At 39.8% G+C, this 53,830-nt stretch overlaps 5 protein-coding genes and 1 pseudogene across 9 annotated transcripts in view; 2 read left to right on the forward strand and 4 right to left on the reverse strand.

The window, feature by feature from the left end:
- LOC104441683 (ubiquitin-conjugating enzyme E2 10) overlaps positions 1–263 on the reverse strand; it is a 4,743-nt gene extending 4,480 nt beyond the window's left edge. The window contains exons 1-2 of one of the 3 annotated variants that reach the window (XM_018872240.2): positions 113–159; positions 1–11 (exon numbers count right to left, since the gene is read on the reverse strand). The exon at positions 1–11 is cut by the window's left edge and continues 144 nt beyond it. The gene's annotated coding sequence lies outside the window, so the exon portion shown is untranslated. Of the gene's footprint in view, positions 12–112 lie in introns of all 3 variants that reach the window. The other 2 variants (XM_010054869.3, XM_010054870.3) reach the window with 2 other exon arrangements.
- Positions 264–3,102: 2,839 nt separating this feature from the next.
- On the reverse strand, positions 3,103–7,997 carry LOC104441685 (probable inactive receptor kinase At4g23740). Of its 2 annotated transcripts, XM_039310987.1 has the most exons (4): positions 7,762–7,997; positions 7,324–7,602; positions 5,872–7,225; positions 3,103–4,019 (listed from the first exon to the last, which is right to left on the reverse strand). In XM_039310987.1, the coding sequence occupies exons 3-4, from the start codon at positions 7,106–7,108 to the stop codon at positions 3,352–3,354; spliced, it is 1,905 nt and encodes a 634-aa protein (XP_039166921.1). In that variant the 5' UTR covers positions 7,109–7,225; positions 7,324–7,602; positions 7,762–7,997; the 3' UTR covers positions 3,103–3,351. The 2 variants fall into 2 exon arrangements, with proteins under 2 accessions (XP_039166921.1, XP_010053174.1); XM_010054872.3 differs by having other exon boundaries at positions 7,324–7,997.
- A 13,785-nt stretch (positions 7,998–21,782) lies between these two features.
- Positions 21,783–29,789, forward strand: LOC104441686 (translation initiation factor IF-2). 2 transcript variants are annotated; one of them, XM_010054873.3, is made up of 8 exons: positions 21,783–21,991; positions 22,559–22,604; positions 23,311–23,422; positions 23,873–23,942; positions 26,359–26,683; positions 27,070–28,113; positions 28,473–28,622; positions 28,912–29,789. In XM_010054873.3, the coding sequence occupies exons 2-8, from the start codon at positions 22,578–22,580 to the stop codon at positions 29,344–29,346; spliced, it is 2,163 nt and encodes a 720-aa protein (XP_010053175.2). In that variant the 5' UTR covers positions 21,783–21,991; positions 22,559–22,577; the 3' UTR covers positions 29,347–29,789. The 2 variants fall into 2 exon arrangements, with proteins under 2 accessions (XP_010053175.2, XP_039167344.1); XM_039311410.1 differs by having other exon boundaries at positions 21,783–21,965.
- A 1,416-nt stretch (positions 29,790–31,205) lies between these two features.
- On the forward strand, positions 31,206–33,052 carry LOC104443108 (6-phosphogluconate dehydrogenase, decarboxylating 1, chloroplastic). Its single transcript, XM_010056463.3, has one exon. The coding sequence runs from the start codon at positions 31,385–31,387 to the stop codon at positions 32,870–32,872; it is 1,488 nt and encodes a 495-aa protein (XP_010054765.2). The 5' UTR covers positions 31,206–31,384; the 3' UTR covers positions 32,873–33,052.
- Positions 33,053–37,760: 4,708 nt separating this feature from the next.
- On the reverse strand, positions 37,761–39,235 carry LOC120292863 (annotated as a pseudogene).
- Positions 39,236–40,152: 917 nt separating this feature from the next.
- On the reverse strand, positions 40,153–44,422 carry LOC104441687 (BTB/POZ domain-containing protein POB1). Its single transcript, XM_039311341.1, has 6 exons — positions 43,984–44,422; positions 42,859–43,008; positions 42,142–42,263; positions 41,994–42,057; positions 41,602–41,881; positions 40,153–41,282 (listed from the first exon to the last, which is right to left on the reverse strand). The coding sequence occupies exons 1-6, from the start codon at positions 44,258–44,260 to the stop codon at positions 40,457–40,459; spliced, it is 1,719 nt and encodes a 572-aa protein (XP_039167275.1). The 5' UTR covers positions 44,261–44,422; the 3' UTR covers positions 40,153–40,456.
- Positions 44,423–53,830: the final 9,408 nt, after the last annotated feature.

Below are 53,830 nucleotides of genomic sequence, written 5' to 3' on the forward strand. Positions count from 1 at the left end.
AAAGGACCCGCCTTCTCAATATCAACGAGCAAATCAACGAAAACCCAGAAACGAAGCGACCTCGCAGATGCCCGGAGGGCGAAAGCTAGAGAGAGAGAGAGAGAGAGAGTACCTTGAGATCCTCCTGGTTTATTATTTGGTCTGCGTTGCGTCTGCAGAGAGAGAGAGAGAGGGCAGGAGAGAGAAAGGAGAGGAGGGATGGAGTGGGTTGAAGAAAAGACTTTTCCTTTCTGGGCGATCCTGTGCGGGCGGTCGCAGGATTGCCGCCGCCGGCTGCTCCACGATTGGTCCGCCCTCACAGCGGGCCCCACCCGCGATCGACGTCTCTGATGCCTCTGCCTCGTTCGGCGGTGGGACCCCCTCCTTCCCCGGTCCTTTTTTCTTTTTGACCGGTTGACCCGAGGCGGAGGCGCCTTTGCCCTTCGGTGATTACGACGTCTCTAAACCTGATCATCCGGTAACCGGAGGGTTGCCCTCTTTGGTAACCTTTTGGTTTTCTTACCTTTTGCTTTCCTAATTAAGAAAATGACATGAATAGTCCTTAAATTTTAACTTAATATGAAATATGATTCTTAAAATTTTAATTTATTTAATATGATCCATGAACTTTAACTCAATATGTAATTTGGTCCATAAAATTTCAATTTATTTAATATAATCCCTGAATTTTTTTATACATATTCAACTTAATTCATAAATCATATGAAAATGCCTAATGTTGCCCCTGAACATGAATTGATAAAAGAATAATATTGGACATTTTTTATAGTTCAACGACTAAATTGAACATATACAAACAATTCAATGACCACATTGAACAGATTGAAAAGTTTATGGATCATATTGCATATTTAGTTAAAACTCATTAACCATATTAAATAAATTAGAAATTCAAGAACCACGGGCTAATTTTCTAAAAAAAAAAAACCCCAAAATTTATGTCTAGTCCCAATTCTACCTAAAACTTTATTTTATTTCATAAAAAAAAAACCCAAAACTTTATGTCCAATTCCAATTCTATCAAAACTTTCTTTTATTTCATAAAAAAACTCCAAACTTTAAGTATAATCCTAAATCTACCCCGATTTTATTTCATCTTAAAAAAACACTAAACTTTAAGTTTAGTCTCAAATTTGCTTTGAACTTTCCTTTTGTCTTAGAAAAATCTCAAAATTTAGGTCCCATTCCAATCTACTCAATTTTTTTTTTTTTTTTGTTGAAAAGAAAATTATCAATTTTTATCCTAGTTCTAAATTTGCCCAGTTAGCCGTCTATCCAAATTCATCCCTAATTTTTATATCCTAGAACGGTTTTATTTTTAAGATAAATTCTCATGTTGCCTTACCGATGTATATTTACTTTTATGTGAAAATGCCACATAAGTTGGGACTAGACTATTGGGTAGATTTAAGGATAAATTAAAAGTTGGATCTCTTTTTTAGACAAAACAAAATTTGAGGCAGATTTGAAATTGAACCTAAAATTTGAGATTTTTTCTAAGACAAAAAAAAAGTTTATGACAAATTTGGGACTAGATCTAAAGTTTGGTATTTTTAGAAATTAGCTTGAGGACCCACGTTGTTTATTAGGCCAAAGTTCATAGACCACTCCTAATTATCATGAAATTTATATGTAATTCTTTTCTCTAAGATTTATGTTTTTAAAGCTACTTCTCTACTTGTACACAACTCATAGAGAAAATTGTACATTTAGAGTTATAACAATGATAATAATCATGAAATTGTAGGAGAAATATCATTTGACAATTATCCATACCATTTGGAAGATAATTGAGTGCTGCAGGTTCATTTGCCTTACTTATAACTTCACGTTGCACTTATCAAACATATATATGTCATCCTTTACAAATATCGAACTTATCGAGAGCTAATTCTTTAAAATTCATTTCGATCGTTTGGTAATTCTTTTGTTGCATCCTTCCAAATAGGAACTGGCCAATCCATGGGTATACCATGAAGTTACAAAGGTTGTACCTGTGAACCAACCACCTAAGGCGAAATAGGCACAAGGTGAGTAAATATAGTCCTTTAAGTAACTTTAATGTTGTCTTTAACTCACAGTTGTATCGAATGGGATCAAAGTAGTTTCTCTCACGGGGCATTATTCTGCAAGAGGGTAAGGTTCAATTTTCACTCTATATTATTATATAGATGCAGAGTCGATTTTTTCTATAAATATACCACATCACATATCATGCGCAATGGAGTCAATTTTACATGAAACTATATAGTTACTTTCGTATTCTTGCTTAGTTAACATTCTATGTTTTTCCTTTTATATTAAATCAGTTGGAATTGGGCTAAGAAATAATTTTTGGCAAATACTCTAGCTGTAACATCGATTTCATGTCTTTTTGGCATTGCAATATTGATGTCTGATATTTAATCGTGTTAAAAATATCTTACCATGGGATATATATATATATGGTCTTCCTCTTTTTATTGATTTAAATTTTTTAATTGGAATTTCTTAAATGATTTTTTACTTGTGTGTCCACCTCAATAATCAAATTTCACGTATCACTCCTAATCTTGAAATCATGAGGGAGGATGTTGAAAATGTCTCGCATTATTTTGGATTCGACCTTCTAATAGATTGCATAAAAAATGCAAACGAGGTGACAATTCCTGTTGTCGGCTTGGTTGCACCAATAACATATGCTATTTCTCATATATCTGATTTCAACCCATTATTTGAAAAATGGATCAAAATCTTCCAGCAAGTCAATTTCAAATCAATTACATTCATACCTTATTTTTATTTTGAATTTCTCAGATCAATCTTTTTGCCGTGCGTTCGTCGTGTGGAAGAATGACTCCCCCTTTAGACTAACCTAGAGTCAAGCGATCCATTTTAGTGGAGCCAGAAGATGAAATGCTTGTGCTGATACTTCCTTTTTTTGTATTCCTTTCGCCAAATGGAAGTAGAGCATCTGACACACAACCTGTGCATGCATTGCTCCTTCATTAGCTACATTATGCACCCTGAAACCTATTCTACAAACGTTAGATGGAAGGATGCCAAGCAGATTGCCAATATGCTCAGCAACAAACAATATAATGCCAAAAATTTGAAATTGAATTCAGAGTAAGAAGCATTGAGAATTTCATGCTGTAGACTCAATCCATGATGCATTTGCATTGCCAAAAGTGCGGGAATTTGATCCGACCGCAGGCATCAAGAACAAAAACTATGAAACAAGTATGAACTCAACTATGGTGGCTGACATAGAAACAATTCCAATGAAGCCAGCAAAACAAGAAACCAAACTATAGCGCCTGAAGGGAAAAAGGGCCAAAAAAGAAAAAGAAAAAGACCAACTCAAAAGTCCTATAATGAGGATGACGACTCGGTGCCAACCGCCGGTTGTGGCGGCGAAGAAGTCCCGGATTTGTTCTCCTGGGTGTGGCTGCTGCTCCTGACATTTTCAATCAATTTCACTAGATCAGGCATTTTAGGCCTCTGATCGGGCAACCTTGCCACACACGACATTGCTATCTGCAGCATCTCCACCATTTCTTCTTCTATGTTTGGGTACCTCATTAGCTCTATGTCAAACACTTCTGCTGTCCACTCCTCTCGCACGACCGAGTGGACCCACCTCACCAAGTGCATGATCTCGTCCCCACCACCACCACCACTACCGCTAGTAGTACCGTGGATTGGGGACTTTCCTGTCAAGAGCTCGAGTAGCACCACACCAAAGCTGTATACATCCGAAGGTTGCGTGGCTTTTCGGGTGTCTGTGACCTCCGGAGCACGGTAACCCGTGGCACGAGAGATAGGTGCAGCCAGCCCACTCATTACAGTAGCTAGTCCAAGGTCAGAGATGCAACCATATCCTTCAGCGTTGAGGAAAATATTCGAGGATTTGATGTTGCCATGAACAAGCTTCCCATTGTTCTGGAGATGGATATAAGAGAGCCCTCTTGCCGCACCAATGGCAATTCTCATGCGGGTGTCCCAATCCAGAGGGTTCCTTCCTTCCCCTCGTTTACCTGTGAGAGAAGCGCAGCTCAAGCCATCAAGCAATTTACAGATATGGAACTCATCTGATAAAACAGAGGCCATCAATTTGAACATAGATCACACAACTGGAAATACCTGAACAGAAGCATGTAAAAAGGCTTAAAATCCACTTTTGCTGCATTGATATAGCTTGATTTATTAGAGTTTTCTGCTTTAATTTATTTGAGTTGACGATGTTCAGTGTATAGACAATATATGAGTGCATTTGATGGTTTTCTAAATGGAGTTTGGTTATATTTGTGGAGCAACAAAAGGTAGTTCCAAATGACCATCCAATCTCTACTACTCACCAATGTCTGTCTTTTTTTATGCTGTTGCAAGACTCTGTAATCCAATTTAGGAAAGACAAGTGTCATGCAAGAGCGACTTTATGTCATCTGATGAGATCACACTATTAGTTATCATGAGTGTCTCAAGGTAATAGAGAGGAAAACAGACCGGATCACATCATTCATATATTCCTGATGAATGCAGAAGCGTAGACATGTCTCAAGAACAACTAGCGATAACAATTTATAGATGAAGAGGCAAAACCAATGTGCAAATATATGTGCAATACAAAGACATAGCATATTTTCTGTTAATGCTACATTTTCTCCAAAACTGATGATGTACTGCTCCCTTCCCAGGTAGCTACTTGGCTGGAAACACTTTAACAATTAGGAACAACAAGATTGATTCACTTGCAGGAAGACACATATGCATCACGTCACCAAAAAGACAGAACTCTGATGTGAAAATGCCTAAAGAATCATTTGGACAACTCCCTAGGTATCGTCAGCATCTCGCATGCCTTTCTTTATGAGGGGATTTTTCGTAAGACTCCAAGATTGCTCAGTTATGCATCAATCATGACATCCAATTTTCCAGATATTTCATCCTTCCTAACACAAAAAAACATGATTTGCAGAACATAACAAAACCACGTAGTGACTAAGATGGTTTGAGATAATTTGAGGCAGGATCCAAGGTAAAGGCTCTAAGCCAAGCAAGAGCAAGCACATGGCATAGATACCAACTTGATGAAAACCCAATTAAAACATTTTCCGTTTTCAATTAACTTCGGAAATGAACAGATGTGTTGTCTGATGCCCAAGAAAACGTATATATGGTAGAGAAAATAGGTTTAAGTCCATCAGTAATACATATAAATCATTACAATCGAGCACCGTAAATAGTTTGTCGTAAAAGTCAGTTAACCCATTGTAGAAATTTTGAAGCACTCACAAGCTAGCCCTTGACCCTCCGTCAGTAAGTATGAATATTAGTAGAAGCATGTAGAAAGCTGAATGGTGCAGAGGTTTTAGAGTTTAGACCAAGATCCAAGTGATCAAATGCCAAAATTTGGATCTGTCCAGCCAAGGCCAATCCCTAGCTTAACTTCAAGAACCTATTCTCTTTGTCCAACGTAAAACGTCTAGGAATTCGGGAACTATTCTCCTCCATCAATTCCTAAGTTTCTCTGACGTTCTAGCCAGCTTTAGTTTATCCATCAATATCAATTGAAGTGACTCCCCAGTACAGCATAGCTCCAGCTTTACCCACCAATGCCGGTCTCAGTGATCTGCCAACGATGCTCATGATACTGATGGCCCATTCAAATGGATTCCATCTGATCTTATGCATGTGGTCACACTTAAAGATTACAACCTATAATAACACTAAACATACGTACGTAAGAGCACTTGTGCTGTTTTAGCATGTATAGAATTGCTTACTAAGTTGGAAGCGTAATCATTAGCACTTCCTTCAGAACTTGAGGGCAAATAAATGCTGAATTTCAATAATGACAAGCACATGACTGAGGCAAATTGATCTTACCGTGCAACCTAGCATAGACACTCCCTTGACTGTAGTAATCGTGCACAATTAGCTTCTCTTCTTTGGAGTAGTAATAAGCTTTCAAATCCACGACATTCTTGTGCCTGATTCCGCCAACAATCTCCATGTGCTGCTCAAAATCCCGCTTACCAACTGCAACCTCCTTCAACCTCTTCACAACCACGGTGTTTGCATCTTCCAAGGTCGCCTTATAAGCCGTGCCGAATGTCCCCTTACCCAACACCTCGGCCGAAGCCCTCAACAAGTCCTCCAAATCAAACGCATAGCTACACCCCTCAAAGAACACCAGTTTGTTATTTGCTTCTTGACTCCTTGAAGCCTCTTTATCCGGTGACATCTCTGCCTTCGGTAACTTCCCCAAGGAACGATCCTCAGTTGCTCTTCTCCTTCCTTTCGAGCAGTAAAATAGCATCAAAACACCAAATGCCAATATAACCAACACACAACCGGCAATAACAATTCCTAACAACGCGCTCTCACTAAGCTTCCCTCCATTTCTGGTTCTTGGCTCAGAAGCAGGTGAGATGGCAGGAGAGAGCTCAAAAGTAGAATTTTGCGATGAAACATTGTTGCCAACAAAAGCTGAACTTGGAAAATGCTCAAGTGACTTAGGAAGACTCCCACTCAAATTATTGTGGGACAAATTTAGCAACTTCAAATTGGGCAACTGAAAATCAGGAATTTCACCAGAGAGCAAATTACTTGCAAGATTCAAAGCCTCCAGCCGAGTCAAACTGGATATTGAACTGGGGATGCTGCCATTGAACCCATTGTGGGACAAATTAACAATCGTCAAGTTCTTCCACGCCGAGAAATCCTCCGGCAACGGCCCGGAGAAATTATTGAACTGAAGATAGAGAAAGGACAAGTTCCTCAAATTCGCGAAATCCGTAGGGAAGCTCCCGCTAATGCCATTAGATCTGAGGCTGAGAATCTGCAACGCCGATAGGCGGCTGAGGGTGTTCGGCGGGATCGGCCCCTGGAAGCCGACGCCGGGCAATCGGACGGCCACGATTCGGGAGCCGTCGCCGCTGCAGGTGACTCCTGCCCAGTGGCCGCATACCGGGGAGTCCTCGCTCCAGTTGAGGTTGCGAGAGTGAGGCAGGTTGTTGACAAAGTCGAGCAGGGCTCGCTTATCATCAACCGGCTCAGCATTTGCCCGCAATGCAACAAGACCCAGATAAAAAATCGAAGCCAAAATGCCCAAAGCTTGCATCTTCCGTCCTTGTGCGAAAGAAGAACCCAGAAAAAACCAGACTTGAAGCCCAAAGACGAACGCTTTCTGCAGCTCCCGCTTCTCCTACACTCGCACCAGCCTCAATAAAGGGAGGAACTGTCGAAGCACGTTTACGGAAAGAAACAAGAACGTGAGACTGAGGCAGGCAGAGGAAGAGAGAGAGAGAGAGAGAAGAGAGGGGAATTACGACTTACGAGGACAGTGTCTTCCGATAAAGCATTGTCGAGTCGGGACTTTGGAAACAGTTCGGGCGCATGAAAAAGGAGGTGAGCAGGTAAGTAGGTAGGGTGCACTTTGAAATAATGCAGTACCGTCAAATGGCCATTTTTGAATCTTCAATTAAAAAGCAGAGCAGGATTGGAGCTTCTTTTTGTTTGTTGGCGCTTTAGCTTTTTTGTAATGGAAAATGCTTAGCTGAGAATCCACCAGCTAGGACGAGCAGAAAGAAGCTCAAGCTAAATCTAAACAGATTCCTAGAGAAGCGAGCCCCCCCGAGAAAGTAAACGTAGAGAAGTCAGCTAAAAACAGTCGAAACCTAGGCCCATGCATTGCGGCGTGAATGGACAGTGCTCGCCGAACTCAAAATGTTCGTGTTCTCCTGCACATTCATGGGATGAGTCGTGGGTGGTTACCTTCAAAAGCTTAAATAGCGTGTTCGAATTTGTTTCGCCAGCCCACGCAGCTTTGAAGGAGTAAGGCAGAGTGCTGGAATCCTTCTTGATGCAAGCGAAAATGGCTGCGGGAGAGAAAGAAGCTTCCTTTCGATTTGGTCAGCGGAGAGACGGGGAGCTTCGGTGCAGTGCAGCGAGGCTAATGGCGAAGAGGAATTGAGCCCCGAAATTCAGAGAGGGAGAGAGACAAGGAGAGGAGAGTGACAACGGCATTATTCATTTATTGCTAATGTAATTATTAATGAATAATTGTGTACATCGTAAGATGGGTTTTCCAAAAACGGGTCTTGTGAACCAAGGTTTGAGGATACTTGTGAAGTACTCAATTTTCGAACATGGATCATGTACGTCGTGACAACGGTCAGCAAGTTTTGCAGTCACAACTTGACCCGTTTCGTTTGTACATGACTACGAACTCAATTCACGGGAAAAGTGATTCGGGTAGCGCCCAAATTACACCGTTCGTCTCTCCCTCAAACGGAAGCTCTTTCATCCATCCGAAATGCGCTGGATCCAATGCAGAACACGTTCCTTGCTGGTCCTGCGTTCCGTTACACGCAGAAAGGAGGAGGAGGAGAGAATGAATTGAGGACTCGGTCGGGGCGCGGGTTCCGGGAACGTTACGTCAACGGGAATAACGTGGCCGAGGCGCGTCCGGAGGGGAACCCGCCGAGGGGCGCGTGGGGATGGGATGGGGGTGAGTTACGACAGCGCCGAAAATGCGGGTCCCAGTGAGTAAATGAGGTGACGGACGAGGGGACACTTAGAATTTGGTCGGCTGGTGAAGTGTAAGTTCAGATCTGTTTTTGGGCCTTGGAAGGTGGATCTCTTTGGTGTCGGGCCTAATTAACATGATCTCCCAAATCTTTTGGATTCGCTCAGATGAGCCCTTATGTGATTGTATGCATATGCGTGTGTACATATATTTGGCATCGGGGGGAGGGGATTGAATTTTCCAACATTTGCCCATGATGATTTATCCAGATGATATCTAAGGCTTTAACTTTTGATTTGCGTATTTTGGCATTTGAAGTACGAAATTCCTTTCACATATAAATTTTACAACGCTTGCAACTTTAGAATTTTAAACCATTTTTTTTTAAATATAAGTTCGTGATTCACAAAAGGAAGTTCTTAGAATGTGTAAAATCGAAATTTTCAATCAAACGATGAACCGTAGTGTATTAGTTTCTCTAATTCTTTAGGAGATATATCTAAAATATTCACGTGGATCCCATTTCGATGGGAACTTGATGAGCCAATTCGTCCAAACAAAGCATAGTGATATTAAAGCGTCATGTCAACAACTGATGTAGTGGGTATTTACCTAGTCAGATCCATCCATGACTTTATATGTGGCAATTGAATTAACATGTTTTGGCATATGCAACCCATGTATGACAGACACAATGTACAACGAATGATTTTATAAGAGAGGCCAAGGTAGACGGTTGGCCCTTATAGTATGCTGCCAAAGCATATAAAAATCACGAGTCGATGTAGGGTATGGCTCATTTTTTTTTTACTTTTTAATGAAATTTGTTTTCAATTTATCTTTCCTTCTTTAAATGATTTGTTTTTTTTTTCTAAATTTATGAGGCTTCAAAGGATAATACCATTGTGCATTATGTTGATGAAAAATTTGAATTTAAAATTGGCATGACGTTTGCTACTAAGGATGAAACTTATAATACATATAGTGCATAAGCAATTTGCAAAAGATTTGTAATGCGAAAAGAACAAAAAGGTAAAGGAATATTGTGAAGATGTACGATTGTTTGTAATTGTGAAGAACACTTTCTATCAATCCCGCCTCATGGACAAAGAGATATTTATAAGACGGTGAAGAGAACTAAATGCCAAGCTTACATTAAATTCAAATTCAAATATGGAGTTTGATTATTTACCAAGTTTGAAGATGTCTATACTCATCCTTTCGATAATGACAAACAAAAACATTTAACACGATGTATCGATACATAACGAATCTTAGTGAAGGTGTTTTGACTTCTATAATTGGGGTCAGTATAAGGGCTACGCAATATATTCCTATTTTAGTATATATTCTTTTTAGTAGTGAAGCGAGGGGAACTAATAATGTTGGTTTTACATCATGTGATTGTCAAATTTTTTACAATCAAAAAGAAAGAATTTGATTATTGTGGGTGATTATTAAAGTCCCATCTACCATTTTTATTGCTTTCGAATTGAAGCAATTTTTCTTATACATCTCAATAGGATGAGTAAAGGAAACTAACCAATTTTTCAATATTTGATGAAGTGTTGACACCTAAAATTTGGCGACCCGATTAGTCATTTATTGCATTAAAAAATTAGGGGTTAATTTTATCCCTGAAAAAATAATTAATTGCATAGCATATAGATTTAGGTGCATTTGCATTTTTTGCATTTGTTTATTGGACTGGTGGCGGATGAGTTTGAATTGGTGATTTTAAGCTTTAAATTGACAGGCTGGACTAAGCTCACGAAGCGAGTAAACTGGCCCAAGCCCGTTTTCTTATTTTTTATAATTGGAAATTATCTTGTGAAAATAAGAATTTAAAATTTTCCGAAATATGATGGAACTTTTTAGATAGAGCAAGTGGAAAAACGAATATCGCGTTCAGCAAAACGAATATTGCATTTGGAAAAAGAATTTTTGTGGATACTGATTTGGAAAGATTAAAAACCCTAATTCGCGACCTATAAATAGGTTGTTTGTTTAAGAAGGGCCACGCACAATAGAATACACGGCCATTGATAGAGTCACACGAGAGAGAATAGGGAGGAATCGTAGAGGGCTTCAATCGAGACAAACCTGCGGCATGGCGAGAGGGATGGTGCTAGGGGGAACATGAAGCACGCCCACACCTCCCAAATCATAGCTGCAGGACCTTGCTTCCACGTTGCTTCAGTCTGTTTGACATTCCATCATCAGTCTCGGTTCTAAAATTGCTGCAGGGCCACCTGCAGCGATTTCTCAGCCCAATAAAGAACCCAGTAACCCGGTGCATTCCAGTCCAGCACCGGTGTCATCTCCAATCTGCTGCAACTGCGGTTTAGCCACCGATTATTGTGCATGATTTCCTTCATCACCTAGAAACCGATTTATCCAAGTTGAGGGTTGAAGGCCGCGAGTCCAAGAGTCAAAGGAAGCCACAGCCGTGAGTCCATTAGAAAATTCCAAGAGATAAAAGACAACCGCAAGGAACGTGGAAAGTGGAGACTTCAGTTGGGGCAAGCAACCCAACATCCACGAATAGAGAAGAAGACCATTCTCGGTGATCCTCGAGACGTCGATCTTTGCCTCAAGTCACGAGCAGCTTCCCCGGTGCCATCGTAGCAGTGATCTTGCAGTCTTGCCACTGCAGCCGCAAGCCTATTTCCAACCATACAGGAAGGAACAAGTTCTTGGGACTCCTACACTTGCTTGTGGCCGTCCAAGTTCTCTCTGATGCCGAGCAAGCACCGGCGTCAATCTAAATATTTGCTCTTGATCTCAACAAGAAGTAACTCTTGCTGTACATTCCAGTGTTTTGTTCTCGGCAGGTCCTCCTTGTGTTGCATGGGTTTTTGCTGAATTTTCAAAGAAGAACACTGATCCAGTGCCACGGTTTGCGAGTTTTTGTTGCGTTGTCTATCAAGTTTCTGTTTTGCTAGTTCTCCCCACCACACACGGCCACCATTGGAGGAGAACCATTATACAGAGGAGACGAGAGTGGAAAAAAGTAGTATGGGTCCACCGGTCAATAAGTCAGCAGAAGGAGAGAGGAGGTTGTCTTCTTCGAGCATCCCTCGACGTCACCGCAGCTCCTTCACCGATGACGTTACTGCAGCCCCACCGCTGACTTCGTAGCTGCTGTCCTCCGCCCATGGCTACCTGTCCCCGCATCTAGCCGAGCACTACTACGCACCGCCGTCACCCGTTGAGCGGATTCCGATCGGTTCAAATTTGGTAGTATTATTTGCGAAATTAGGTAATCATTTTATCTAAATTTGGTTTGAATATTTTATTGCCTAATACATGCTTTTCAATATCTTACGTGCATATTTGAATCATGAACATTGCCCAATTCGCAACCGTACACAGATTTTTATTTATTTCATTTATAAGGCTTTAGATGGAATAATTAATCACGCGGTAATAATATTGATATCTTAATTTTTAAGGCTTAAGATCAATTTATTGATTTTATTAACGAGATAATCAAGCTGATTTGAATATTGTTCCCTGATTCGAAGGATGTATGATATCTTTGATGATTCTGAATTAGTATTTATCTTTAAATTGCATTATTTATCTCGAAAATACAAAAAGATTGCATTTGCATATCATATATATTAGAATTAATTTCCTGGATAGAATTGCATGATAGAATAATTAGATTCTTTTCTGGTTACATTAGAATGCATGTTTAGATGGTATCTAGGCTAGATACTTTCTTTGAATTAAATTGCATGTCGAGATAAATTTCTAAGTTAAGATAGGATTCAGATAAGTCTATTTCCTAACTTAAGATAGATAATATCTCACTTTAGTTAGATTTTTATTTTTAGTTATCTTTAATTACGAATAAGAAAATAAAAAATCATGTGCATGACATATGGAATTAGATTCATGAAATGCATGTCATTTATGGATTGTTATTGATCCATTTAATTAGAAATTGCATGACATTAGAATTAGGTCATTTAGTTAATATTGCATTGCATATTGCATGATTTTCATTAATTAAGTGAAAACAAAAAAAGAAATTGCGTGTTAATTAGAAACCATATATAGGGTTGTTGATGTTGATTTTAATTTAACATTGCAGATGCTTTCGTTACTTTGAGGTAAGTTTTTGCAATTTATTTATTGTTTATCTGGGTGTTAAATTGGTGGATTGCGCACCGCATGGATCACCTCACATGTTAGGGAAATAGATTTAAAATCAATTTAAATTGCCTGCAAAAAAAAACATTTTTTGGAAAATAAAAGAATGGTACCGAAAGGGCATTAGAGGAATCTAGTGTAACCAAGTTCCATAGTCTCTGGTTCGTAGGAGTAAAGTAAATCTCCCGTTACTTTACTTGAGTTTCTAATCGACCCACCAAAAATAGATTAGTGGCGACTCCTAACTGAAATATCATTTGCATGTTAAGAACTTGAACTTAAGTCGTGAATTGGTATGGGCTTGGGAAAGTCCGAGTTAAGTTTAGGCTTAACAATCCATTAGCCAAATCCTAGGTGGATCACTCGAAAATTGGTCACGACATGAAGTATCGAAGTTAGACTAGGAAAATCTTGAAAAGTGGTAATATCGAATATTATTTACCGTACAAATAAGTATAATATGATACGTATATCTTTTGTTGGCTTGAATCATCATTGGAAAAAAATTATTTTTTGTTGTGCATCTGTTGCATGCAACTATTGCTTCTTTTGTTTGGGCATTCAATCATTTTTAGAGGTAATGGGTACTAAAAAACTTAAAACTATTTTCACTAATCAAGAGCTATTTTTTCGAATTCAAACCACCGTTTATGTGTACGGCATATTGGGGAAATTGTTATATATCATATTACAAATCTACTTAGAAATCCAAGTTTTTGTAATAAATATCGGCAAAGATTTCCATACCATTGAAATCTAAACTTCACTTTAAAACTATGTGTCAAAGTGGAGCTTGAGTAATAGCAAATAATTGGATAATATATATTGCTTGAATCGTAGATGGTGTCCACCATTTAGCAGTGACTATTTTTCCATAGGAATTAGATCTAGACGAAGAAATGAAAGCACAAACAATATCTTTCAAGATATGGCATGTAAGACCAATTTGTCAATCATTATGAGAAGCAAGCTGAAAAAATGCACAACATTGAAATTGTTGATGATTGTGAGTGTAGTTGAGAAAAGCCACATATTGTGATTGAAAACAATGGAATTTTAAAACATATTGCAAACGTTTATACTCATGTTGTATAAGAAATTCTAGGCCGTGTTTCTGCTTGTTTTATCTTAATATCTTATTCGATTCCATTGTACACTTATATTGTGGAACCGAAAGTAGTGAACGAAAAACTTATTGTCCATTTTAATTTAAGTGATTCTACTATTATATATAGCTGCAAGTTATTTGAAATGAACACGTCTATATTCATGTCATGTATGAGAATTTCTGAACTGAGTTCTTATATGTTTTATCTAAATATATTCTTAGATCAAAAAATGATGGACCATTGCGCACTTAGATCACAAGAGCCAAAAGTGGCAAAGGAAATTTATTGTCCATTTTAGTTTAAGTGATTCTACCATTTCATGTACTTGCAAGTTATTTGAAATGTAAGGGTGGTTGTGTAAGCATACCTTATGCATATCTTCAAATGTTGTAACTATTACTAGCATTTCATCACAAAACAATCTAAACAAAAGCTACAAAACCAGGACTTAATATCATGAAAAAAAAAAAAAACACACACACACACACAAACTTTATGTAACAAACCCAACTCCATCTCCAGGTCAGGATGTTATATTTTTCGTAAACAAAATAGTGTACACAAGAATCATACTTGAGGTAAGATCACAACCGATCGAAGGATTACACTATTGGAACTTACAGCTTTATAAATGGGCATATTGGATTCATCTGCACCACTCCAAGTTGAATACCATCTTAGTATGTAGAAACCTCTTTATCCATTGCCGATTAATAAGGAAAAGGAAAAAAGAAAAAATTCAGAAACAATTAGAAAAATTATCTATTTGCAATCATAAAATCAAATCAAATCAAATAAATATTAAAAAGTGATGGAGGTTAAAAAGTGATGAAGCGATGAGAAAATGGCACTGAACAACACTTGTGTTGTTTCTTAAGAAAGGCATGGCCGAACAACTAAGGGACGGGGTCGTATTGAAGCTCGAAGCTTTTGCACATCTCAACGGTGCAATCCTTTTGAACTTCGATCGCACACCTATATGCTCTTGGACGATCCACTGGTAGCCTCACAGACATATCCACCCCATTGTTGCTGTAGTTTACGGAGCATAGTACGTAAAATTGAGATATTAATTAAGCACGCAATGAGCAAATTTTAGGCAGCCCATTGCAGACATACCCTGACGGAATTTCATAGAAATGGAGAGTCTAATTGAACTCAATTCAATCAATTTCAGCCTATTGAAGTTCAATTAGACTTAGGTCTTAGTAATTTAAGGTCATTATTCGATTAATGTTGAAATTAAAAGTTTGCGAACAACCTAAGTTTCCTTTATATAATCATATTAAGTTTACATTAATCAAGGGGGCAATTTATAATTCATAGCACAATGAGAAGAGGGACTTTTACATCCCTATATGTAAAGGATAATGCGGATTCTATTGAGAATTGAGATTAGAGCCAATATGAGAAGCTTGAAAAGGTGGATCATCATTTAGAATATAAGGTGTTCATTGAAGAACATGACACAGAATCATTATATATTGTGCCATGCTCGTACATCCTACATCATAAACAAGAATATAATTCATATATTGATAATGGGATAATCAACGGAATTTCAATAAAGAACATAAAAGCACTTACCACTTTTGTAGATGGTAATAGGGACATCATTTCGGGCATAGAATTGATAAGAATGCATATGGAGCTTTTATTGATATATATATATCAACTATAAAATAAAATATACTAGCATGATCAATTTTCACTCGGAAGTTGCTACTGCATGTAGCCATCGTTGTCTGTAATTTAAACACCCAACAACAATAAACACATAAATTTAAATTTTTCCATGGAGAGAATATAACCATTATGCTTTATCAATGCGCTTTGTTTAAATTAGATAGGGATTGCGGCAAATTGAGAAATTGAAAAATACATATGAAAAATCTACTATTTGCAGTAAGTTCGTACTATTATTAGAGAATTTAAGGTTTCAAATTGACCAACCAGTAGACATATTATTTGGCAATGACATTCTAACCTTATTTAACTAAAGAGCTTATGTAAACACAAAGAAGGAACCCTCCACGAGACTTAAATATATGAAATAAAATAGTGTACACAAGAATCGATACATAAGGCAAAAATCACAACCGATAAGAGGATTACACTATCGAAACTTATAGCTTTATAAATGGGCATATTTGATTCATCTGCACCGCTCCAAGTTAAATGCCATCTTAGTACATAAAATTCGAATAGGTCTATTTATCTATCACTGATTAAGAAGAAAAAGGAAAAAAGAAAAATATAAAAAATAATCACAAAAAAATCTATTTGTAATCATAAAATAAAATAAAAGCCAAAAAGAGAGGGAGAGGATGAGAGAAAGGCACTGACAACACCTCTATTGTTTCTAAAGGAAGGCATGGCCGAAGGGTCGTATTGAAGCTCGAAGCTATTGCATATCTCAACGGTGCAATCCCTTTGAATTTCCATCACACTTATATACTCTTGAACCATCCGCCGGTAGACTCGTAGACATATCGATCCCATTATATCTGCTGTTCACGCATGATAGTAGGTAAAACTGAGACATGGCACAGATGGAGCATTTGTAAATATTGAAGATCACCCGGGGATGGAGGTTGAACGTGAGGGCTACTGGATGAATCCATTGAAACTCGACTGTGAATGAACAAACAGATTGTCAATTCTTTTATTTTTAGTATGATAAAAAAAATTCAGCATTTGCGTATCAATATATGTAGGATGCACGCGCATGACACGGATAGTACAAAGCCCTCTACGTGCACGTACCGTGTCATGCCCATTGTTGACACATAAATATAACTACTTATTTAGCAGTAAATAGCAAGGAAATTTAGGACTGGACTTCAGCCCCTAAACAAAAATAACATAATTGAATTGCATAGCATATAATTTTTGGAAGCATTTATTTCATATACATTAGACGGACGGTGGAGAACCAATTTGAATTAGTTGTGTGGACTTGACACACAATGAACGTAAAATTCAGCCAATATAAGGAAAGAAATCTCCAGATTTTCGAGTTTATAAATCAAAGTATCTGAGTTTTAATTAAGTTGAGTTTAACCTGTAATGTTAAAAGGCTTGAGTTTAATTAAAATAATCGCTAAATAGATCAAGCATGTCATTAATTGAACTTACAATGAATAAATTGCAGCCAGCCCATTGCATACATAACCCAACCCAATTCCATAGAAATGGGAGAGTTTAATTGAGCTAAGTTTAATCAAATTTCAGCTCATTTAAGTTCAATTAGACTTAGGCCTTAGTAATTTAAAGTCATTATTCTATTAAACGCGAAATTAAAAGCCCATGAAAGATTTAGGTTTCTGTTATATAATCACATTAGGTCTTCATTAACCAATGGAACAACCCATTAGTTAGAGTATATTGAGAAAATGGACTTTTACGTCCTTACATGTAAAGAATGATGCGAGTTCCATTGAGAATTGAAATAAAGGCTAAAAGTATAAGCCTAAAAAGGTGGACCATTGTTTAGAATATGAGGCGGTCTTTGAAGAACATGACCATACATACAATGCACAAAAGTAATATTTTGCTCCTAGAGGTTAGGCAGAATAGAATTTGGAGGAATGCATTAGGAACAGTCCGAACTAGGAACCGCCTGGATCAGATCGGATTGATCGGTTTTAGGCGGTTTTCATGGGTAGCGGTCTAGTTCCCGATTCCAAAATAGAAACTAGATCCGACCGATTATATATATAAATATATATAACAATTAAAGTTTTTTGATATTCAAAATTAAGTGGTGGAACAATTTTAAATTCACATAAAACATTTTTGAGGAATCAGTTCTATACTAGTTAAATCGGCGAAAACACCAATCACCTAATCACAAAATTACTGAATTTTTTCAAAAAAAATTACTGGCCTAAGCCCATTTTGCTACCATTCAATCATCATAAGAATATCACCTTACATTGGTAAAAATCGTATTAGAATTACTGATTACCAAACCACTTTGAAAATATCCAAGTTCCTCTGATGATGATGAATCCCATCATAGTGGCAATACAAAGAAGATTGCTACGGTATCAACCGGGTGAGGATGGAAACGAGTAGAGGAAACTACCAATCACAAATTACCAATTATCAAAAGGAAACAAAGGCCAAAGAAGACAAAAAGATTTTCAAAGAGCACCATCATATTTCATTTGAAGAGAAAAACTTGAAGATGTTGTTGCTATTGCTGAAGATTCGTCCAACACCCAAAAAAAGAAGAAGAAATCATCGTTCACTTCGTCCGAACCTGCTGAGTTTTGCCTATAAAAGAATGAATAGGGAGGCACCACTTGCATTTAGCTCTCTTACGCTCCTGCGCTCTTGATCTCTTGCATCCCAAAAGCTTCATTTGATCACAACCCTTTCACTTTCATCACAAATTCACTTATAATCACTTGTATCATTTTATAATCACTTTTTAAACACTTGTAATCACCCCCGATCACTTGTAATCACTTCTTCAAGATATCTCCAATCACTTATACTCATCTTCAATCACTTGTATCAATTATCAATAAGTTTTCTATCAATCAATAATATATAAACCAAGTTTCGATTGGTATTATTACTTCATATTCTTAACTTTCTTTTACTTTTACTTTAAATGGGTTCTCTACTTGAGCATGAACTATCACCCTTATAGAAGGTTACATTTTATTTTATTACGTATATCAGTGGGACCTCTGCTTGAGTGTGGACTACTGCTCCTGCATGAGATCACCTTGTTAATTACTTTTTACCTATATCAATGGGATATTTTCTTGAGTGCAAACTACCACCCCTGCATGAGATCACATTATTGATTACTTTCAATTACGTTTATGGTTTGCCAGGGGCCGGCGAGGGCTCGCGGGCCCTCGACGCCAGTCAGCCAGCGTCGCCAGCCCTTGGCTAAGGCCCAGTGACCCCGACCGATGCTCCCCCCACCGTCGCCAGCCCTTCCTGGTGACAATGGGGAGGCGGCGAGGGCCTGTGAGCCCTCGCCCAAATGGGGTGAGGGTGGCGGCCCTCGCCGCCGATCAACTAGGGGCCGAGGACCCGGCCGACCCTCCCTCCTCCGTTGCCGGCCCTTCTCGACGGTGGTGGGGAGGCGGCGGCGACGAGGGCTCGGCCCTCGGCCCTCCCTCCCCCCTCTTTTTTTAAATTTAAATTTAAGTTTTAAGTTTTTTAATTTTTAGAATACTTGAAATAAATTTAGTTTTAAATTTAATTAAATTAAATTTTATATTAATTATTTACACATCAAAGATAAAATGACGTCGTTTTTGCATTTTCTCGCCACGTCAACGTGCAAAACAACGCTATTTTGCACTTACATCGTCGGAAAATTGCCACGTCAGCAATTTGGACGGATTTTGGCTGGAGTGGCACTTAAGTGATCAATTTTACTCCGATTTTAGTACTTAAGTGTAACTTTCCAAAGTTTTGGTACTTAAGTGTTCCTCCGTGCCAAGTTTTGGCATTTAAGTATCCCTCCATATCAAGTTTTGGCACTCCAGGTTCGTACCTCGAGAACTGAGATAAGGTGGCAATAGGAGAGGCTTAAAAAAGTGGACCATTATTTAGAATATGAGGTGGTCCTTGAAGATTATGACCATAAATACAATCACAAAAGTAATATTTTGCTAATAAAGATTGGATAGATCAGAAGTTGGAGATGAAGGGAGCGAGCAGAAAATATTGTGCAATGGGACGTTACCTGGTCTAATTATCATAATTCATCTGACAATACATAATAATACTTGAGTTTCTATTTGAGTTACCAACATTTCTTGTAGAAGCATAACTCCCTCATCGATATACGGTCCACATAATCATAAAGTTAAAACTGAGGGCCCAAAACAAGATGCATAACTATGTTAATAAAGCAAGTTTAGAAATCAAACGCACACTGATGTTTTGGTAGAACAAGTTGCACATTTTTGCTTATATTATATTTAATCTAAAACCTAACTTCCACTCATCGAGTTCACCTCTTGATCAAACTTAGTTTCATAAAAAAAGTGAAAAAAAAAACTATGTTTTAATTAGATTATTGTCATGAAAGCATCTAGTTAAGTGAGAGAAATTATTTTTTTATACAAATCAGATAAAAAAAAAACAGTATTTGCATATTAATGTATGTGTACATGTGTGTGTACATGCACACACATGGCACAATATGGTACGGAGCTATGTACGTTGTTGACACTTAAATTTTGACTAATCATTTAGCGATAAAATTGCATAGAAATTATGGATTAAACTTTACCCCTAAACAAAAATAACATAATTAAATTGAATGACATATAGTCTTTTAGAAGCATTTATTGCATATACATTGGATCGTCGATCGATGATGGTAAATTGGCCTGAATTAATCTAGTAAACTTAGCCCTCAATGAAGGTAAAATTCGGCCGACAAAGGAAAATGGGTGGTTAAATTTTCAAGCCTTAGAGTATTTGAGTTTTAATTGAGTTAGGTTTAGCCATAATGTTAAACAGCTTGAGTTTAATTAGAATAGGCCATGAATAGATCAAGCCTGTTATTAATTGAGCCAACAAGAAGCAAATTTTGGCTAGCCCTTTGCTCATATACCCCGGCGGAATTCCATAGAAAGAAGAGTGTAATTGAACTTAATTTAATCAATTTTAGCCCATTTAAGTTCACTTAGGCCTTCGTAATTTAAATCCATTATTGAATTGAGGCCGAAATTTAAAGCCTGTGAAAGACCTAGATTTCCGTTATACAATCATATTAGGTCTTCATTAATCAATGGGACATATTCATGATCTTTAGTCTAGGACTTGGTACTTTGTTGCTCACTATGCAACTCCTTGTTTTCAACAACCAATCATATTGACGCTCTTTACTCGTCATCAACCCTCTTGTAATATATTTGCTCTTCTTAAATGCTCATTAATACAATACTGTGTTATTATATTTAGTGTATCATATAAAAAACCAACTCAATTGAGATAAGGATATAAAAGAACCATTGCTAGTAGTACATTGCTTATTTCAACTTGACATTACCTTTAAAACCTGTCTTCCTCTTGGCCTATTCTGGCTGGTTGCCACAATGACATGAACCAAATATAACATCCGCGTCTAATGAAGGATCATTTCAAGATGACTAATTTTTTATGAAGTACTTAATGCACAATTGCTTAAAGGTGAAGTTCTCATTTTCTTTTAAGTGTTGACGATGATTTCTAGTCCAATGTGGTCTCATAATATATAATTGGAAAGCCCAATTTATCTAGTTTCTAATGCAATAAGTTTCATGCTATTTGGAGTCTTCTAAAGAAAGTTATGATTAAATTACCAAGGACGGCTCAGTTTTACCCAATAATGAGACTTTTACAATTCCTATAATTTTGTCGGGTCCTCTACATTGTAATTTATCTATAGATTTATCTTGAGTTAAGAGTCAATGTTATTTTTTCCAAGGAAATGTGGGTCTTCTCGGAAAATAAAAGAGAATATAGGGCTGTTTGAAGTTGAGTTTTAGTAAACCCCTCTAAAGCCTCCTTGAGGGTTTATATATTTTTTTTTATTAAAGAAATTTTAGACCTGATTTCTTGAATTAAATTATCTCTAAAGCATTATGTCTCTTTGGTGGATCCTATTGAGTGATGTAAATGTCATATATCTTGGGGTCAATTCCTTAGATTGTGACTATATATCTTCTCGCTTTTGAGTTTCCTTCCCAACCTCTTATCATTTTAGTATCAAAGTCATACTTCAGTGCTATCCATATTGCCTAAATTTTTACGGAACATTTTATCCACATGCTACCTTTGCACCATCAAACAGTTACAATGAATGAATTTAAACAAGTATGGTACCGGAGGGACTTGAATCAGCAAATTTATGAAAGCAGAAGGACTTGATTAGATATATCAAAAATTATACAGGCTTGATTGAGATGAGCAAAATAATACAGGGACTAAAAGTAAACTTTCTCTAAACCCAAGCCTCCCGACACCATCACCGTCCGAGATTTCATTGTTTGCCCAACCGTCCTTCATGCCTCAGAGATCAGACCACGTCGCGCAGCGCACGCACGCCCGCCCGCCTCGGACCAACATCCTGCGGCGAGTCCTGGGTCCATCGGCGAACCTCGAGTCGTCGCCGACTGCTCCATCCTCCCCAAAGTTTCTGACTTCGGGCTGAAGTGAACCTTCTTTCTCTTTTCATTTTGTAAGTTCAGTCGCTCCAGTTCGTGGGTTGTTCACCGGAATAAGTTTCTTTTTCTTTTGGATTGGTGTTCGGTTGGAATGCTTTGCTGGAAGCTAATTGAGCTATTTCCCCTCTTATCTTGTGGACCCGTCATTGGAATTTGTCCTTCTTTCTTCTGTAAATCTTGTTCCTTTAACCATGTTTCCAGTTCTTACTCGAGTGTAATCCGAAATATGTTAAATTTTTGGGTTCTGAAACGATGGTTTTTATCTGGGGACTATAATTGGTTTAGGTAATTCTGTTTCATCGTGGCGAATCATATGGGCTTTGAATTGGGAAGGTGGAAACATTGTTAAAAAGAACATTTTGATTTTATTGGTTGATTTACTTTAGGGGATTTTTTATAGGATAGTTAATGTCTCTCGGTTGCAATTTGACAGAAAGCTAGGATCTTCTGGGATAAGCCTCTGATTTTTGAAAACATCCTATTGGTTCTCTTATTGTAATTGTGTGTTGTTTGCTAACCCAGACCTTAAGATTCAGCTCACTAGTGTCCCACTATTTTAAGCTTGTGCCTTCATATTGCAGGGCTTTGACATTCTCATGAATGGCTTGGAGAGCCTTAGGTAACAAGGTAAAGTGTCCTGAATAGAATTATTTGATGCTTCTATCAGGTGTTTTCTTTCACATTTTTTGTCTGTGTTGTATAACTGTACTTATACTTCAGCATTGATGTTGAGATAATTGTGTTGCGGGCTCACATGGCTGATAGGACAAGCAGCAGCTTTTGTTTGATGATATCTTGGTTAATGCTGTGGTCAAGAATCTCAAGTAGATGTTGCACTTAATTCCAGAGATGGCCGTGTTTCTATGTTGTTGGCAGTGGTGGTGGTGGTGGTGGTGGTTTTTTTTATTTTTTTTATTTGGGTTGGGGGTTTTGTAGGAATGTTCATGTGCTCTTGATTATAGACAATGTTGATAGGAGTTTGAATAAGTCAAATGGTTCACATAATGGGAACTATATCGTTAGATTTTAAGCAGTTTTTTTGGGCCTAATATGTGAAGGAGTTGGATTGCCTGATTTGAGTGCCTTTAAAAGATTATTCGATCACTTATATTAATTCTTTTAGCTGCTGGGCCTTGATGTTGTTGTATCTCATTTTTTTTAAGAATTGAGATCTAGTGGTCCACAGTTCCTGGTTCCTTGGGGGGAGGGGAAGGAGAAACTGCAGAAGGGTTTGTGCGGGTTTGGGTTGGGGGAAGCAAAGAATCAGGGGAACAGATTGATCTTATGATGGCCATGTTGGGTATTCTTTTTTAACCTTATCTTCTTTCTGCAGGGTCTTCGAGTTACTCATAAAATATTACAAAGACACGCATTAGGTGGGGCTTCTGCTTCTTGCTATGAAGATGCTGTGATATCGGTTTCTGCTCTGTTCAGATGCTTTTCAGGTCCAGTGGAGAAGTCACATTCTTATAAGCATAAGGCATTTTATCCTTTGAGCAAGCTATTTCATGTCACAACTCATTTCTGATCTAACTGTTTTGGTGCAATCTCCAGACTGAATAATGCCTCCTTTAATTAGTGTCCAACACTTGTGCTTATTTGAATTGCGCACTTAAAGACATGTTTGAGTGAAGCGTGCTTATCAAACTATCAATTTTATCGTGTGTAAGTCCACCTATGCGATGGCAAGTGGAATTATAAGAAAAATGGAAGATGCATTTTCTTGTGTCTCCATGAAACATTGACAAATATGACCTTTGATGAAGGAAACATTTGAATATAGCTCAATATTTTCTATCTTTTCACTAGCACATCCTTGTTGACCTTTCTCTTGTGAATGTTATGAATGGTAAGTGCAAATCCTGATCATTCAGTTTATAAATGTGATTTTGCAGATTTCTCTAGTGTGTCATTATGGCAGGGGGCTAGCTATAGGAAGCATCTGTCTGACCAGACTTTGTTAAGGTAAATGAAGTTCACCATCTGTTTGTTTCTTATCAGTATTTGAGTGATTCTGAGATTGGTGCTAAGTTTGTCAACCCTTCCTATGTGTGTTAGTTTTATCGTATTTTAATATGTTTTGGAAACGGTGCTCTCTACATAGTCAAATCTAGCTCTCACAGGCCTTGTCTTCTTGTCGAGGGTAATAGATAGGTGATGAGTTCTTGATTTGGGACACTTTCTTTTAACAGGGAAGGAGGTACAACTTTGTCTTTTATTGCACTTTTGCATAAAATAATTTTGGAGCAATTTTTCTTGGAGATTTAACATCATTTCCAGCCTATGGTTGAGGATAATACATAAGTAATGATTTTTTATTTGGGCACTTCCATCTTTATAAGATTGGTGATTCCATGGTGCACATATATCTATCTGGCAGTTTCAATTAGGCATAAACTAATTTGGAATGATATTTCTCAGAGAGTTAACTCTAGTCTTTTCTCCGTTCCCTTTATTGGTTTTATAACCTGAATTGTTCCCGAATGTCAACTAAATTAAATTTGTTGTTGGTGGCAGTGGTTTGTGTTGGTAGAATCGTAATCTACTGAATTATGGCCCTCAAACCGATATATATTTATCATATTATGCAATCTGGATGGTCTTCAGAACCACCAAAATTTTCTTTGTCATATCAGATTCCTCTGCTATTCGATATTATGAGGACCTAGCAACTCGGATTTGTCTGCAATCTCATGTTGGTTTGGCAATTTTTACAGTGCAGCTTAAAATTTAAAAGTCCGCTAGAAATGTCTGAAACTAGTTGTTGTGATGTGACCTCAAACTAGCTTGGGCATAGATATTGTCTCCATATAAAAATGGTGATTGTTAAACCAGAATACACGACTGTTTGGTGTTTACCTTTTCGGATTTGATAGATTTTGAACTTGAAACTATTGTGAAAAAGGGGCACTACTACTGCCTTGGTTCCTTATGAATGAAATTTGCCTTTTGAAGAAAGTCACAGGATGATTAAATATAAATTTTGGTTTCCTTCCTTACAATGATTTGGGTGTTTAAATTTGTTTGTCTCTTGCAATTTAAAATCTCAAAAAAAGGAGGATGAATTTCTGTTACTTAAGTTGTCAAACGAAAGTTGCTCAATTTGTTCAGTGATATACTATGGGGATGTGCAACTGCTTCGCTTACTAGGATGCTGGACCAGTTGTGAATCAATCAATAGCAAATATGGTATATGCATATGGACGCAACTGTCGCATCAGGAGTCTGGAATATCTAATCTAGCTTGGTGGTAGTGACTTTAGAGGCTTGCTACTGAAAAAAGTTCATTGCTGCCACATATGGCACTTGCCAGCAAGCTAGCTGTTGGACTTATTTGTGATGATAAATTATGGGAAACATCACCTGCAGAGTGAAGGGTAGATAGATTTTTGGGCTTTACTAAGGCTGGTGATGGACATAAATCAAACTATTGACAGATAATTTGGGTGGAGACAACCCTCTCAATATAAGGTTTTTGAACTTTTATTCCATTCCTGATGAGAAACATGCAATCATGCAATAGTTGCTAATAATTTGCAGAGAAATGGAATCTTTGTATGCTGGAATCCTATTTGCTCTTATCTGTGCTGGTAGGGGGCTGGATGAAATAAGTTACACCCTTACTATAGAGAGTCAAGTTCCAAGGAAAAAATTGAGAAGAAAGAAATTTGAGGTCAAATCTTACTGTATGGCTACTTGTCCCAGACATGCTTTCTGTGGAAACAGATTTGGAAGGTTAAAGCTTCATGAAGAGTTTCTTTTTTGGCCTGGTCAGCATTAAAGTTATATCTTACAAATGAAAAACTTTTGAAGTCCTGGTCTCACTGTTTGGGCAGTTCTGCTGCATGTGCCAGGCAGAGGTCCGAATCTGTAAATTATCTTTTGTTTCACTGTGACGTGGTGTCCAAAAATCTGGTCTTTATTTATTTTATATTTTTCATAAGCCAGTTTGGCTTCATTGATCATGATGCCACACTCTAGATGCATAGCTCTTAGCTATTGCAAAGTTACAAAACTCAAATATAAATCTGGAGAGTTGCCTGATTTAAGAATAATGTACCATTCATTTCCCCAAGAGGATTACATTACATATTAAAGAAAATAAATAACTTCCTGCAATATACCAGCACGTCGCTTATAGTTGATTATTCATGCAAAATAGTTATTAGGGCATTGTTTTTGCTGTTCTGGCCTTCAAGAAAGTTTGTCAGGAATTTGAGGTTCTTGTCAGATCTTATGGTGTAGGTAATTTGGCTTTGTAAGTTTTGCTAGGATCAAGGAAATTCACATAGTTTTTTGGTTCTCTTCTGCATTCACTTAGTTGTGGCTGTTTATTCAGCACAGTTTGTTATGTGATTGAGAATGTTTTTCGTTTTTTTAGGTGCTTTCATTCAAGTACGGCTCTTTTGGCTAGAGGTGATGGTCAATTTGGTTTAAGGACTCCCAAGAGAGAAAAGTATGTTAAAAGAGAGAATAGGACCCAACCACCCATTGAGGCTCCATATGTACCACCTAAAGTGAAAACAGCGACGAAGTCCTCTGTCGATAGAACAGTCGACATTTTCGAAGGCATGACAATAGTCGAACTCGCCAAGCGTACTGGCGAGTCATTATCTTCACTGCAAGATATTCTTTTAAATGTTGGGGAGAAGGTCGAATCAGAGTTTGATCCTCTCAGCATTGACATTGCAGAGCTTGTTGCAATGGTATGTTTGCTTGGTTGTCATGGTAATTCTTTTACATGTTTGAAATGCAAAAAGAGGTAAAAAAAGTTGTGTCATTTTTATTCTTCTTAAATAGCTGAGAATACAGATGTTAGAAAACAATATTTGCTGAGATCACTGATTTAACTTTTTAGAAAACCTTTTTCAAATGGAACATTACCATCTTGTGCCTCATGAGACACTTGCTTAATCATTGTATTTACTTTGCCAGGACAATATTTGTGGCCAGCAAAGTACATGAAAATGCCTTCAGCATGAAAATCCTTATCTGCTTGCTGCCATTAGCACTTGATGCAGCTGAATGTGGTGCATGTATCTTTGTCTGAATATAGTTGCAGGGACTTACTTTGGACCTATACATCTTACAGGAACTTGGCGTCAATGGAAGAAGGCGTCACTCAGATGAAGGTGCAAAGCTTTTAGCTCGGCCACCCGTTGTCACGGTCATGGGTCATGTCGACCATGGGAAAACTTCTCTTTTGGATGCTCTGCGCCAAACATCTTTGGTGGAAAAGGAAGCTGGAGGAATAACTCAGCATCTTGGAGCATTTGTTGTGAGCATGCCCTCAGGTTCATCAATAACATTCCTTGACACTCCTGGTCATGCCGCATTCAGTGCAATGCGGGCCAGAGGTGCGGCAGTCACTGATATTGTTGTGCTAGTGGTAGCCGCAGATGATGGAGTCATGCCCCAAACTCGAGAAGCCATGTCTCATGCAACATTGGCCAAAGTACCAGTTGTTGTTGCTATTAATAAATGCGATAAACCAGCTGCGGACCCTGAACAAGTGAAACTGCAGCTCGCATCAGAGGGGTTACTTTTAGAAGAGATGGGTGGAGATGTACAGGTAGTTGAAGTTTCAGCTGTAAAGAAAACGGGACTGGATAGGTTGGAGGAGGCATTGCTTCTGCAGGCTGAGCTTATGGATCTGAAGGCACGGATTGATGGGCCTGCGCAAGCTTATGTAGTGGAGGCAAGGCTTGATAGGGGGCGTGGTCCATTGGCCACAGCGATTGTGAAAGCAGGGACTTTGGTTTGTGGGCAGTATGTGGTTGTGGGTTCTGAGTGGGGGAGAATAAGGGCTCTCAGGGACATGGTGGGTAAGATGACTGATCGAGCAACCCCGGCTATGCCTATTGAGATTGAAGGGTTGAAGGGTCTTCCTATGGCTGGTGATGATATTGTCGTTGTAGATTCTGAGGAGCGTGCTAGAATGCTTAGTACGGGAAGAACAAGAAAGTCTGAGAAAGACAGACTTCGGAAAATAAGCGAGGGGAGGACAGAAGCTGAAGAGTCATCAGAAGAACAAGAAGTGGTGGAGAGAGTGGAAATGCCAATAATTGTGAAAGCGGATGTGCAAGGAACAGTCCAAGCTGTTACAGATGCTTTAAAAAGTTTGAATAGCCCTCAGGTAGTGCATAATACAAATATGACCATTCACTAACCATTTTTTGCATTTGCTTTTGGGACATGTCTTCAATAAGAAGACAGAAGCATAAGTCATAAATTCATTGATTTTCACATACTGCATCTCCTTGAATGAGATGCTTCTTTTCTTATTGATGTTTTTTCTAATTGAACATCAATTTTCATGAACAAATGCCTTGCTTTGATGTGACACCCCTTACTACTACTTTGCACGAAGAAAATTCTGCTGTTTGCGGTAAATTCAAGTTTTTTCCCCTTGTGTGCCATCGCATCATTTTGTTTCTTTCAGAGCTTTATGTAAGTCATTCCTGTTGACATATATTCTTCCATTCATGTTCTCAGGTCTTTGTCAACATTGTGCATGTTGGTGTTGGACCGGTTTCTCAGTCTGATATCGACCTAGCACGAGCCTGTGGTGCATGTATAGTTGGGTTCAATGTGAAGAATCCTCCTAGTTCTGTAACTCAGGCGGCAACTAGAGCCAGTATTCAGGTATTGAATTTGTTTCTTCTTTGTCAATCTTGTGACTTTTTGTTAATGGTGGCTTTTAATGTGGCATCGGAGAAATAACCGCTCGGTGAACAGGAGTAAAATTATGAAAGCAAAAGTGTTGTAATGACACGACAATTTTCACTCTGTGCTCACTTAAAATCCCACTTCCATGCATCTTAAAGATAAAGATATGCACTTCCCCTGTAAAGAACAGAACCTACCTTATTTTGGAGCTTGAGATAGCCATGGTCTGTTTATTTAATCCCCATTTTTCTGTATATTGTTTCAGATAAAAACACATCGTGTGATCTATCATCTTTTGGAGGATATGGGCAGCTTGATAGTTCACAAGGCTCCAGGGACTGCGGAGACTCAGGTAGCTGGGGAGGCTCAGGTCTTGAACATATTCGAGCTCAAAGGGAGGAGCAAATCCAAAGGAGCCGATGTGAAGATTGCTGGTTGCCGTGTTATTGACGGGCAAGTCACGAGGTCATCAACAATGAGGCTCCTGAGGAGCGGAGAAGTTATGTTCGAGGGGTCATGTGCGTCCCTCAAGAGAGAGAAGCAGGATGTTGAGACGGTAGGAAAGGGGAATGAATGTGGGCTTGTAATCCGAGACTGGGATGATTTCCAAGTTGGGGACATCATCCAGTGCTTGGAACAAGTTGTACGGAAGCCTAAGTTCATTTCATCGGAAAGTGGAGCTGTTCGAATTGAGTGCTGACAGTATGCCGTTTGAGTTGATCTCAAAAAGGCCGCGCCGACACCCCCAACAATTTTGTATTTCGGTTGACAAACAGTTCAAGTTTTGAGACTCAACATGCTGATGACCCTGCTGACTAGTACAAACCTTAGAAGTGTACATTAGCCCAGTTTGAGAAGCATGATATTTTTATTTGTATATACAATTAATAGATCTTGTGATGCGGAACACGGATGTAGTCACATTCAGGATTTGATGAATTGCTGAGAGAAACTTCTCGAGTTTTATCACCAAACCTAGAGGAACCTTTTTTTCACGCTATCATTTAAACTGCGTGGATAGGAGAGCAAGTTATCAGGATTTAGATGTGAGGAAGTGAATAACCAGGTAAAATCATGTAATGTTCTCAAGGATGCAGTCCATCTTGTCTGATGTACATGAGGATCGGATGATGCAGAGTCCTATGTTACGTTGTCCAGATGATTATATTCATGTTAAACCTGCAGAATTTCTATGTGCAGTTTAACCTACACTGCCTCGACAGGTTAGAACAGGTAGACTTTCCAAGCATAGATATGATCATACTCCATCTGAGACAGCATGGTAAGCCCTCACATTCAATTGGTGTCTGCAAGTGTTAAATGTTCCAGCACTTTTTTTTCTAGGCCCCTTCTCTCTCTCTCTCTCTCTCTAAACGGGATACTATTAAATTTGAATATTTGAGCACTGTGAGGCACGGGGCAATTTGTCAGCTGTGACATGCCTTGTGCAGGGAATCTCTCACCCTCTCAGCTGCAAGGATTCTGTGCAACTTGTGTTCCTGCTAGAAAATCTCATTGCCGCTAAAAGTTTTTAGGGACCTAGGAGACAGAAAAACTTCTGAAGGGGATAATATAATGTCATCTGGGGTAAATCAACATGCCGTAATGACAGGGTTGTTAGAATGAACTAAAAATTTCAAAATAAAGTAATCCCAGAAAATCATCCTCGATATTTTTTTGGGTCAAAAATCCTCAATATACATGGCTGAGGGTTCAGATGATCCTGAATTACACCGTCGCAGCGCTAATTAAACTTCTTAGAACATATATTTCCCATAATTGCTGGTAGAAACCTTACAAGAGCCAACATGCTACTGCATATATTCAACTTGCACTATTATTTTATGGTTAACCACATACCCTCCAAAACTGACCTTGCTGCCTCCTTAAGGGCCACGCTGGGGGCAAGAACTATTTAAATGGCGTTGCAGTAGAATCTAAAGCTCTGCTTCATATTTTATAAACAGGACTGGCTGTCTTTACCTCATTAATAGGGATAGTACAATGCAACCCTCTGGTCGCAGTCCCCAGCAAATCAGTTTTTTTCTTTTTTTTTTTTTTTGGGTAAACCAATTCAAGCCTTTCAAACATGTGCATCAGAGAGTACATGCTGCCATTTTCCATGCGATCAAACTAGAGTTTACATTGATTACACAAAGTCGAGTTGTTCACCCCTAGGTTTGGCAGAAAGCTAGACCACAACGATTTCAATTCACCGTCCTATTCTAACATTGAGGTTTTGGCAATCCTTTGCTTGACTAGAAAAAAAAAAAAAAGTGATGGAAATCTCAAAAATTAATCATCTAGTTCGATTGGAAAAGATCTTGGCCATCAATTTTGGAGCATTGATTGGTCCAATTGACTCAATGTAATCACTCTAAACTCTAATCTGGTCTCATGAAAAATTAAATGAGCAAAATTGAAAGATCTTTTCCAATCGAACTCGCCAAAACCTTGATGCCAAAACCTCAACGTTAGAGTAGGATGGTGAATTGAGATCGTTGGGGTCTGTAGCTCTTTGCCTAACCTAGGAGACATCGTCAAGAAAGACACAAACGCCGCCCCCTCGCAGGTGGCCGGTCGTGTGCAAACTGCAAAGCCGTCCCTTCACTACCTCGACGAGTCCGTCGCTCTTCCCCATTTAAAAATCTCACCTTTCTTCACCCACCAACACCATCTCGCCAACCCTCTTTCTCTCTCTTCTCCTCTCTCTCTCTCTTCTCTCTCTCTTCTTCGCCATGGAAGCCTCCGTCGCCCTCTCCCGCATAGGCCTCGCCGGGCTCGCCGTGATGGGCCAGAACCTCGCCCTCAACGTCGCCGACAAGGGCTTCCCCATCTCCGTCTACAACCGCACGGCCTCCAAGGTCGACGAGACCCTCGACCGCGCCGCCGCCGAGGGCGGCCTCCCGCTCTCCGGCCACTACTCCCCGCGCGACTTCGTGCTCTCCATCCGCCCCCCGCGCTCCGTCATCATCCTCGTCAAGGCCGGCGCCCCCGTCGACCAGACCATCGCGGCCCTCGCCGACCACATGTCCCCCGGCGACTGCATCATCGACGGCGGCAACGAGTGGTACGAGAACACCGAGCGCCGCATCGCCGAGGCCTCCCGGCGGGGGCTCCTCTACCTCGGCATGGGGGTCAGCGGCGGCGAGGAGGGCGCCCGCCACGGCCCGTCGCTGATGCCCGGCGGATCCTTGGAGGCCTACGAGAACGTCAAGGAGATCCTGCACAAGGTCGCCGCCCAGGTGGACGACGGGCCTTGCGTCACTTACATTGGCGAAGGCGGGTCGGGGAATTTCGTCAAGATGGTGCACAACGGGATCGAGTACGGCGATATGCAGCTGATCTCGGAGGCCTACGATGTGTTGAAGAACGTGGGCGGGCTGTCGAACGAGGAGCTCGCCGCCATCTTCGACGAGTGGAACAGGGGAGAGCTCGAGAGCTTCTTGATCGAGATCACGGCGGACATCTTCAAGGTGAAGGATGAGTATGGCGATGGGGAGTTGGTGGATAAGATTCTGGATAAGACCGGGATGAAGGGCACGGGGAAGTGGACGGTGCAGCAGGCGGCGGAGCTGTCCGTGGCCGCGCCCACGATCGCCGCGTCCCTCGATTGCAGGTACCTGAGCGGGTTGAAGGAGGAGCGGGAGAGCGCGAGCAAGATCTTGAAGGAGGCAGGGTTGAAGGAGGACGTGGAGTTCGTGAGGAGCGGTATCGATAAGAAGAGATTGATTGATGATGTGAGGCAGGCGTTATATGCCTCGAAGATATGTAGCTATGCGCAGGGTATGAATCTGTTGAGGGCGAAGAGCATCGAGAAAGATTGGAACTTGAATTTCGGGGAGTTGGCGAGGATTTGGAAAGGTGGGTGCATTATCAGAGCCGTGTTTCTCGATCGGATCAAGAAGGCTTATCAGAGGAATCCAAACTTGGCGAGCTTGGTCGTGGACCCTGAGTTTGCGAGGGAGATGGTGCAGAGGCAAGCTGCGTGGAGGAGAGTTGTGGGATTGGCGATCTCGGCTGGGATTAGCACACCGGGAATGTGTGCGAGCCTTTCTTATTTCGATACTTACAGGCGCGCGAGGCTTCCGGCGAACCTCGTCCAGGCTCAGAGGGACTTGTTCGGGGCACATACCTATGAGAGGATTGATCGCCCCGGGTCTTTCCACACTGAATGGACAAAACTTGCTCGAAAGAGTGGTGCTGGTGTAGGTTCTCTTAACTGATCTGTTGTCAGTAGATTGCCCCATTGTTTGTCTGGATCAGGTCTTGCCAACGGTTTGATTTGAATTAGAGATGTAATTCTCACTGAATATTCCTGGTTAGGCATTACAATTGTTGTTCAGCCTTGAGGTTTTCGTTGTTACAAATAAGAAATGCATGCCTAAAGCCTTTCCATATGCCAATCTGCTATACACTCTGCAGTTTCTCGTCCAGTCAAATTGCATATACTCGATGTTATGTCGAGTTGGAGTATATTTGTTCCTTCATATACTTAAGAGTGAGTGATGAAGTGTTGGCCCGAGCAAATGCTGCCTGTTCACCTCTTCACTAAGTCAAGACGGGTAGAAGCCTGCTTTGATTGGAGAGAAGGGGGGGGTGGTGGGAATCGCGTAGATGCTTATGGAAACATGAAACCTCTTATGAGTTAACACTGCGAATGCTGAAATGCCGAATTCATTTAATGATGGGAGGCTTTGGAGAATGAATTTGTCTGGGACAACTAGTCTGATATCAGAATGTAGATGCAGTGATTCTGCTTAAACTGTAACTTAACATAAAGGATCTTTAACTTTTAATGGATAGCACAGCTCAAGGCTTTTCACACTTGTTTTTCATCCTTTCATTATCAATGGGACTTTTATTGATCATGATCACATAATTTCTAGTAATCTGATGATATACCACCATGGAGTTTACGATCAGGTATAGGAGGTTGAGGCATTTGTGCGCGGAGAGACAGAGAGGGAGAGAGATGCACGAGTTGTTCTCTGGTGCATATCTGGTAATCTTATGGAGCATGTGAGGGTGCTGTGATGGGATGCTATGTTTGGGCTTTCCAGTGAATAGTTTCTGATGAGAGTGTTTTTAATTGTACTTAATGGATGGGTGTCATCGGTCAAGAGATTGCGAGAGGCATAATCTGATTTAAGTGTCGGCATGTTGTGATTCTAAGTTTTTAACAGAACATGCAAGTATGATGAAGAAAGCACTAAGGGATTTTAGATTCGATCTGGTGTTGTCTAAAGTCCATGCTCAAACTCGCATCTTGAATGGGAATGAAGGAGCTACTATTACTTTGGTTCTGCTTAGATATAATTATGGCTGTGTCCAAAGGCCTATAGATTTGATCTTCATCCCCACACAATTGGGACATTGGATATGGCCGATTCATACAGCTCTATTGACTCGCAGCCTGAGGATTGCATATTAGGATGACGTCTTGATGGTGGTATAGAAGAATTCTTGACGGACCCTCTCTTTCTTCTGGCCTGAACATCGATGGTGCTGTTGCTTTCTCTCAGGAGATGCTTTCCTGTGATATTTAGATGCTTTCTTGTTGGCAACTCTTCTCCATGGAAACAGACAAGACAGAGTTGTGAGGCTTTCAAAATCATCGGTTGGTGGGATACCTGTTTAGCTTCTCCCTGTACCTTGCACGAATATTCTCTCGTCCTGTCCGTATTTTAATACCTCCGTTGCAGAGGATGTTGAAATGGACAGTCCAATTTCGCAAGACAAACTGCTCCACATGAAAGATCGCTTGCAATTAGGATGAGTTCACGGAGTCTTGACTCATCTCAATGGTCGTTGCCTATTAGGGTATGACATTCCATGAAAATTAAATTCATGTACCCATGCGTATTGGGTTTTTCTATGGTTCCTCGACGAACCGTTTGCTGATGGATTAGAGGTTTGGTAGCCGTCACTGAAATTGTCAACCATGAACGGATATGTCTCGCTTAACCGGTCTCTGAAAAGATATCTCTTTTGGCCATTTTTGTGCTACGATATTTTGTGCCAAAATCATGGTGAATGTGCATTTGGGAAAATTTTCAAAAAAGTCATAAACCTATTACGTTATTATCAATTGAGTTCATAATAATATTTTTCACGTTTTTTCAATTGCATCTATTTGATCAATTTTAGTCCAAAATCATTGTTTTGGATGCTAAGGCATGTTTGGCAATATTCCTAATATTTTGCTTTTCTATTGTTTTGTTTTCTTGAATAAAAAAAGAATATAAATTCATTTGGTAATGTCAATCAATTTTTCCATTTCCCGGAATAAAAATGTAGTTGGGGAATAAGCTTGGATCGAAAATAAGAAGAAAAAAAATAGCTTCTAATTTTCAAGAACAATTTTTAGAAGCAAGTTTTTTTTTTTTTTCATTTTTCTTCTTCCTTGCCGCCCGTCACCCCTTGGCATGACCCCTTATTGTTTGACCACCACCAGCTGCAATCATTGGCCGGTTGATTGTCGCTAGGGGTGAACATAGTCCGGGTTAGGCCGGTCTACCCCATAACCCTAGAACCAACCAATCTACATAGTGTTGGTCCTCAATTTTTGGGACCGATGATCGACCTATTGAGCTTGGGATTAAGGACCAAACCGACTCAATGGGTTTAGTCCGGTTCTAGGGTCAATCGATAATTTTTTATTTCATTTTTTATACTCCTTAAAAAAACGATTGAGGACCAGACTAATCCAATGAGTTCGGTTAGGTTTCAAGGTCAACCCAAGACCAATCAATAATTTTTATTTTATTTTTTGTACTCCTTAAAAAGGCAACCGATGACCGTACTGACCAAATGGGTTCGATGATAAGTGAGCTCAGCTAAAGAAGGCAAGCAATGAGGGTTAAGTGGGGTAAGTGTTGAATAGAATGGGCATCGAATGTCAAGCAAAAAGCAACAAGCCAAGTGAGCATCAAGCGGCGAGTGGCATGAGTGACCCAAAGCGAGCAAGGCGAGTGTCAAGTGGCGATCTTTCGATTTTGGCAAATTGAAGACTAAGAGGACAAATAAGATAGAAGAGAACCAATATTAAAGGAGGATACCATAAGGTGCATTTTTGGACGCCGTGAGAACTCCTCACAAAAACATTTTCCTCCGTAAATTATAATTATTAATGTCGTAAAAGAAATTAAAAATCTAAGTTATTAAATAACAATGTGAAATTACTTGAATTCTCACTAAAGAGCTGTTTAATGTTATTGACGCTATTTATTTTAAGATTTCTCTATATAAAAAAATTATAAATAATATTATATATATTAGGGTTGGTCAGAGTTGGACCAACTTGGAACTTTAGAATCGAGAATCAACCCGCACAATGTTGGTCCATGAATTTTAGGACCGATGATCGACCTAGTCTCCCTAGGATCGGGATTGGCAGAGTTGGGCTGGTCCAGGGTCGATTTAGGGTTAACCTTGGACCGATGCCCACCCCTAATTGTCGCCCACTAACAGGCCAATCATCGCCGCTCGCCCGCCGATTGTGCCATTGCCACCACCAACTAATTACTACAGCTGGCTAGCCACCAATAAGAAAAGAAAAAAAAAAAGAAAGAAATCTTAAAAATTATTAAAAAATGAAAAGAAATTATTCGTTACAAAAAAAAATTTGTGGATCATACTAAACATAATCTTGTTCTTTTTTTTATTCTAATTATAGAAATTTTATATAGTCGTCAAACGCATTCTTTTACTCATAAATTCTTCTAGGAAATAAAAATAGAAAAAAACTATTTCTAAAAAGAAATTGTTCCTCACGTTACCAAATGGATCATAAATGAAATGTCAATGGATACTTAGGGCCTATTTGGCAATGTTTATATTCTTTTTGTTTTTTTTATTCGTTTGTTCCCTAGAACAGAAAAGAAAAAAGAATAAAAATCCATTTGGTAATATCAATCAATTTTTCTATTCCCGGCATTAGAAAAGTGGTCAAAGAATAGAGTTGAAGCAAAAATAAGAAGTAAAATAAAAAATAATTTCTTGTTCCTAAAAATAATTTTTAGAAAAATTTTTATTTTTCTTTTCTTCTTTCTTGCCACCTGCCGCTCACCAATGTCGCCCCATGCTATCCAGTGGTTGCCACCACACTAGCTACCAATAAGAAAAGAAAAAAAGAAAAAAATCTTATAAAATTATTAAAAAACTAAAATAAATCATATGTTAGTAAAAAAATTATGGATCGTACCAAACACATTTCTTTTTTTTTTTTTTTTTTCAATTTGGAAAATAAAAATTTTTATATAGTTATCAAAACGTTTTTTTTTTTACTCGAAATTATTTCGGGGAAATAGAAATAGAAAAATATTATTTCTGAAAAAAATTATTCTCCAAAGTATAAATGTTACCAAACAGACCCTAATAGTGCTATGTAGGATTATCAACATTGACGTGAAGAATTTTTATAATTTTTTAAATTAAATTTATTTATTTATTCTTTCTTCTTCTTTTTTATTATCAAGTCTAGCAAGGATCATTGGTTACAAGGCCATTACCGCCTGCAATATAGGATGACTAGTGTCTATGTGGGTGACTTCCAGCCAAATAGACTCAATTGATGAAACTCGATTAGTAAAATTGACAAGTTTAAAATTCAATTAGAAAAGTGAGTAATTATGCTAAAGAGCCTCAAGTAGAGCATCTTTTTTAGGGTTTGGCCGCAAGGAGATAACGGAGAAATAGGACTCACCAGGGAGAAGCTGAGCAGCATCTTGGCCACGATGAGATGCTGCAACTCTAGTTACAAACTTGGTCGACCGCAAAAATAGCAGTTCACCTAAACCCCAAGTACACTCGAACAGATGACCTAATATATGTACGGAATCAATAACCCGTTGCCCAAAGTTTTCTTTTTTCAAGCCCCACGAAGTGTCACTGCCTCTCTGAATACCAAATCGCCCTTTATGTTATTTCTACTCCATATCTATCTTTAATGGATAGATTATTCACACTAACATGGAATTATAAGCATGCAGTGGAGATGTGATTAGTTCAAGTGGCGTGTTATCATTCTATGATGCACGTAACATTAACTGCAAACTAAGGAAAAATTTCCTGTGTGCGGTTTAAGTCTAACGACTATTCTGCCTCAGAGAGGATTGCAATTGCATTCATATGATTAGACAGAGATGGAAGGCACAGAACATTATAAAGGAAGGGTGGTATGTAGTTCAAAACAGACTTCGGATATGCAATTTGAGTGTAGTTTCACAATGTCAACGTTAAGTAAAAGAGCAACTTCTGGGCAAGCACAAAGCACAATATCCCTAGAATGGCCGGAAAGCGATCAAAGAAAAGGAAAGAAGGTGTTCTTCTCCTCTGTTTTCAGGTACTTAGTATGAAGACCAATATAATCTGCTGTAAATGGATTCATAATTTCATATCAGCAAGCTCAAACCGAAATGCCCAGCTTGTCTTCACCGTCTCGCTTTTTTCCGTGTTGCTCGCACTTCAAGATCCAGTGACAATGGCTCTTGCTCTTGGGCAATGAATGCTCGGAACTACGTTAAACCTCCGTTTTCAAGAACCGGCTGTGTTCTTGTCACTGTCGCGGAAGGCATTTTGCTGCCGCCAACCCATACGGTCTTGAACAGCTCCCATCGTCGGCCTGTCTCTCCATCACCTGAACTTTCTTTGACCTCGACATCCTCAGAAACATAAAACCCACGTAACACATCGAGGCCATCCCCGCAAATCCGAGCGCTAAACCAATCACCCAACACTTCCCCCGCTTCCCCTTCCTTGTCTCAGGAGGAATAGGAGCGATGATTGAGAACCGACCCTGATCTTGAGCATAACATGTGTATGCTGATCCCATTGCGCTGAGATGTACCGTCCCATTAGCATAAAAGGCCGCGCACTTTCCTGTGGAAGGTTTCCCGCTAGTATTCAACAGAGCATCGAATTGAATAGATATAGGATTGCCACTCGTTTTGAGGCCAAGCTTGATGATGCTATTAGAATGAATATTAGATGCATCGTACACCTTAAAGCCGACGACCGGAGTGATCAGGGAGTACCCAGGCATGGAGTAATACTGGGAGGACCAGTTGCCCAAGTTCTGATACACTATGGCAAGCCTCCTAACGTGAGGGACTGGCAATGTTCTTGGTGGGAGAGTGAAGCCCCTGAAGTTAGTGCCGTTTCTCCAAAGTGTCCTGCTTCGCAGCCGAATGACCGAAACCTCCACGCCCGACAAATTAGCGGGCGGGATCGCTCTGTACAGAGAGCCGGTGTGAGGCCGGCGCAGGACCAGCGTTTGGAACGCGGAGTTCTCAACCGATGCATCCAAGGAATTGGTTTCCATTTTCACCGAGGGACCAGCAGACGCCGGGTAGAAGACGGTGAGAACCAACAGCAAGAGGACCAAGTTCATCTTGAACGTGACCGAGAGGATGAGCACATGAACAGAGGACGCCAGCGGCCACGGTGTCTTAAACGGAAGCGAAGCGGAGGATCAGTCGCAAAAGGATCGAGAGAAAAGAAGTCGCTGGAGGAGACGTTTCTTTTGTTTAAAGTGATGATTAGTCTTCGAAGCAAACCAGGCATGCTGAGACACGATGAATCCGATGGGTCCTCTCCGAAAGTTGGACCCCAAAAAGGTCTCTTTTCATCCTGTGGCTGTTGTACCGAGCTTTGACTTGTTGCAGCCTAGCGAAACGCGTCGTGATGAAGGTTGCTGAAAGTTCTTCCAGAATGGGTCCCAAATGTTGGAGCACGAACGCATCATTGTGCTAAATTTTTGGGCAAAGTCTCAAAGATTCTCTCAGCCCACTGAATGCGGCAAGGCTACGTGAGCGTCGGGAACGGGGATTTATCGCTTGACCCTTTGGATTGATTGCTGCTCCCTCTTCCCTCATCTGCTTTCCTTCTTTTAATGGGCTGGCGCTGGCTCGACTCAACCCCCAAATTGGAGAGAATTATTTTTTCCGCCACCTCCCCGAATTATACGTCGTGGAATTCTAGATGTAGCAAATTTAAAGACTTTTCCCTAGCCAATTTGGCTCTTTCCTATCATGGGCTTGCCAGGGCGACCATAGATAGGTACGCCTTGTGTAGAGAATCGGGAATTGATCGAAGGCCATTCGTTGTACCTATCAATTCAGCCTGCATTGATGCACTCGTTCGTTGTGTTTTCCAGGTGCTTATTTGTACGGAAAAAGACTCTCATTTCCCTTATCACGTGCACAACTGAAAACAAAGAGAAGTCGTATTTCACAATACCTCAAACATGCTGGTGGCGTCCCCAGCAATCATCACGACGCACGTGAGTGAATATTACATTTATTCAAGCGTAAAGAATACCTTGCTTCGATACTACCTAACAAAACAGTCATTTAAAAGCCATACTTCTGAGTACATAGTAGCGTCTGCTTGAGTTCCCCATAAATTAGAGTCAAAATGTGCTGTTGATGACCGATTGGGGCGTTGACCTTTTAAGTGCAGAACGATGGAATAGTGATCTATTTTTTGACTCGGCCCGATTACATCGCCAAAATCTTCCCAAGTAAATGGATAAAAAGCTCATCCAGAGAAAGGAGCACCAGATGGAAGGGATTTTGATATATATGAAAACATCATTACACCTAAAGAAAGAGCACTAATTTGTTTCCCTCCTTGATAGAAACAAGAAAGGGGAAACCAATATTACTGCACTCCGCTTCCCAATCCCAAGCACCTTCCCTTTACAACCACCGATAATCCCCACGGAACCGATGCAGCCATTTCGCAGAACCAGTAGATTCTTCAAGCCGACGTCAAAATGAGGGCGCCCCCAAGCATTACCATCAGATTCAGGGAGGAGGGCTTGCTCTGATGGTGAGCTCGGCTCTAAGATGGAGTATGCCATCAATGAAATAGGGGCCATCATCTGACATGAAAGCTGTCCAAGGTATACCAAAGAGATTACGGTATCCTACAGCCTTCCCACCAGTGAAGGTATAGTTCCCTTTATACTTGCTCACGTACTCCTCGCTTGGCTTTGATCGAGCTGCAAATTCATAGTCAACAGCAAAAGCAACTGAACCTTTCTCTTGCATCCCTAAGAACAGGCCAAAACAATGAAAAGAGCTCTGCTGGTCCATGTTGCAATGGGCAGAGAGGAAGAACCCTTGTCCTCCAAGATGAAATGCCTGAGAATAGACTCGACCAGAAGGAAATAAATGTGTGCATTCCTCTCTCTTCAGGTCTAGGTAAACAATGCATTGTTGGCGGGGCAATTCAAACTCCACCACCTTCACTGGGCGATACTTATAAGTCCTCTCCACAAAGCGCCGGTGGATACCATTGGCTTCTTCAGCAGCTAGTGACCGTTGCCTGTATGGTGCCTCAGCCTTGAAAAAGAGAGCCTCAAGAACAACCTTCGAGGCAAGTTCCGGATCAAAGTCATTGCAACTCAAAACCTTCCTCAACTTCCGACAGGTCATGTATGGAAAACGGATAAGTCGCCCAAGTTTTGAAGCAAGGACACCTCTTCGCTCCTCTTGTTTAGAATAATGTGACCTGGTCCACTTGAGAACAAAGTCGTAAACTGCATCCTCAGATGCCACTTGAAGATCATCGCTGGCCAGCACTGCCTCGACACCTGCCAAAGGCAAGTTCAGCACCTCATCTGGGAACCTGGAAAGCAATCCGACAAATTAGTGAAACAGCACAAAGTCTCAACAGTCAGCTTTTGTACTCTGCTGCAAAGCTTTCAGCTGAACTAGGATTAATAAAAGCATACATCCTGAAAGAATTGCATATTCACTTCTTTCTCAAACAATCAGTCGACAAAACATAAATTAGGAAAAAAAAAAAAGACAGGATTTTTTTAACATAGAATACAAAAAGTATCCGTTCCCACTAGGGAAAAGCTGTTGCAGAGATCAGAAAGAAGAAATACTTGAAAAACTCAATATTTATAAGAGATAAGGGGTCTAAAGGAAGAAAAGCTTACTTTGTTATGTCCTTGTAACGTGAAGCAAGAAATTGCTTAGCTGCATCTGTGAGAGGCTGAACTGCTTCCGCCATGAGAACACTGGAAGGAAGATCCAAGTAGAGCAATGCAGACTCACAAGTCATAGGTAAGTTCCGCAACAGTCTACTGCAATATCTCATGCATGATGCCACCTCAAACTTGTCTGCAGTTATTAAAACGTCCAAAAGAGCTGTCGGTGTGGATGCTGATAAAGTATTACTGTACATATAATTGAGAAGGTCCATGAAAGCTACTTCCTCTGCTCCACAAATGACAGCAAAAGAAGGAGAAGTTAGTAGAATCAAAATCTAGACATCATATATGCAGTATAGTAGTTATTGCCAAAATCTGGTGAGAGTTCAGGTAAGTACCAGATGCATTGATTGTCAAAGTCACATGCCGCTGCTCCGATTCTCTCATCCCATTTGAAAACAGCTAAAGAATACACTAGATGTCAATCAAACTATCGTGTACGGAAAGCAAAACAGGTAGTAGTACACAGTAACTGAAAATATTCACCTTGTAAAAGAAAGGACTCTTTGCTGCTAAAATTGGGGAGCTTATGTGCAAGGATTTTACTCTAAGAACTGATGAACACTCCATGGTTAATGATGTACCACCACTTTGCGCAGTTTCATCACCTGCAAAAGTCTCTAATTAACATCGAAACAGCACAAACAAATCTAATCATTTTAAAAGAAAAGTAACAAGTGATATAAGATGACAATGAGCAGTGCCGTAGGCATGGACATCACAGCCAAAGAAAAAAGAAGAATACTTCCAAGGTGATTACTTCTCATAACGACAGCTCCATAGACTATACATACTCTTCCTATTTTGCAAATGCTGCAAAAACCTCATGTTAGTCCTTCATCTTGAAGAACTACATATCTGAAACTTACAGATAGTACTTTCTCCTAAACTTTAAGTAAAGACAAGGTCTCCCTCACATTCCCAATGTACAGCCCCTTGAAACAGCTTTCATGTTGTAAATCACCATCTTTTCCTCCTCTAAGGTATAAGAATGTACATAAATCAATACCCAGAAAGAACAAAGGACCAGTCACGACCACATGCAAGGGGCATACATATGAACATGATCAGTACCATACGCCACGAAATTCTTAAAATGCACCCAGCTCTCCTCCAAAGACTACCAAAAAGATTAAGATGAGGATGGCATGATTCACCATTAAAGGTACCAGCTCTTATAAAAAAGAAGCAACATAGAAATACCAAGTCTTTGTGAACTCATGACGCCATCAGAAGGTGATTCCTCTATCATTGCTACTGCTTCCTCATCCTGATTCTCATACCCAGCACCATCATCTGTATCTGGCATATTGCAACTCAATATCTGCTCCTCAAACTGAACGGGTTCTAAAACTACAAAGGCAAACAAGTTCCGTCATCATGTGATCATTTTGCCAGAAAGGGGAACTATGCTTGGATGACAAATCTCAAGTGAATGAGATAACTAACAGCCAAAGTGACGGAAGATGAACTTCGCCATACAGCAGCAAATGTTTACAATGAATACATATTTATGGAGGCAAGAAAAGAAACGTGACTTGTTTCAGTGATCATAGCATAGTTAGAACCTAAACAAGGAATTCCCTTTAAAAAAAAAAAAAAAAAAAAGAGTTGTAAGTTTCTATTACTCATGAAAACACCAGCTCATCAGGATTCATGGTCATGATAGGTAATTGCATAGTTAGGCTAATACCTCCTTAATGCCCACCATCAAATATAAACTTAGATAAGCAAACCAGGAAGTGAGATTGTGTTATAGTGATCCCATTAAGCCAAGTACAACAAATGATAATTAGCAGTTCAGGTAGGTATTTTATTTGAACTGTTCCAATTAGTACTTCCGAGGGTGCTAGGAGTTCGGTATAGCCATTTGCTCGGTGTGAGTTTCTGGAAGCGAGGAAATTGAAATGCGTGAATGTAGCCAAAGTAAATAGTTCACATTACCAGGAGCACATCTTCAAAAAATAACATGGATTTCAAAAATGAAATCACTATTTAATGAGCAAAAGTGACCTTGATGTGATATTAATATCATGAGAGGTTCTGCAGCCAAATTGAAGGCACAAAAACGCTTCCATCTTAAATCACAGCATCAAGAACATATATCGGTGAAATTTGGCCTGAAATGAGATTTTGCATCTCTAGGTCTCAAATTGAGGTACAATCCGTACCATTTCCGAAGCTAGACAGTCGAACAGGTAATTCCTCGGCAAATCAAAAAACAACTGAACTGAAGCTCCTTCCTTCACGACGTGATAAACCGACAGGCACGACTCTACCACGACCACATGCGAAAAAGCGAAATGAACCCAGGGAACGGGGACTGACCGTTGTCCTTCCTGATCTCCTCCCTCCGCCGCTTGCGGTTGCGGGCCCAGTCGGCGATGCTGGTGCAGCCCTCGCCGTCGGACTTGAAGTCGGGCAAATCGGGGACGATTTCGATCCTGAGGATCCGATCGGAGAAGTTGCTGTCGTTGAACGCGAACCCGAAGTCGGAGTCCGATTTGGGGGGGCCGGGGGAGAAGCCCGAGCCCGAGCCCGAGCCCGAGCCCGAGCCCATGGCGCTCGCCGGCGGTTCGAAGAGGTCGCCGTTCGCTTCCCTCATGCAGCAGCAGCGGCGGCGGCGGACCTCCGGAGGCTGCGGCGGTTACCGGCGGAAGGAAGCAAATGATGCGAACTTGGGGGACGAGCAAGCGGGCGACTTGGGAAGTCGGTAAAGCGAGAGATTGTGACTTGTGCCCTAGGAAATAGCAACCGTAGTTCCTGTAAGTAGATTTCTGCATTGAAGACGACCGATTTTCTTTCCTCTTTTTCTGTGAGGCTTAATCTTGTATTTATTTAATTATCCGTTAATTATAGACCTAGGCATATATAATTTTTTTTTTCCCTTTCATAAAATGACACGAATGATCGTGATTATACTTTTAATTTATACAATATGGTCCACAAACTTATTATATTATTAAATATCTTCATCTAGTCTAGATATTATTTCGAGTCGATAAATCATATTGAATGAATAAAAAAATTTGAGGATGACATTTTACAGTTGGTCCAGGTTCGTGATCATAGACGTTACTGCACATTAAATTAAAATTGAGGAATTATTTATGCCATTCTCCTTATTTTTTTAAAAAGAGAAATTGTATTCGTGCTTCTATATCCGTCTACGTCTCATACTTGTCTGTGTCCATACTTTCTATGCCTATCTGTATCCATGTCTTAATACTAATAAAAGAAAAAAGAAAAAGAAACATGCTAATCTGGTCACCACCTCCACATTTACTAAAATGCCCTTGATAAAGCAGATGTTTCTTGAAACCGTCATCATGAAATTGACGATTTTGCCATTCACTTGACTTCTCTATGTGCAACTTTCTTCTAGACTTTTACATGCATTTCACATCCGGCTTGCTTATCGTTTAAGTTCTGTCAATGACTATCGAGACAAGACGAGAAAATATGGCGAAAATTCCAGACATCATCTGTAATTTCCGTGAAATCCATGTGCCAAAAGTTCTGACGAAATCGGATAAAGAATTACATTTTTCTGTGGTGCAGCACAAGTTAGACTTGGATTGTTCTTGTGAAGTTTAATTATTCATGGAAAATAAAAAAGCAAAAATGAAAACGATGCTGTGACAAATTTGATGACTGACGTACATACATATATATATATATATGGTGGGGAGGAGAGCCGGTATTACAGACGTACACGCAACCTCAGAGGATGCGGACAGGGTCCAGGACCAGCGAATGGAACTAAATTGATTCGTATGGAAGTTTTAAAATGGGGAAAATTGGGTTAAAAACAGGGTTGACATTTTTTTGGGGGGCTTCTTCCATGGTCGGAAGAATTATTGAAAATGATCGACTGAATTAGGGACCTCAGGTTGCATGTGTGGCCAAGGAAATGAACCGATGAGGGAGGGAAAGTGCACAGATGTCCGGACAAAAGTAGGAGGAAACTACCGGTTAAAGCCTGCCTGGGCTTGGCTGAAAATGAAGTTTGCTGGAGACTCTTTTCCAAAGGAATTATCTTTTCTTAGAAAAGAGGGTTGTTGATTTTCCTTTGTTTAGGTCTCTTTTGGAGATAAAATAGAAATCGTTTAATGATACTTAGGGTCCGTTCGTTTCGCGAAAAATGGGTCATTTTCAAAAAAAAAATTCTCTAAGTCATTTTCCAAAAAAATGACAATATTTTCTAGTGTTCGGCTAAAACCTGAAAATGTTTCGAAAAATATTTTCCGATATTCGGTATAGAAAATATTTTCTAAGACTTCTTCGCTTAGACATGCATTATTTACTGGTCTATAAATCTATCAAATATGAACTTGTCTTTAAATCTAGACAAACTTACTCAATATCTTTATTCTCTCATTATTACCAAACGCCCATCTACTCTAAAAAATGTTCATATGGATTTTAAAAAGAAGTAAAGCATGTACAGCTCTAATGAGAATCTTCCAGTTGAGTGGCATGTTCTCCCCCTGTGTCTTTTGTGTTCTAATAAACAAAAGAAAAAAGAAGCAAATCATGTAAACCCTTTACTTGAGCAATGTACAACTGTATAGTATAGTAAATAAAGAAAATGATAAGGAAGAGTGCAGAGCAAGAGCTTGAGATCGATGAGCTCGAGGTTCGCCTAGCAACGGCGGCGACTAGCCAAGAAAGAAGAAGATACGAAACAAAGAAAAGAAAAAGAAAGAAAAGAAATTAAAAAAAGAATTAAAAAAAGAAAAAGGAAATTAAAAAATAATTCGAATAAAAAAATAAAAGAAGAAAAAGAAAGCAGAGGAGGAAGTGATGATTTGTAGAGGTGTAAGATAAGAGAGATCAAGTGAGGAAAATGTTTTCCATTTTTCAAAAGTGAAAAACATTTTCCCTTAATCTAGAAGACTTATTTCCTTTCATGGAAAACATTTTCCCCAAGGAATTCATTTTCCCGAAACGAACACTAGAAAATCCGGAAAATATTTTCCCAGAAATTATTTTCCGCAAAAACGAACGGAGCTTTATCGTGCGAAAGCTCTAAAACAAAGACTCAAGTGAGGTCTAGGTATCGAGATAGGGGTGTAGAAGATATTTGATCCGATCCAATCCAAACCGAAAATTTCAGGTCTCATTCTCTTAAGGTAATAAGTAAAGAAATTTGGGTAGGTCTCATTCGCTTTAGGTATTAAGTAAAAAAATTTGGGTAAGTTGACAATTTGGGCCAGGTTTCGAGTCCCTTCCTCTTTTTTTTTTTTTTTTTTTTTTTTGCTTCTTCTTCTTCCTTTAGACCCTCTCTCACAGCGACAGCTCCAAATAATAAAATAGGATCTTTCATGAAGTCACGTCAAGCAACTTACATACCATATGTTGACACCTAAATTTTGACGATTTAATTAATTTATTTATTGCATATGAAATTATGGTTTAATTTTATTAATTGCATAGCATATAGATATAGGTTGCATTTATTTTTGTTATTTGCATTTTTTGATTTTTATTGGACGGAAGGCGGATGGTTTCAAATTAGTTGGACTAAGCCCATGAAACGAGCAAGTCGGGCCCAAGCCCATATTTTTAATGATCGAAAATTATCTCGTGGGAAAATTAATTTTGAAATTTCAATCGGGATATGAATTTTTTAGATAGAGCCAGACGGGTAAAAAATATTGCGATTTGACTTTGAAAGATTTGGATTTAGAGAAAATTTTTATCTTAATCTCGAATCCTTATCAATAAGGGATGAATTTTGTGAAAAATATTGCGGATGTTGATTCGAGGAATAATTTGAAATTCCAATTCCTTCCCTATAAAAGGCCATCCGCGTATGAGCGCAAGGGGGGGACTTCTCTGGAAAAAAATTTTCAGAAAAAGAAAAGAAAAAGAGAAGCTGCAGAAAGTAAATAGGGGGAAGAAAAAGAACGTGAGAGTGAGAGAGAGAAAGAGAGAGGAGAAAGGTGAAAAGGCAAAAGGTGATTTGACCCCTACTATTCATCATCATCCTCAAGTCCGCTGCCCCTCCTCTGCAACTTCCATCCGCAGGGCTTCCACAGCCGTGCGTCCGCACCGCCACTGGTTCGCTCGCCTCGCCGACGCCGCGCCGCTGCGCCGTCCCCGCTCGCCCGTGCCGGCATCCGAGCCCCGACGTCCGTCAGCTGCACGCCGCTCCGCCTGCAACTTCTCGCTGACCTCCACCGTGCCGCGCCGAGCCCTGCCTCTGCTCCGCTCGCGTCACTCCGCCCGTCCCCGGTGCCCAGCAGCCCGTCTCGCCTACAGCCCGCGCCTAGCCGTCTGCTGCTCGCGAATCTGTTCCCTCAACTGCGACGCCGAGCGACCCGCAGGAGCCCACGATCCGCTTCTGTTCAGCCCCAACGACGACCCACGGCCTCCGACCTGTTTTTGCCTGCAGGTCACCGGAGTTCCCCGACGCCGCTCGGATCCGAATCCCCTGCTCGCAGCACCGCTCCAGATCTGGAGCCTGAGCCACCATACGCCCATCCGATGGAGCGACGTCCCCTGTAGCTCGCACCTCCGCGCCGGTCCGTGACCAGTCGCCGCTGCAGACCCGGTGGTCCGCTCGACGCCAGCAGGCCCCGAACCCGTCGCTGCTCTGCCTTTGCTCGACCTCCTAGCGATCCGACGCCCCTGTCCGCGAAGCCACCGCCAATTCACCTCCGCGCGCTCGCCCACCGCTGATTCACCTCTTCACCGCTTGCCGTCGCCGGTTCACCCTCGCCGGAGTTCCTCTTGCCGGCCCGACGACTCTCTCCCCTTGGAGATTCACGGCTGTGTGTGGAAAGGAAGAAAAAAGACAGAGAAAAAAAAATCAGATTAGGTAGTTTCTCTTTTATTTTTATTATTATTTCTTTAATATTCTGTTTTAGTGGAATTGTTCCTTAATGTATTATTGATATCCCGATATGAAAGTGCCCCTCAAGCAAGGGATTGACAGTCGATTTTCGCGCCCGAAATCCGACTCGCAATCCCCTTATAAAATCACAATCCGTCTCAAAGCCCGAGATTTGATTTGCGATTTAAAAATTAAAATTGGTCAACCCGATCTCACGCATGAGATATGGTTCACGATTTTGGATATCAATATATGTCTTTGCTTGATTTGATATCGTGTGTTTGGATCAATTTTATTTTCATAAGAGGAAAAATCAAAAAAATTCAAATTAGAATTAAGTATGTTTTAGAATATTCTTAGTCTTAGGGTTAAAATCGCAATCTGATTTTAAATTTTTAAATAAGAAAATCAAAAGAAAAATTCGAATAAGAATTAGGTTTGTTTTTGTTATCTTGCATGTTAGGATTGCAATCTTGTTATGAATTTTTAAATAAAAAAATCCAAAAAAAGAAAGTGCATTCATTTAGGTTGTTAGTTTTTTATTTGAATTGCATGTTTAATTAAGTGTTAGTTTTAATTTCGAATTTCTTAAAGAAAAACACAAAAAAGATCATTGTGCATATTAGATTAGAGTTGCACGTTTCATTTTAAATTTAGATCATCTTTTTTAGAATAAATTGCATTTTAAATTTAGATAATGTCTTAGTTTAAATTAGGATTTAATATGACTTAATCCCCAGTTTAAATTAGATAGAATCTTAATCTAGCTAGATCATTTCAAATTTCATAAAATTTGTCTTAGGATAAATTAGTTGCAATTTTTAGGATAGATTGCATTTTTAAAATAAAAAATGTCATTTGCATGTCATATAGATTTAGGTTCATACAATGCACGTCATTTAGTGATTTTTGTTAGGGCCATTTAATTAGAAATTGTCAATCGTTAGATTAATTTAGATTGCATATTTAAATATTGCATTTCTTTAATTTCGAATATCATGGAATTTCAAAAAAATTATTTAGAATAAATCATCTCATGCTTAGGATAAACTACATGCTTAGTTATGTCATATTGCTTAGGTCATATAGCTAAGTCATGTTGACATGTCATATCATTTCATGTTAAATTAGTGGCATGCATTGCATATTGCATGATTTTCATTAATTAAGTGAAAACAAAACAAAAATTGCGTGTTAATTAGAAATCATATTTATGACTTGATGTAAATTCTAAACTAACAACGCAGATGCTTTCGTTGCTACGAGGTAAGTCTCCCGCAATTTATTCATTGCTTTCTTGGATGTTAAATTGGGTTTGCGCACCCGCATTTATCACCTCACATGTTAATTTAAAATCAATTCAAGCTGCCCGCAAAAACATTTTTGAAATTAAAAGAATGGTACCGAAAGGGCATTAGAGAAATCTAGTGTAACCAAGTCCCCGTACCCATAATCTCTGGTTTCGTAGAAGTAGAAGTAAATCTCCCATTACTTTACTTGGGTTTCTAATCGACCCACCAAAAATAGATTAGTGGCGACTCCTAATTAAAAATCATTTGCATGTTATAAACTTGAACCTAAGTCGCGAATTGGTATGGGCTTGGGAGAGCCCGAGTTAAGTTTTGGCTTAACAATCCATTAGCCAAACCATAGGTGGTTCACCCCTCGAAAAAAATTGGTCGCGACACCATAATAATAAGAGGCATCGAGATAATAGACATGGTGGTCAACCCACTTGTTCACACACTGCTCACCATCACCCTCCCCATCCCAACCCAGCTCAATGACATGGCCACCTTGTCGCTGAGCTTACCTGAATATATCACCGCTTATCACTTGTGACTCTTTGTGTTTTTGGTCATAAGACTATTCTCTTTCCAACTGAAGTCGTTTCAGCACACATATAAAAGTGTTTTTATTACTATTTATTTAGACATGTTTTTTCATATATCTAAGGTATGTCAAGAGTCATGTTTTAAGCCTACATATAAACAAGTCTTGTAATCGTTTCAAAAATGAGAATGAAAAGGCTTTTCTACAAGTAAAGTAGTGTATTCATCTCCTACATTAAGAGCTTCTCTTGTGAGAGTGTTATCAAAGCTATGCGACTTTGATATTCAATAATTGGTATCGTAGCAAGTTAAATGGGATCGAGAGCACGGTTGTTAGGGACTGTGAGTCAAGTCTTTTGGAGCATAGTTCGTGAAGACGAAGGTCAAGGACCATTGTTCGTGCGTAGGCAGTCGAGGACCGGAATACGTTGAAGTTCTGCCAATGTACAGTCAGGGACTGTGATCGATTGGTCGAGGATCAAGGTTTCTTGGAGTAGTGCTGGGCATTATTTCGAGTCAAATGGCGGATATTTCAAATTCGATGAATGACATTGAGAAGCTCAACAACTCCAATTATAATAATTGGAGTGTCCGGATGCAGTTTTATTTGCTGGGTCAGGATTTGTGGGATACGCACCTAGAGACGATGATGAACATAGGAGATGGAAGATAAAAACGGGTAAGGCTCTTTACGCTCTTGCTGTAACTATCAAAGATGATTTATTGCCGCACATTAGGAGTGTGTAAACTCCTAGGGAGGCGTGGGATAACTTGGTAGCGTTATTCGCAAGGTCAAATGATGCCAAGCTACAAAGGGTGGAGAACGAGCTGCTGTCGATGTCACAACAAAATATGACAGTGAGTTAGTATTTCTCCAAAGTTAAGTCTATTTGTGACGAAATTTCAAAATTGGATCGTGCTAATGCCATCTCAGAAACAAGAATGAGAAGAATTATTATTCACGGGTTAAAGCCGGAGTATAACGGTATTATTACGGCTACTCGTGGATGGGTAACTCAGCCGACGTTGACTGATCTGAAGAATATTCTAGCTAACCAAGAGACTTTAGATAGTCAGATGTCTAAGGTTTCGATTAAAGAAGAAGAAAGTGCTCTCTTCAATGATAAAAGAGGGTTCAAGGGCTAGAGGTGAACTGGTGCTGACAATAAAGATGGCAAGTCCAGGAAAAGCCATGTTGAATGGCAAAAGCAACCAGCTCATGAAGGATGGCAAAAGTGTCTAGGAGAGTCGAGCCTTCAAATAGGGGGAGTTGGGCGACGCGATGGCAAAAGACGTAGTGGACGATGTTACGTCTGCGACAAAGAGGGCCATTTTGCCAGAGATTATTGAGTGAAGAAATTTGAAGGAAATGTCGCAGCATCATCGAAGATGAATGATTTCGATGAAGATAAGGAATGTGATTTCCATACATCTGTTGCAATAGTGGTGTCAAACAAGTTCGCTACCTCTTCCGCAGTCGAGTTAAACAATGCGATGACATGAATCTCTATAAGTAAAAAGTCGATTAATTATGCTTATGACTGGATTGTTGATTCAAGGTGTTCAAGTCATATGACTAGAGATCAAGGCAAACTGTCAAACATGCGTAATTATCCCGAAGGACGTGTTGTTATTACTGCAGATGGATCGAGGTTGCCGATTACTCATATCAGCGAGACGATGAGAACTCCTCGGTTCAATTCATGGCAAGTTGAATTGAAAAGTGTGTACCACATGCCAGGAATGAAGAAGAATTTATTGTCTATGTCCCAGCTCATAGACTTGGGTAATTATGTGGTGTTCGGTCCACGAGATATTAAGGTGTATCGAAGTTTGAAGCCCACTGGTCGACCAATCATGGAAGGACGTCGGTTTGTGCTAGGTGCCAGTATAGGAAGGCACATCAACCTCCGTATGAGGAATCGTTGTTCAAAGCTCGAATGCCTCTCGAGCTCATTCACTCGGATGTATTTGGTCCAGTGAAGCAGCTACCTATTAGCGGATTCAAATATATGATCACTTTTATCGAAGACTTCTCCAGGTACGTCTGGGTTGATTTCATGAAGGAAAAATCTGAGGCATTTATCAAATTTAAGGTGTTTAAGGAGAAGGTTGACACTGAAGTAGGCAAAAAAATTCATTGCTTACGCATCGATAACAGGGGAGAGTACACTTCTTATGAGTTTACGAAGTATTTGCAAGAGTACAAGATATGTCGACAGTATACTTATCCGTATACGCCGCAGTAAAACAGTGTTGTTGAAAGAAAGAATCGGCATCTAGCTGAGACATGCAGGAGCATGTTGCACACGAAGAGTGTTCCACTGAGGTTTCGGGCTGAATGTATGAAGATGGCGGCTCACGTGACTAACAGGCTACCACAAGTAAGGCTTGGTTTTATGTCACCAAAGGAGAAGCTATGGAATCGCAAGCCCGTGGTAAGTCACTTTAGAGTTTTCGGATGTGTATGTTATGCATTTGTGTCTGATCATCTTCATAACAAATTCGACAAGAAGGCAGTCCGCTGCATATTTGTGGGATATGATGATCAACAAAAGGTTGGAAGTGTTACGACCCTACAATAGGGAGGTGTTATACTTCAAGGAATGTGGTGTTCGATGAAATGTTGTCTTGGTGGTCACCTCAAGCAGTCGAATTGCCAAATTCACAGCATTTCGACAAAGATGTCGAAGAAAGGCTGATAGAATTTGATGAGAATCAGCCTGTTGAAAAAGATGTCAAAGCACAATCACCAAGATCAATAAGTTCATCTAGTGAGCATCCAAGGTCGACAAAAGAACTTTGACCAAGTCAGGTCGAAGAACTTGAAGAGGAGGAGCCTCAACTTTGGAGATTGACAAAACAAAGGAAGCCAAACCCCAAGTATGCCAATGTAGCATTGATTGAATATGTTGGCATGGTCAAGCCTTCAACAAATGCAGAAGCCTCGAAGAGTACAGAATGGAGGAAGGCTATGGAAGAAGAAATCATCGCATTAAAGAAGAATGAGACATGGGACTTGATACTGAAACCTGAAGAGGTACGTCCTATTTCTTGCAAATGTGTTTATAAACTTAAAACTCAACCATAAGGGTCAATTGAGAGGTATAAAGCACGTCTAGTGACTTAAGGATTTTCGCAAAAATATGGGGTTGATTATGAAGAGACTTTAGCCATGTGGCAAATGTTACCACTGTTCAAGTTCTATTAGCACTTGCAGCAAGCAAGTTGTGGAATGTGTGGCAGATGGATGTGAAGAATACTTTTCGGCATGGAGAACTCGAGCGAGAGATATACATGGAGCAACCAAATGGCTTCAAGAGCAAAATTTATCCAGAATATGTCCGCAAGCTAAAGAAAGCATTGTATGTATTGAAGTAAGCCTTGAGAGCGTGGTATGAAAAGATTGTAGAATTCTTGATGAAGAACGATTATAATGTAGCTCTAGCATAATCGAGCCTATTCATGAAGGCAAAAGGTGGTTGCAGCCGTGCTAGTTTTT

The sequence above is a fragment of the Eucalyptus grandis genome, chromosome 4 (assembly GCF_016545825.1).
Source record: "Eucalyptus grandis isolate ANBG69807.140 chromosome 4, ASM1654582v1, whole genome shotgun sequence".
In the NCBI taxonomy this organism is placed as follows: domain Eukaryota; kingdom Viridiplantae; phylum Streptophyta; class Magnoliopsida; order Myrtales; family Myrtaceae; genus Eucalyptus; species Eucalyptus grandis.

Excerpts from the sequence above, each read along its gene's own strand:
- LOC104441685 (XM_039310987.1), bottom strand. The coding sequence starts at position 7,108 with ATGCAAGCTTTGGGCATTTTGGCTTCGATTTTTTATCTGGGTCTTGTT. Across the intron at positions 4,020-5,871 it reads TGTCTATGCTAGGTTGCACG|GTAAACGAGGGGAAGGAAGG; the intron begins GTAAGATCAATT and ends CTTCTCTCACAG.
- LOC104443108 (XM_010056463.3), top strand. The coding sequence starts at position 31,385 with ATGGAAGCCTCCGTCGCCCTCTCCCGCATAGGCCTCGCCGGGCTCGCC.
- LOC104441686 (XM_010054873.3), top strand. The coding sequence starts at position 22,578 with ATGGCTTGGAGAGCCTTAGGTAACAAG. Across the intron at positions 23,943-26,358 it reads TCTGACCAGACTTTGTTAAG|GTGCTTTCATTCAAGTACGG; the intron begins GTAAATGAAGTT and ends TCGTTTTTTTAG. Across the intron at positions 28,114-28,472 it reads AAAGTTTGAATAGCCCTCAG|GTCTTTGTCAACATTGTGCA; the intron begins GTAGTGCATAAT and ends TCATGTTCTCAG.
- LOC104441687 (XM_039311341.1), bottom strand. The coding sequence starts at position 44,260 with ATGAGGGAAGCGAACGGCGACCTCTTCGAACCGCCGGCGAGCGCCATG. Across the intron at positions 42,058-42,141 it reads AGAGTCCTTTCTTTTACAAG|CTGTTTTCAAATGGGATGAG; the intron begins GTGAATATTTTC and ends TGTATTCTTTAG. Across the intron at positions 41,882-41,993 it reads TTTGACAATCAATGCATCTG|AGGAAGTAGCTTTCATGGAC; the intron begins GTACTTACCTGA and ends TTTGTGGAGCAG.